Source organism: Grammomys surdaster, unplaced genomic scaffold (assembly GCF_004785775.1).
Source record: "Grammomys surdaster isolate TR1022 unplaced genomic scaffold, NIH_TR_1.0 126278, whole genome shotgun sequence".
In the NCBI taxonomy this organism is placed as follows: Eukaryota; Metazoa; Chordata; class Mammalia; order Rodentia; family Muridae; genus Grammomys; species Grammomys surdaster.
The window spans coordinates 2,942,752-2,999,041 of record NW_021621078.1 but is presented as its reverse complement, the minus strand read 5'-3'; the positions used below and the strand labels follow the sequence as shown (position 1 = coordinate 2,999,041).

The 56,290-nt window shown below is 43.4% G+C and overlaps 1 protein-coding gene across 2 annotated transcripts; it reads right to left on the bottom strand.

Moving 5' to 3' along the window:
* Window positions 1-16,663: 16,663 nt before the first annotated feature.
* Window positions 16,664-46,259, bottom strand: Utp6 (UTP6 small subunit processome component). Of its 2 annotated transcripts, XM_028759218.1 has the most exons (19): window positions 46,083-46,259; window positions 44,641-44,725; window positions 39,057-39,098; window positions 38,773-38,865; window positions 37,654-37,701; window positions 36,890-36,953; window positions 35,729-35,847; window positions 33,773-33,850; window positions 31,763-31,844; window positions 30,749-30,830; window positions 28,934-29,118; window positions 27,344-27,423; window positions 26,937-27,014; window positions 24,525-24,704; window positions 23,433-23,513; window positions 23,184-23,293; window positions 21,950-22,016; window positions 18,297-18,369; window positions 16,664-17,010 (listed from the first exon to the last, which is right to left on the bottom strand). In XM_028759218.1, the coding sequence occupies exons 1-19, from the start codon at window positions 46,172-46,174 to the stop codon at window positions 16,856-16,858; spliced, it is 1,794 nt and encodes a 597-aa protein (XP_028615051.1). In that variant the 5' UTR covers window positions 46,175-46,259; the 3' UTR covers window positions 16,664-16,855. The 2 variants fall into 2 exon arrangements, with proteins under 2 accessions (XP_028615051.1, XP_028615052.1); XM_028759219.1 differs by lacking the exon at window positions 38,773-38,865 and having other exon boundaries at window positions 46,083-46,234.
* Between the last annotated feature and the right edge of the window lie 10,031 nt (window positions 46,260-56,290).

Here is a 56,290-nt window from a genome sequence, read left to right as displayed (position 1 = left end):
GAGGAGGAGGAGGAGGAGGAGGAGGAGGAGGAGGAGGAGGAGGAGGAGGAGGAGGAGGAGGAGAAGGAGAAGGAGAAGGAGAAGGAGAAGAAGAAAAAGAAATTGTTCTCTCCTTCCACTATGTGGGTCTGAGATACGTGTTTTCATCTGATGTGTCATCTCGCTGCCCCTGTAATAGTACTTTTTATGCACCTAATAATGTAACAGGGGAGGGTGAAACAGAGGAAACAAGAATCACACAGCAGTCCTTGAACATGGAAAAGCAGGGTCCTCCACAGAAATCTATCTACAGAAACAAGCAGGAAGCTGAGTCTCACAGCACCTGTTTTAGGGAGTAGGGAGATCAATGTTTAGTCTTCAGAAGTATATCTGGGGTTTATATCGGGTTTATTGTCCCCCAATTTACTAATGCACCATCTCAGACTCCAAGAGGGGTTTGATGAGGGTCAAATATCCAGAAGTGGAAGTGGAATCATGTCTCTCTGGTTCTGGCTGAACCACACCAAACTGCCTGTGGGCCTCAAAACCCTCAAACAACGTCGAAGACTTTTAGAGGCAGTTCTCTGAGCTTATGAGGACTCTGGGACCCAGTGAGCAAGTCTGTCTGGCCTATGGCCCCATCAACATCTCTAATCATAATGGAGAACTTTATCTGCATACAGTTCTCATTCTCCACCTTTCCAGGCTGGAAGATTCCTTCTGAGGCTGTCTCCATGGCAAAAGCCCTTCATCACTCTGGTATCTGGACCTCTTCCAGTTCTATTACATCTTTCTTGGAATGCAGAGGCCATGACAAAAGACTCCATGCTGGCTTCCATTTTAAAAAGCCCTTTGCAAGGACGAATGAGAGCCTCTTTATATTCAAGACGATGGTCAGCCAAACCATGGTTTGCCCAAGGGCGCATAAAGTGTCATCAGTAGCTCTGACTGAGAATCCCAGCTGTCATCCTTCCTCAGTACCTGCCTGCGTGCAGGACTCCGGATGACACGCAGTGTCAATCACGACACGCTCAGCAGTAAGGGAGGAGGGGACTGTGTCCGACTGGCATGAAGCCATCAGGAGGATATTAGTAGATTCTGTAACTCCAAGTTCTGAAGAGTGTTGCCGGCTTGACGGGGGCTTGGTGACGTAATCACAGTGGCATTCCTCTGTCTTGCCATGTACAGAAGCTACAGTGGGATAGCCTTAGAATTATGTCTACTGCCTAAACCCCCAAACCTGTAAGTGTGACTTCATTTTGAAAAGGGGTTCTTTCATGTATATTAAGGATTTTTGAGAGCATCTTGGAGTACTCTAGTGGGCCCTAAATCCAACAGCAAGCATCCTTACAAGCGAAGCCAAACACAGAAAGTCCCATGATCACACGCCCTGGGCAGTGAGGAACAAGCAGCTGTGAGCAGAGGAATGTGGGTGGCCCTCAGAAGCCTGAGTACACAGTGCTCAGCCTCTCCTCGGAAGCTTCCAGAAGAAGCATGGCACTGCTGGTCCCATTTCCCTACTGTGCTATCCAGAACTTAGTGTTTTAAAACCAACTAGCTTCTTGGTAGCTTGTTTGGGCAAGTCTAGGCAAAGAATGGAGAGACAAAAAACTAGGGTTCTGGGAGTTAACTTAGTGCTAGAACCCTGTGCACTGCCCCTGTGTCCAGGAGTGTGCTTAGCTGTCCCCGACACCCCAGGGGCTTTATAGGTTAAGTCTCCAAGAGAAGGAAATATGAGAGAGGCACCAAGAGTGTCCATCCCAGGTGCCACGTGAAGAAAAACACCATCTGTGAGCATCTGAGAGAAGAGAACGTGAGAGTCAAAAAGGCTATGAGTGACCTTCACAAGCTCCAAGGACGGGGCTGCACAGTCCTGGGGAGCCGCCATGCTCTGCAAGCACACTTGTATAGTGCCACCTTCCTGAACTAGGGCTGTGACATGCTCTTACAAATGGGATCATTTACCGGGTACCCGAGCCTGACCTCCTCACTCCTGCCATTTCTACCTTCTAGAAATAGCTCCAGCCTGTCTGCCTCCTTCTTCCACTATAGCTGTTACCTTCACTGAGGTCGTCATCTCTCTAACTATGGTCCCCAACCTTAGCTTCTTCCCAAGCACCTCCCGAGAGGGAAAACCCTCCCAGGTCACATTCCTGCTAAAGTCCTTCCATCTGTGGCATAACTTCAAGATTCCTTGCTTCTTGGCTTCACCCCTCACTGTGTGCCCTGGTCCTCTCCAGCTCACAAGGCTTCTCGCACTTAGGAGTTGTTAACACATAGGTCCCTTGGCTTGGATGATGCCCTCCAACCACCACTTGCCTAAGTCCTCAAGGACTCAGCTTAGAGGCTGACTGGTCCCTGGAGGGGTCTCCTTGACCTTCCACTCCCCTCTCAGCTCCACCTTTCCCCCACAGAGCCTTGGTTATGCCGACAACTCTATGGCGTTGTGTGTGGCATCATTCTGTGTTCCTTTAAGGCAGGAATGTCTCCTCCTCATTCACCCTGTGTCTACAGTACACAGGGGAGCTCACGGGCAATTGATGGAGGACCTTAGGATCAGCAGCTCAAAGCAAACTCAAGGCTAGTCCAAGCTACTGAGACCCTACCTCAAAGGCAACAAACTTAACTGATAGCAAACCCACACCAGATTCCCTTGCTTTATCTGAAATAAAATTCACCCTAGATATTTGCCAAATCTAAATGCTTCCCACTTTAGAGAAATAAACAAACGGTCCCCAAATTCGGAATCAGACATGAACTATACCCTATATTTGTGAACCTTGGCCAGCTGTTTCACCACCCAAGCCTCAGTTTCTCTTTCTATAACGTGGGAAAATTATAAACACTACTTCCTGGGACTGGGGATGTAGCTCAGTTGGCAGAGGGCTTGCTTGGCATGCACAAAGCCTTGGGTTCCGCCCCCATACACAGCCTGTCATAGTTAGGTTTCTATTGATGCTAAGAATTCACCAGAGTTTGTCAACAAGGAAGAAGCCAATGACTAAAGTCATCTTGAACCACCATCTGGAGACTGCAGAGTCAGTGTGCCTTTGCTGCCACCAGCTGGACGATGGGAATAAAGCCACAGTAGCAGCGGAGAGAGATTCAAGGGCCTGCCTGCCCTTGCCAAACATATGGCTCTCACTTGTATTTGCCACGTTTATTCAACAGCTAATGAAAAGTTGTCAGAGCAGATTGCTTCAGAGATCAAAACTACCTCATCAGGGAAAAAGTAAAGAAGAAAATGAAGCATGATACAACATTCCGAGAACGGGAGAGTGCCTCTTGGGACAGCTTCTCTCTGACATGAATGGAAGGGCCGGTGAGACAGCCCTGCGAGGGAGGGAGAAAGAAATATCTCCTTTAGAACCTGTAGCCAGATGTGGCCCCAAAGGCCACCGGAAGTGTAGATCCCGTCCTCCTGACCAATATAAAGTAGGAACTAGTCATCCAGAACCAGCTTCATAGAAACAAACTGCTGGAACCTGAGAGGCAAAAGTCTCCAAAGGTCTTGGCTGTGTGACCTGACTTGCTAAGTCAACAAGGTGGGAGGCAGCCCAGCCTCTCACCGTCCCGTTATACCCTGCATCCCTGTGGTTCTTCTTGGCTTGTCACACTTACATACATTAGTGCACACTGAGCACACACGCCTCCAAATCCATCACTGTAATTTGGATGGGGCTTCTGCCCTAGAATGAGGAGGCAGGATCCAAATGGACTATGGCCAGATGATTTTTTATTTCTCCTATTCCAGCCATCCTGTAAAAGCTGGAGCTAAGAATGCAAACTTTGAGAAATCAAGGGCAGTGTAGGACCAAGATGTTTACTTAGCCGGGGAGTTTGCTTCCCAGAGAGGCAGGCTCAGATTTCTTCCTGCAGCAGGGCTTAGCTGAGTCCAGCCAGTTGCTTCTGAGAAAGGAAAGGCTCTGGTTGGCCCAGGCACACAAGCAGCTTGGAGGAACACCACCCTGCCAGGGTTTCCTGGTGACTGACTGCCATTCTAAAGTGGCACCAAACTTAGTTAGAAATGGGAGGAAGAAACACAGTCTCAAGGTTTCTCAACAAGAAAACCATAAATCAGAAACGAGGGTGTATTAAAGTATCAAAATGGGCCATCGAGACAGCTCACAGACAGAGGTGCCTGCACACCACAGGCCTGCTGACTTAATCCCTGAATCCCATAAAGTGACAGGCAGGATAATGGACTCCTGAGAATTGTCCTCTGACCTGCATACATGTGCCACTGACAGACAAGCAGAAAGACAGACACACACATGCCTGCAAGCACACACACACACACGCATGCATGCATGCACACGCACACACTTTTATTAAATTAATAAAATTATATACAAAATTACCTATGTAAAATGTAAATAGCCAAGACAAGGATTGTAGCTCATCAGTAGAGTACATACCACCATCACACCACACTACCATATCACCATCATCACCACCACCACACCACCATCATACCACCCCACCACACCACCACAACCACCACTACGACCACTACCACCACACCACCACACCACACCACCACACCACCACAACCACCACACTACACCACACCACCACCACACCACCCTACCACCACATCACACCACCACTACCACCACTACCACCACACCACCACATCACACCACCATCATCACCACCACCCGATTCATGGTACTCCCTCCCCCAGCACAGGCCTGGAGAAAATTCTTGGTTAAAGATAGTGTTTAAATGAAACCTTCTCATTTAAGACCAGCAGCTCAGCAGTTAAAAGCATCTGCTGCTTTTGCAAAGGATCCAGGTTTGGTTCTTAGCACAGACCTGATGTCTCACAGCCACCTGTAACTCCAGTTCCAAGGGCTCTGATACCTTCTTCTAGCCTCAAAGACGCCAAGCATACATGTGTTGTGCATGCATACACACAGGCAAAATACTCATATATTTTTAAAAAATGTCATTTAGCCGGGCAGTGGTGGCGCACACCTTTAATCCCAGCACTTGGGAGGCAGAGGCAGGCGGATTTCTGAGTTCAAGAGTTCAAGGCTAGCCTGGTCTACAGAGTGAGTTCCAGGACAGCCAGGGCTATACAGAGAAACCTTGTCTCGAAAAAAAAAGCAATGAATAAATAAATAAAAATGTCATTTAGGCCGGGTGGTGGTGGCGCATGCCTTTAATCCCAGCACTTGGGAGGCAGAGGCAGGCGGATTTCTGAATTCGAGAGTTCTAGGCCAGCCTGGTCTACAGAGTGAGTTCCAGGACAGCCAGGGCTACACAGAGAAACCCTGTCTCGAAAAAACCAAAAAAAAAAAAAAAAAAAAATGTCATTTAGAAGAAGAGGAGGGAGAGGAGGATAAATAAGAAGAGGAAGAGGAGGAGGAAGAGGAAGAAGAGGAGGAAGAGGAAGAAGAGGAGGAAGAGGAGAAGAAGGTGTAAAGGTTTCTCCTCTAGGTGTAGAGGCCATCTCTGAGAGTCAGGGGGACCTCTGGCTTGAGGCCAGGCCGAAACCACATCTACCCTGTCCAAAACAAGGATTCCTTTCATCTGTTCTCGACAGTCCTCTGCTCCTCAGTGGCCTGCAAGCATCTGTCCTCCTATTTCCTTTTTTCTATCCCTTTACCATATCTCCCCAGCCTGGTTCACAGTTGTTACAGAAGCTAGGCAGCAGTCACCACTGTCCTAGTCAACAGCCACAGTGGTGAAGGTGCATCTGGGGTGACACCAGGGACTCCCCAGCCCCACTCCTTGTCACTATAGCACAACAGCACTCAGCCACGCAGCACAAGGTGTCCTTTAGCGTCCTCTTCCTTGGCCTCCCTTTCTAAGACAGCCCCCTCCTCAAGAGTTCCTTCTCAGTTTGGCTTGCATGGCACCTGTGCTTACCTGCTTCTGCCACAGCCTCCCATTGTGACCAGAGCCTTCTACATACCCACAATTCTTCACTCCTCGATCAATAATCTCAAACTCTGAAAATGCTGAGACTTCTACGAAAAACCCAAAAATCTCTTTCCACCTCCAGCACCCCCTCCCTCCCTCTACCCTCTGGTTTCAGACACAACTGCCTGTTGGTTGTTTAGCATAGATGACTGCAGCCAGGGAAAGGGAGGGTTGCTAACTTCCAGTACTTGAAAGAATAATAGGACCACAGGCGGAACTGGGCTCATGCAGCTCAACAGAACGAAGACTTTTCTAATAGCTAGCACCAGGCATTTTTTTCTTTTCCAGGGTAGTCTCAGGTCTCCAGTACTGCAATCCTTAAAGTATAATTCATGTTGGATGCTTTTAATTCCAGCCCTTGGGAGGCAGAGACAGGCAGAGCTCTGTGAGTTCGAGGTCAGCCTCATCTACATAGTGAGCTCAAGGACAAGCAGAACTACATAGTAAGACCGTATTTAAAATAATAATGATAATGGTGGTGATGATGATGATGGTGGTGATGATGATGGTGATGATGATAAATCCCAGTAATAAAACCCAAAGCTATTCAAGCCTATGAGTTCTCTGATCACAAAACAGACCCAAGAAAACATCCAGCCTTTTGAGCAACAGACAAGGGCTTACTACCCAGGAGGCCAGATCCTTCAGAGTGGCTGCAGCATTCTGTAAACTAGTGATGAGGTGACAAACCAGCATCCTGCTTTAGCTAGGTCCCCAAGAAGCACCCCTTACTCTCCTATTCAAAAGCCCAGAGGCTGTTTAACCTCTGGTTCCTACGCAGCCTCTCACTGGCCCAGATCCTTGGCTTCATGGAACCTGGGAGTACAGCTAAGGGCAGAACCTCAAATCAATGGACTCCCTTTGGACCAGGACCCCTGCAGAAGCGTGAGACTCAGGAAGCTTTTGCCATCCAGGCCTATAAAGGATCCCAGAAACTCTTGCCTCTGGAGCTGATCTAAGCCTAGGCCACTAGAATAGCTGCCACCTTCAAGCCACTCAAGATGGATGGCCCAGTGATACGAAGGGAAGACATGATCACTGCAGACCCATATCTCAGTTCCTGTGATTTTAATGTGCTCACACCCGGTCATTTCTAGCAGGCCTCCAGTTCAGGGACTCCAAATACAGTAGGCTTCTTGCACCCTACTTTTTTTTACCTTGGGATGTATGTAAATGCATTGTGTGTGTTCTTGTGTGTTTATGACAGGTATGTATCGTGTGTATATGGGAGCCCATGGAGGCCAAAAGGATGACGTCAGATTGCCCCGGAACTAGAGTTAAGAAGGTTGTAAACCGCCAGGCGTGGACGCTAGAAACCAAACCAGAAGAGGAATAGGTGCTCTTAACTTCTAAGCCATCCCTCCAGAGCATAGAGTAGTCTAAAAACAAACAACCAAACAACCCCATAAGCTTGGCTAGAACTAGAGTCGTAACAGTTTTGAGCCACGGGTGCCTCAGGCTTTAGAGCGGGCAGGAACACACTCAGGGTGAGGCGAGAAGGAAACTTGAATCATCCCTATTTTGGTAACCAGTGCTGGGCCAAGACTTCTTGGAGTCTAACATTATTAGCTCACATTTAAGTATAGCACAATTTTGGGAAAAAGTTTTAGATAACAATTAACTCAGTCCTGTGGGTACAATGAAGTCTAAAGACATTTACAAAAGCCCTTAACAATGTACATACAGCCTCACTGTCAGATGGGTTCTGTTGACTTAGAAACAGTGTTCTAGTTGAGGGTCTAGAGAGAATGACTGTGGTAAACACATGGCCTGGCTCGAAGATAACACAGAAGTCACTTAGGCGGTTGTAAAGTACAAGTGACATCTCTCACAAAGATGAGTTTTCTAACCTAGAGCTAACGCTCAAGGTTTTAGGGGAAGGGTCTGGGATAAGTAAAACATAAATTCTGAGAGAGGTGGGTGGGGCTTGGCTTATCAGAGAGCAACGGATCACCAGGTTAACTACATCCACTCCCAACATTTCAGGAGGAAGCGGCTCAACATCTTCCATTGAAGGATGCCTGTGTGTTTAACCCTCCTGACTCCTCTAGTGTGTGTGCAGACTTTCTGCCTTCTATAGTAACTGTAAAGTTTGTGTGTGTGTAGAAGGAACTCTTCATCCTGCTTTAAAGGTAAATCACAGTCAGCAGTGGGGCTGGTGAGATGGTTCGGCAAAGGCTCCTGCCATCCAGCCTGCAGACAAGTTCTTTCCCCATTATCCACATGGTGGAAGGAGAGAAACAACCCCCACTTTGTCCTCAGACCTCTGCACTCTGGGGCATCCATGTACCCACACTCATACTTCTGTAAATAAATAAAATGGAGTTACCAGTCAGTTGGCGTTGGAGAAAAAGCTCTGCAGTTAAGAGCTCACACTGCTCTAGCAGAGATCCTTAGTTCAAACTCAGATCTCCAGGCTTGTCGGCAAGCCCCTTTACCCACTGAGCCGTCTCACTGGTCCACTTCCTGTCTCTTGGTTCCTCTTGGCCCAATGCTACTAGCGTAACACTTGTCTGTGAGGCCACTAGACAAAGCACTAGTCTTACATATCTTTTTTGTTTTCAATTTAAAGTGAAAATAATTTAACCCCAAACGTATTTGATAGTGGATACTAACTTTTTTTTTGTTGCTGAGTTGTTTACATGAACCTGGAGCTTGACACTCGGGCCTCGTGCATGATAGGAAAGCACACTGAACCCCTGAAGGTTTTTTCTTTTTAAAGTAATGAAAATGGTAATCAGGATTAGATTATGATGTGAAGTCAGTGTTACTTGGCTTTCCTTCCCTTGGCCAGGTCAAGGCCTGAAACATCTGTGATGTGTGTGTGTGTGTGTGTGTCGGGGGGATGGTTAGGTGTTTTCTATGGTGAAAGCAGTTTTCATCAGAACAAGCCTCGTATCTTGTGCTTCACCTATTTTACCAGGGAAAGGCTGCAAAGAATTGGCTTTTAAGCTGAGCAAGGTGGATCTCAGGGAGGAGGAGGCAGGAGAATTGCAAGTTTAAGGTCTTTCTCAGCTATACAGAGAATTTGAGACCAGTCTAGGGTATGTGAGACTAGCTAAAAAATAAAATCAAGCCAAGCAGTGGTGACGCACGCCTTTAACCCCAGCACTCAGGAAGCAGAGGAAGAGGGATCTCTGAGTTCAAGACCAGCCTGGTCTACAGAGTGAGTTCCAGGACAGCCAGGGCTACACAGAGAAACCCTGTCTCGGAAAAAAACAAACAAACAAAAAAAAGAAGGAGGAGGAGGAGGAGGAGGAGGAGGAGGAGGAGGAAGAGGAGGAGGAAGAAGAAGAAGAAGAAGAAGAAGAAGAAGAAGAAGAAGAAGAAGAGAGGAGGAGGAGAGAAATTGAAATAGACTTTTTGCTTCTCCTCAGAAGGTATACATTTATTTTCTTGAATACTCACTCTCTGGAACATTTACTAGCTTTTGTTTTAGAATGTATTCTGTTTGCATAGAGAGCTACTTTCTCAGAGAAATCTTGTCAAACTTCACTAGACTTAACTCTATGAGATCATTTTAATATTTAATGGAAGAGAAAGGTGGCACCATGGACAAGCTAGGTGTCTAGACTGAGTGAAAAAGAAACTGGACTGGCAAGATGGCTCAGTGGGCCACAGTGATTGCTGCCAAGTGTGACTACCCGAGTCAATCCCAAAAGCCACCTGGTAGGAGAGAAGTGGCCTCAATGAGTTGTCCTCTGACCTCCACAGGTGTCTAAAAATTTCAGGAAAAAAAATTGCTGTGTCTTGTTATCTCTTAACAAAAATCCTTACTAACTTTCTCAATTAATAAAACAGAAACCAAGCCAAAATTATGTGTAAGACGTATCAATATAAATAACCCCAGCCTGAGGCAGGAGGATCACTAGAACTAGAGGCTGTCTATAAATAAGTAAGATCAGCACATACACACATAAAGTCCTAAAGCACAAAGGCAAACAGCAGTCAGCCTCCTCGGGGAGTGGACAGCCTGCTCCTCTGACAGATCCCGGTACACAATGCCCTGTCCGACTCCACAGCAAAGCCTTCCTTCTCTAAATGAGGGCCCTTCCCATGAGCGAGTGTAACTAGGGATGCTCTGGAATCCACTGCTAAGAACCTAATGAGGGAAGGTCTTAAAACTGATAAACCACAGGTCTGCTCAGGTCCCTACTAAACCCTGGGCTGACTTCCCAAAAGAGCAGCCAAACAGCCTCTTGGGTTATCCCAGCGCTTACAGACACGTTATTTGGTTGATGCTTTTAGAAATATGGACATCTCTCTGCAATAAAATGCTTTGTCTTAAACAAGGCCATTAATTGCCAAGTCCTGCAGTCCACAAGGGGAGCCTCACACAGGTTTCAATTCAGGGCCATTTACAAGCCATTAAGCCAAAGGGCCTCTAACAGAAGACGAACGCTTGTATTTAATTTTGTACTTCAGTTTTGCCTTTTGACCTCAAAGAGATCATTGAGGGTGAGTGTGGATGAAGGGGGAGTTAGGAGACCAGAGATGCAGGGAGAAGGGTAGGTCTATCCAGTCCTAACAGGCTGCCCCACAATTCTCCTGCCTTCTGGGAAGCTGGAATGTACATTGTTAAATGTACTGGAATAAAGCCTGGAGCAAGACAATGGGTTTCTAAGTAGAGTGCTTTAGTGATGCCAGGGACCAGGGTGGGAAAGGAACCAGCCTAAAAAGGCATGGTGTTAAGACTGTAGTAGTCACAACAGCTCTAAGCAGAAAGTGACGTTCAAAGCACAAGGTCTGAAGGCAGACTGGCTGGGTTCAAATCCGTCCTGCCAGTTACTAAATGTGGAGCTGAGCTGCTATCTCCTCAGCTGGTTCTCCAGCAACTTAGCATTACAGGACCCAGCAAAACCACCTCCAAATACTCACCCCGAGGAACTGAAGACAGCATCAGACAAAACAGGGACATTCCAGATGTCTGTCCACTGATGGATGAAGACCAACCAACAAAATGTGGTCCATCTAATGATGGAAGCATTCATCTGCAGAAAGGAATGAAGTGCTGACACATCCTGCAACATGAATGAGCCTCAAAACTATGCTGAGGTGAAAGGAGCCAGACACCAGAAAGCATCTACTGCCTGACTCCATTTATAGTCAACTCACGTTTTCCTGCCCAGAATAGGTAAATGAACAGAGATGGCATGCAAATGAGTGACAGCAGGCTCAGGAGAAGGGAGTGGAGTAACTATCAATGCACAGGATTTGCTTTTGGAGCAGTAAAATGTTCTGGAATCAGAGGGTCACAATGGCCAAAGAACAACTCCACTTTGACAGATGCCTCTGAATGTACATCCCAAATGGTCAGTGATAGATTTATGGTTACTCATCTTTTGCAACAATCAAAATTATCTTTAGCTTACTCTGTGCCTCAGTCTCCTCATCTGTAAAATGGACATAGGGTTGTTGGAAGTGTGGCTGGGTTTTTAGTTTTTTTAAAGAAAAAAAAGGGGAGGGGGAATGGGACAGAAGTCCCCTGGCAGTGAGTACCTAGCAAGAGTAAAACATCATGCATGAGAGTTTGCTTCGAGGTTGAGAATGCTTTCAAATCTGTCTGGTGAGCAATCTGCCATGTGTACCCACGGAGCACATGAAATGTGGCCAAGATTTCACACTGTAGTTATAGTTAACTCACACAGGATCCATGGCTACTGGCTACTGAACTGAACAGTACAGTTCTAAATTCTCTCACTCCATCCTCAGAACAACCCTAAGAGGTAGTTGTTATCAGCCCCATATTAACAATAAATGGGAAACACCTTTCACAGGTTCATGTGTAAACAGTCCCAGGCGGGGGCGCTGTATGGGCATCTTCGGAACCCTTGGATGGGAGGCATGGAAAGAGGTGGGTGAGTGGGAGCAGCACCCACAGGGCAATCACAGCTGCCTGTAACCTCCCCAGTTCCTAGGGATCTCATGCCCTCTTGTAGCCTCTGAAGACACCAGGCAAGTACATAGTGCACACACATATAGGTATGCAGGCCTTCACAGGTACATACAAACTAAAACTGACTTTCAACAGCCCTCCGCTTCCAGGAGACCAGCCCTGTCACATGTACACACACCCATCCACTTGCTAAACATATCATCTATCTGCCTCTGTCTGCTCTGGGGCCCAAATTCCAAGGCCACTTGCCCTTCCTTTTCTCTTTCCTACTTTCAGGAAGCCACCACCTTCCATAGAGAGGGCACATCCTGTCCTGTTCCACGACAGCAAAATCAGTCTCGCCCAACTCTGCAACCCAAAGGGACTTTCTCTGCAAATCTTCATCTCTTCTAGTGTCACCTCGGATCGCCAGCCCAATTAATACACATATGCGCTATGCCAGACAAAACTCGGGTGCCAGACAGGGCCTTAGACATAGTCCACTGCCAAGGAGCTCACTGATAAAGCAGGGCCTGGCACCGAACAAAGGTAGGTGAAGACTGTAATAATGGTCTTGGGAAAAAACCAGAAACTGGGCTGGCACAACATGAAAATATGTTTCTAGAAACCCTGAATTAAAGAGGGTTTTGTTTCTTTAAACATAAAAGAACACACGTGTGTGACCTAGTGCTTGGGGCGAGCCAAGCATCCTGCCATGAAGCATGCCTAGGTGAGCCCTCTCCTGTTGCCCTCACCCAAGCTCCCCAGCAGCTGCGCCCAGCTCTGCCTCCAGCTCCAACTCTGATTTACCAACACGCTGAGGAACCTACAGTCTTGCTTGCCTTCAAAGTACCCACCGACACCCACAGGTTTCCGTACCCTGCAGCCTCTTAACAGGCTATTTATTTATTGCCTGCCTCAGCTTGCCAGCCACAGGTGTCCCTTGATTCATAACACCTGCCCACACGCTCCCACCCCACTCAGTGACCCCTGGGCTACAGATGCTGGCAGAGCTCGCTCCTGCAAGCTCCCCAGCTGCTGACCTGAAGTAGCGGCACGGCTGCCAACACCTGACTACAGCTGACTGAGATTCCAAACCACATTGCCAAGGCTCCACATCCGGGAAGCTGCTTAGCCAGCAGGTACCCAGATCTGGCTGCCAGTTGAAAAATCTAGAGGTCTAGCCTCAGCAATGGCTACTCCTGATCAAGGGGGAAAAAATTCCTGTCAAGAAACACAGGCAGGGCAGGGGGCATCATGTGCTAACAGGACAAGTACTCCCCACTGTCCACTGTTGATTCAGAAATGACTTCTGGGTACCGACTCTGGAAGCAACTAACCATGTAGATCTTAAGGCCGGACGCCTAGCTAGGTCTGAAATGGCAAGTGTCAATCCTATCCAATGCCTGATGCCTTCAATTCCCATCTCAGTATTAAAATGGTCCAAGTCTGCCTGATGGTATAGAAAAATGCCTCTGAACTGCCAACCGCTCTTCCCTCTACCATTCCACAGGGTTTTCTGTAATTCTAGGATACGATTCAACTATTCACAAATGAATGAGGACTTAGCAGCCAGGTCTCCATCCTGAGTTAAGGATGGTCTTTAGGGTTAACCCATTCTATACAACAGTTGATCAAAAACTCCTACCTTGTGTGGACCCAGTATAAACAATGACACCTTAAATATATGAAGCTGTCAGATTCTGACCAGAGCCTGGTCACTCTCCTTGTTGCCTCCAAGCAAGTAAGGTGGCACCTGGGACAGGCGGGGCTTGCAGGGGAAATAACCCAACCATAGATGGTCCTCATTGACGTGCTCCCTCCTCAAGACTCAGCAAGTGCAGAATGACTGACAAGGTCTGCAAGCCCTATCAGAATGGCGATTCAACCTTTGTACCCTAAAATGGCTTTCCACCGTCATCTTCACTCTCTATCATACAGGCAACATGTACCTCCCCCTAAAATAAAAATACCACATAAGAGACTTAGAAAACTGAGCTCCCCAGATCCAGTTCCCAGCATCCTACAACCAGGTAACTCCAATACCTTCTCCTGGCATACAGGAATACCAGGGGTGCATATATGGTACACAGAAATAAATGCAGGCAAAACATTCATACAGATAAGAATAATTTTTTTTTCTCTTTTGTTTTTTCCTGACAGGGTTTCTCTATGTAGCCGTGGCTGTCCTGGAACTCACTTTGTAGAGCAGACTGGCCTGGAACTCACAGAGGTCCAGCTTCCTTTCCTTCCCAAGTCCTGGGATTAAAGGTATGTACCACCATGCTCAGCTATAATATTAATTTTTTAAAAAGCAAATGACAAGGCTGGGCAGTGGTGATGCATGCCTTTAGTGCCAGCACTCAGGAGGTGGACAGTTAAGGTTACAAAGAGAACCTGTCTCCACCCCTCCCTCACCCCACCCCCAAAAAAAGCAAACCACAATAAAGGCTCAAAACTGCACTACATACTCTAACATACAAGGATTCACTATATACTAAGGGCCTAAGGGTCTATAGATGTAATGAACCAAGAAGAGAACAGGCAGATTGGCTACCCAGTGCTACAGAAGTTAGTCAACTGCTTGAGGAAGAGATCTAGTTGTCCTGGGCAAGAGGAGAAACTGAAAAGCCTTTAAAACTGGGGGTGGGGGCTGGAGAGATGGCTTAGCAGTTAAGACCACTGGCTGCTCTTCCAAAGGTCCTAAGTTCAATTCCCAGTAACACGTAGTGGCTCACAACCATCTATGTGATATGCCTTCTGGCACGCAGGTGTACATGCAGATAGAGCACTCATATATATAAAATAAACAAATATATATTAAAAAACAAAGACAAAACCTGAGGGTTTAGCATGGAAGCATGTTTACATAGCATGTGTGAGGCCCTAGGTCTGATCTCAGTACTGGGGAGAAAGGACAGAGTCACAAAGAAATTCTTCTAGCATCAAAAACAGCAAACAAAGGAAAGAAGCATAAACTTATCTGTAAGAAATGAAAGACAAACAAAAGATTAACATTCTCAATGTATTGTTTTTTTTTTTAAAAAAGATTTATTTATTCATTTTATATGAGTACACTATCTTCAGACACACCAGAAGAGGGCATTGGATTCCATTACAGACGGTTGTGAACCACCACGTGGTTGCTGGGAATTGAACTCAGGACTTTTGGAAGAACAGTCAGTGCTCTTAACCTCTGAGTCATCTCTCCAGGCCCTCTCAATGTATTTTTAAAACATGAATTAGTAAGAAAAAGTAGTTTAAGCAATGATGTATCACTTTCAACTACTGAATGGTGAATTTTAAAATGATGAAAAGGAAGTATGTAATTTAGAGTGCGGACAAGGGTGTTGCCTCTTGCATATAATGCTAGAAAGAGCAAATTGGCAAGTTTCGTTCTTTTACCTAAATTCAGTAATTTCAGTGTCAAATAAGTACCCTAAAGAAGTACCAGCTAGTGAATGTGACCAAAGACTGAAAAGAATCTTCACAAATACTGTTTATAACTTAAAAAAATAATGTGGCAAGCTCTAGCCACAGTTAATGAAGTGAGACAATGGAATGCTATGAATGCACTGTTTCCCACGTTACTACATCAACGCAACATTAATTAAGGCTTACCATCAAGTAACTTGTTCTGAATACTTTCCCAATGATATCAGAATGTTCAGTCAAACCAGGTCTAGTTGCTCAGGCCTGTGATCTCAGCCACTTGAGAGGCTGAGGGAAGAGGATTCCAAGTTCAAGGCCTACCTTGACTTGAGAACTTTCAAGGCCAGCCAAAACTTAATGAGACCTGCTCAAAACAGACCTGCCTCAGTGGAAAAGCTCTTGCCTCAAAGGCAAATTTAAGTTTATCAAAAACAAAGAAACAAACCAAAAACCTAGTATCAAAAAAAAGTGAAAGGACTTATTTCAGTTTCTTCCCCTGCTCCCCAGATGCCCTCCTGTGTTCCAAGCTCCCCTCCACCCCTCTCACTGGGGCACTTTCCGCTCCCTCCCCTGCCACAAAGCTGGGTGTCCTCCAGGCAGTTCTTGGCCTGTCCAAATCATTCTCTGCACCATCTTAACCTTCTTAAAGGACAAACTTCTCCCAATACCCTGCATCTCCTTCTGTCACTCATCTCCCAAGTCTCCCTTCTTTCCTGCAGGTTAAGGAAGGCTCATATTTCTAGAATGGTTGATTTAAAAGTACAGATCCAATTCAGATACAGGAAATGAAGTCACTGTTCAGCCTTGCTTAGATCACAGATGGCTTTCTGCTCTGCACTGTCCTAGTGTTGGGATCATCTTGGGCACTGTAAAGGTTGTCTTTGAATATTCAAGTGTTGATTTCTGTATCGCAGAGTGCAGAGTGCCGTCCAGACTTTGGTACTCTTATTTTTATGAAGCATCACCTGCATTGTAGTTTATAAACATTCTTCTCCATCACCTTCTGATTGCTTTGATAAACAGCTGATGGCTTATATATAGCAGGGCAGGAGAGGGAAGGCGGGACATCCAGGCAGAGATGGGAACTCTGAGAAGAATTGAGAGGTGAGAGATCTGCCAGCCAGACTTGGAACTCGGATGTACGAGGCTGGGGAGAGGTGACCAGCCATGTGATAAACATAGATGAATATAGATGGGATTAATTTATATAAGCTATAAGGCCTAGGCTTTCATAAATAAAGTCTCTGTGTCATTATCTTGGAGTTGGAGGGTCGAGGCAGTCCGTCCTTACCCTAGTCCCTCCTATCTCCACAGGTAACATGCAGGTATCACAATAAGAAGAGAACGCACAAAACTATACTTTCTCTTGGATTTGAACCGGCTCCCTCATACCTAGTCTAGATTAGAGCTGGATATGCTTAGCCTGGAGCAAAAAATGAAACTAAACCATGTAATTTCTGTGTATTTTAGATTTAACAGGCACCAGTAATTCTCGTTTCTAGAACCAAAGAGTAACGCCAAGTAAAAGTATGTTACGAAAATCAATCCGTTCTCCTGCCAGTTCTCGACAACTCACACACCGGCTCATCACAAACCTGACCGAAGACTTGCAATACAATTTCAGCAAACTGGTGGTGACTAGTGACCAGCCTGATGCATGGCATGTTTAGCTACAAACAGCTCTGCTGACTGTCCCTGTAACATTTTCATGGCTCGCCAATAGATCTGTCCGCAGTTCTCAGGTCTACCGAAGGGATGGCTCAATTCTTCCTTGATGTAATCCATCCAAAGATCTTTAAAAGGAACCAAAAAACTACTGTAAACATAGCTAGAAAACTGGAAAGGCTTTAATTAGGCAAATTCAGTTATTTAATACTAAGCCAGTTAAAAAGTTCTAAGAAGCTTCCACACATAAGATTAAGAGAAATTTTATATATATATATATATATCTCCTCAAATATTATCATGTCTTTACAGTAAAAACTTTCAAACTCCTTTCTATCTTCACTACATTTTTTTTCCAAGACAGGGTTTCTCTGTGTAGCCCTGGCTGTCCTGAAACTCACTTTGTAGACCAGGCTGGCCTCAAACTCAGAGATCCATCTGCCTCTGCCTCCCAAGTGCTGAGAGTAAAGGTGTATGCCACCATTGCCTGGCTTCCTCCCTACTTTTTAAAAGACTCGGTATGTGTACCGTGCTATCATCTAGTCAGCCCCACATGGCGCCTCAGCAAGCTAGCCCTGTTATACCTGACTAAGCACTGACTGTTCCAGTCTCCTACTGTGATGACTATATATGACCAGCTGTGACTACTGTACTAACTTTTCCTTTATAAATACTTGGTTTGGCTTAATTGGTTTGGTTTTGAATTTTTTGAGATAGGGTCTCACTCTGTAGGCCAGGCTAGCTGGAACTCACTACATAGTCTACACTGGCCTCAAAACTCCTGGCAATATTCCTGCTTCCCCCTATGCAGCAAGAAGATTATAGTCGTGAGTTACTGCATCCCAGCACGCATCATTTTATTAAGTTATTTATTTTATATTGTATGTGTACATACACACCTGCATGTGGTGGCATACATGTGGAGGTCAGAGAACAACTTGTTGAAGTCAGTTCTTTTCTTCCTACCATGTGGGTCCAAGAGATCAAATTCATGTCTTTAGGCTTGAAAACAAGTGCCTTTGGCCATATAGCTATCTTACCAGGCCACACAAATTTCTCTTTTTTAAAAGACCCAAACCAAGCAAATCCTTCTCTGATCCAGAGTTCTTAAGAGAAGTAGTGGATACAAGGGTTTGCAAACTTAAGTGATAAGAAAACCTCATTGCTGTAGAGGTGGAGGCAGGAATATTGCCGGGGGGGTTGAGTCTAGGCTATGTAGTGAGTTCCAGCCTAGCTTGGGCTACAGCGTGAGATCGTGTCTCAAAAAACACAAGGAAAGAAGGCAGGAAAAGCACTGAAGACCTGTTCCAAGAAGGGCCTAGGACACAAACTAGAAACACTACCCTAGCCATATTAACAGCTAGAGACAGCATGAGCAATGGTCAGGCTACGCTCGTAACTGAAGTTTACTCACCAGAATCTGTAGACCCAAACTCTCTCAACGCCCGCTCATAATATTCCCTCAGGTTCACCATCTTGCAGGACTCCTATAAAAACAATCAGAAGATCTGGCTTCATTCATCGAATCATAAATTCACTTCCTATTTTAAGCAACTACTACATGTTAGGTGTTTGAAGGAGAAGGGCCAAACCAGTCTAGTTTCTCGACTTATCCAAAAAAAGGAAGAAAAAACAGGCAGGGAATGGCTCAGCAGCTAAGGACACCTACCACCAAGCCTGACAGCCTGAATTCAATCCCTAACACGGCAGAAGAGAAAAGTCAACTCCCAAAAGTTGTTCTCTGATTTTCACAGGTGGACTGTGGCAACTCATAAAATAAACAAGACAAAAAAAAAATTTTTTTTTTAATTTTTAAAAAGAAGCCGGGCAGTGGTGGCGCACGCCTTTAATCCCAGCACTTGGGAGGCAGAGGCAGGTGGATTTCTGAGTTCGAGGCCACCCTGGTCTACAGAGTGAGTTCCAGGATAGCCAGGGCTACACAGAGAAACCCTGTCTCGAAAAAAACAAACAAACAAAAAAAGATTTCATTATGTAGCCCAGGTTGGCACAGAGTTAACAGCAATCCTCCTGAGTTCTGGGATAAAAGGCATGAGCCGGGCTGGAGAGCTGGCTCAGCGGTTAAGAGCTCTGACTGCTCTTCCAGAGGTCCCGAGTTCAATGGTGTGGTGGCTCCCAACCATCTGTAATGGGATCCGATCCACTCTCTGGTGTGTGTCTGCAGACAGCTAAGTGTACTCACAGAAATAAACATAAATAAATCTTTAAAGGCATGAGCCACCACACCTGGCTCTAAAATTCTTGTATCACAAAAACACATAAATGCTAGCGTATGACGTGCAAGGTTCTTAAGCCTCTGGCTTCATGTATTTCTTCACTTGGAAAGCACCTCAGCACCACTACAGGTAACAGAGTATGGGATGCTGTTGGAACGTCATCCAGGAATGCAATCATGCGAGAAGAATTCAGAGAGAACACTCCAAGAAAACAAGACAGAGTCTTGTGACCTCGGTTTCTTCAAAAACACAGCCATGTTCTTAGTGTTTCCTGCTCCTCCCAGGCGTGGCGACAGAAGTGAGTTTACTTCAAATCTCTCATTATTGCTTGCTGTTGTCATTCAATTATCCTTCCCAGCCTCTACGGAAAAGCGTATTTTGCCATGTGTGGCTTGTCCTTTTGACTGTGTACAGTTTGAACTCATCAGAGCTCCACTGTCCCAGGTCCTCCCACCGCTAGAGCGGTAACAAGCTATGACCTAACAGAATAGTGGGCACCACTTTCACAGCTCTTGCTGTCCTTGAACTTTATATAACCAAGAGTGGTCTTGAACTTCTGATTCTCCTGCCTCCACCTCCTGAGCGCTGAAATAACTGGTGTGCATCACCACACCCAGTTTCTGTGAAGCTGGGGATTAAACCCAGAACTTCTTACATGCTGGGAAAGCGCCCTACCAACTGCACCTCTACTATTAAATGTATTCTTTTGAGTGTATTTTCAAAGTAGACAAACATCATCTAATTTTTTTTTTAAGACAGGGTTTCTCTGTGTATCCCTGGCTATCTTAAAACTCACTCTATAGACCAGGCTGGCCTCAAACTCAAGAGATGTACCTGCCTCTGTCTCCTGGCTTCCACTGCCCAATTAAATAAAGTCTTTTATATGTGCTCAGCTGTTAAGAACACTTGTTGCTCTTGCAGAAGATATGAGTTCAGTTCCTCTCCTGACAATCAAGTCCTACGGCTCACAAGCACCTGTAACTACAGATCCAGAGGACTCGAGGCCATCTTCTGGCCTCCAGGGGAATCTGCACTCCCATACTTCCACAAAGAAACACATAACTTAATTTTTTAAAAAGCATTTAGTATAAAGTAACTACTTCATGAGTTCAGTCCTTAGCACCATTAAAACAAAAATTAGAACACTGGGCAGTGGTGGCACATGCCTTTACTATTAGGCAGAGGCAGGCAGATCACTGAGTTCAAGGCCAGCCTGGTCTACACAATGAGTTCCAGGACAGTCAAAAGCTACACAGAGGAAAGCCTGTTTCAAAACAAAACAGAAAATTATTTTATTTATTCAAATCTCCCTTCTCCAAGCTACATATTTTGAAGTCAGTTTAACTTCATATGCATAAATATGCAAACACACTTTGCTAAAGGATCCTGATATACATGGTGCTATACACATTCTTTCCTATCCACTGTCCCACTGGGCCATGTACGTCTCTCACATGCTTAGCGGGCAGAGAGCCTTCCTACACAGATGAGGGTAAGACTTACAATGAAGTGACTTGTCTAGGCATAATTATTACATTAATAACACAGAGGTTGATTATTAAATATTATGCCAAACTGTCTCATCATATAAGACTATATTATTCTTCAGCACAAAACAGAAGCTCAATCTCACTAGTAATTTTTCAAAATTCAAATAAAAATAAATGCCAAGTAAAATACCAAAATCAAAGAAAAGAAACAACAACAAAAACAAAGCTAAATACTTAAAGAAGCAATGAGGAAATGGGTATGCACACCCATTAGAGCCATTAGCTGACTATTTTTTATAAACAGTTACAATTCTTTTGGAAGATATACATTAGCAAAACAATTATAATTGTTTCAGAAAGCTATATGGTAGCATATATAACAAATGTGATAACATACATCTGACTTTTTAAGGATTTTTTATACATTTATCCATCTTCTGTATTTTGCCTGCATATGTATGTGTATCATATGCATACGCTGCTCCTGAGGGCTAGAAGACAGTGTTGGGTCCCTGAAACTGGAGTTACAAACAGCTAGAAGTCATGAGGGTGTTGGGAACCAAACCCAAGTCCTATGGAAGAGTAGCTAGCGCTCCTAACCACTGAGCCGCCTCTGGAGATGCTGTAAGACAATACTTTAACATTTGTCTTTTTGGAGGGTGGGGCATGGTACCACTCACCTTTAATCTCAGCACTCAGGAGGCAGAGGCAGGCGGACCTGAGTTCAAGGCCAGCATAGTCTACAGAGCAAGTTCCAGGACAGCCAGGGTTATACAGAGAACCCTGTCTCAAAACAACAACAACAACAACAACAAAAAGAAATATGAGAGGGAGTTTATTTGCTCAATTTTGGTTTGTTTTCTTTTTTGCAGCTCTGGCTAGCCTAAAACTCAGTACATAGAACAGGCTGGCCTCAAACTCAGAGATCCTGAGTGCTGGGATTAAAGGTGCACACTACACTACCACCCTGAGCTGACTATTACTTTTTAACAGACTTTCCTACCTTTTCACTAATAAGCTACAGTTAAGACCGCCTGAAACAGGAATTGAATGTCACTCTACAGCCTAAGCCAAGAGAGGAACAGTACAGAAGAGTTCAGCTGTAGGAGCCCCTCACCCAGCACAGCACGGAGCTTCCGGTCCCATTGGGTGTTTCTGTTCCTCCACAGGTGACTCTCTCTCCTTGGCTTGATTACCACTCTTACCAGCTCTATGGAAAAGAGCTAAACCAAGGGACAGGGAGTTTGCGTTCTGCTCTAACAAGTTTTAAATAACACCACCGTGCTGCTCTGAATGTAAGCACAGAGATGTGTTTCCAGGCAGGAAGTGCTCAGAATACTCACCTGCTCCTTTTCAAACTGCATCATTTTCCTGAAAAACTCAACTGAAAATGGACGGCTTTCCTGTAAACTGAAAGGGGGTGGAAATGTTAGTCCCCGCAGTGACAGAAAGCCGTTTACAACTTATAAACATGGATGAATAACCAGGCTTCACTCCCAACATCAGGTTGGTCAACACAGCCAAACAGGACCTGCTGGAGCCAGTCCCCTGCCTCAGCTTCAAGTGACTTTTTCTCTGTTGCCTTGTTTGGTCTCGAGGCTCTAGGCTCACTGATCTCCTGACTTAGTCATCCATTTTAAATAAGTGCTGCTATTGAGTTTTATTGAAGAGGAAATGCAGTGAGAATTTTGGTTTCTTTAAAAACACAGAAACATTATGAGAATATGTTTTTGTTTTAATCCCCGATGTGGGATATGAGGCTTGGCTGCTTCAGACTGTCCACAGCAGCTGACTAGGACTTGCCTCGAGCTCTGGCAGGGACGTGGTTTCTGAAGGGTGTGACGTTTGGTATCTGGGACTCTTCAGAGGAGATATAAATGATAGAGCCCTGACAGAGACTGTTGGTTGCCTCTAATTTGTTGCTGTTTGTCAAGTAGTTGTGTGCAAGGAGAAGAAAAGAAGAACTTAGATACCCTGCTGGTGAAGATCAAACTCTCCCCAAGGAACTCAGTGCTCTAATCAGCAGGAAGCAGTCTAAGGATATTGTTGCCCCCTCTGCCCTCTGTCTTTTTTTTCTCTCCTACCTAGTGTTAGGAGGGCTGAAAGGGAAGAAGAGCAGTGGAGAAGGGTAGAAGAAAAAGGAACCCATAAAGTAGCCCAGCTACAAGGAAAAAAGGCTGTCTAATGCTTTCCAATTGAATTCAAAACTAGGATTATAATGTGGTATCAACTATGTAAGAAAGAAGGCTTAAAAGGATGTACTAGGCTGGAGACGCAGCTCAGTGGTCCAGCCCTTGTGCAGGTACAAGGCCCTGGGCTCAATCTCTCTGGTTTATAAAGAAATGGTGTACCAACAGAGCTGCTTGGACTAATGACATAATTACAATCATCAGTGACAATGATCTAATTGTTATTTACCCCAAGTGTACAAATTGCTTTAACTATGCAAAATCAATAAAAGGAAGTTTAGAAAGTTTCTCAGGTCACCACTGCAGACACTGTGTGATGCACACAGTAGGTAGGTATGAGGGGCTGAGTGTGGGCAGGATAGGAACAGCTCTGAGCGCCTGCCAGTACCTTTTAAACACTGCTCTGGCCTTTTTGTAGCCTCCATTCCGATAAGCCCAATCCAGGTATTTCTCCTTCAGGGTCACTGAGCTGGTGCCTGTGACAGCTAACATAGCTTTCTACATTGAAAGGAAAAACAAAGGGAACTTAGAGATAGCAAACCTGGTTTGAAGACCCACCTGAGCCACTAGTCTGTGACTTAGGATAGGATAGGAAATACCGAATCCCTACACAAGGAACAGAAACAGGAGCCTGTACCTTAAAGATGGCTTCAGTGTCCTCCTGGCTTTTAGCACTTTCACTCCACTCTGCCCAAGAAACCCACAAGGGCAAGCAAACCTGCTTGCAAAAAAAGGAAGCCATTAGATATGACTACACAGCACCGTGCTCTGGAGACTTACCACTATAAAGATGGTGGTTACAGCCCCCAGACAAGTCACCCAAAGCAACACTTTGATATATTTAGTCCAATTCCAACAGGGAATCCCAACTGTAGTCATCATCATTGGCAATCATCTTTCAGTGAAGCGAACAAAAGCCCACAGCCAATCAGCCTCACAGCTACCCAGGCCTTGTGTCTGCGGTCTGGGAGCCATTGCATAGAACTGATGTAGGCAGTGGTGGCGCATGCCTTTAATCCCAGCACTTGGGAGGCAGAGGCAGGCGGATTTCTGAGTTCGAGGCTAGCCTGGTCTACAGAGTGAGTTCCAGGACAGCCAGGGCTACACAGAGAAACCCTGTCTCGAAAAACAAAAAAAAAAAAAAAAAAAAAGAAGAACGGATGTAGGTTGGCCTGCCCGATCTTCAGTGTGGAGAGGCAGCTGGGAGAGCAGTAACTGCGTCTGTGCCCACCTGACTCTGCAGTCTGTTTTTCCGCTCACTAACACAAAAGATTTACTGCCAAATAAATGTAGAGCATTAAAGTTTGGATTTTTATGATTGCAGGTTGAGTTTATAATCAGATGCAGATGCAAGTGAGAATATTCCATTAGTATTTATTATTTGTAAGATATTTAAACAGAATAAGAGATCTTTCATGATTTAGTAATGTTGCAAATAAATGACTAGAAATAGAAGTAAGTTTTCTATCCAATCCTTGAACTCTTACCACTTAACAACAACTATCACTCTAGGGTTTGCTCTCAGCAGACAAATATATTACAAATGAGCTTTCACGCAAATCTTAAACATTTTTCCAAAAGTTTCAAAAAGAGGGCTAGAGATATAGTTTAGTTGATAGGGGGCTTGCTCAGCCTGCATGAAGCTGTGGATTCAACCTTACCCATACACATAATATAATAAAAAATAAATCTAAAAAAAAATGAACTATAAAAGAAACAGTTCAGAGACCTGGGGTTTGAGGTGTGCAAAGGCTTCTTCAAAGTGCATCACTACATCTGGGCTCTTTGAGTCAATGAGCGCCTGCAGCTTCGTCTGCCACATTGTTACAGAGTCCTTGAACAATTCAGTCCCAGCTTCTGCCACCTGCAGAGCCTCTTTGAAGAGGTCCTGGCGCAGCAACAAGTCAATCTAAGAAAGACAAAGCACACTGTAAAGTGCCACTTGAAAGCAAAATTCCAGATATAAACAGATGCACATACAAACTATTTCTGACAACAAGTTCAATAGCCTTCCCACTACACCTTTTACCACAGCTGCTAAACAGGCAGAAAGGGCATCTGGGATTCCTCCTCCTTTCCCTGATTCTACACAAAGGACTATCAGAAAGTCATAAAGAGGGCTGAAAAGACAGATAGCTCAGCAGGTAAAGGTGTCTGCCGGGCAACCATGCCAGCCTGAGCTCTATCTATGGATCCCACACTGAAGGGAAGAATCACCTTCCAAAGGTACTCTCCTCACACACAGGCCATGACACATGCATACAGACTGATGAGGAAAAGCAGAGAGTCTAAGTAATGTAAGGAAGAACCCACACCCACTACAGCAAAATAAAGATAAAAACAGTATTTGTAGACTTGTAAGGAAATTCATGGATTCATTCAGTGCAGGTCACTGGTATAACTTTTCCAAAATGTATTTTGACATTATATAACATGAATCATGGGGGGGAGGGGGGTGTTGGAGAGGTTAAGGCTCAGGGATTGAGGATTGAGAGCACTGGCTGCTCTTCCAGAGGACCTGGGATCAATTCCTAGTACCCACATGGCAGGTTACAACTGTCTGTACTTAGTCTCAGGGGACCCGACACCCTCTTCTGGCCTCCTAAGGCACCAGGCACACATGTGATGTAAAGATGCACATTCGGCCAAACATCCAAACACTTTTAATCATTTTACAACAGAACTTTACAAAATTGTGAAAAACAACCAATGAACAGCTGTCTGTAGCTAGTTCTACAGCAAATGCATTTACTATGCATTGTTACAGGCCAAATTTAATACCGAGAAAACCAGACACTCTTCCTGGTCACAGAGCTTCCAATGTTTAGCATGATTGGAGGGGTGACAGAAGATGTTTCCAGAATTATGGGCAGGGACCAAGTTAAGAAGTTACAGTAAATTAAAAAAAAAAAAAAGTTTTGAGTAGCTTTACCCGAAAGATTACGGGAAAACCAGAATAATCTTGTCATTTTTACTTTTATTTGTGTGTTTAAGACATATTTGTTGTTTGTGAGAGTGTAAACATATGCTTGCTGATATAGGGTGTGTGTGTGTGTGTGTGTGTGTGAGAGAGAGAGAGAGAGAGAGAGAGAGAGAGAGAGAGAGGAGAGAGATATATGCCAGAGGTTGATGTTGGGTGGTTTCCAGAATTTCCTTCTATATTTTTTTTGCATGTGTCTATGTGTGTGCACATGTGTGTAGGTTCAAATGTGCACGCTGGTGTACACACATGTGTGTTCATCCACATGGGTGTGCAAGGCTGATGTTAGCTTCCTCCATAGCGCTCACCTTATTCACTGAAGCAGGGTCTCTCAACTAAACCCAGAGCTCACGCGTACGCTAATCTAACTAGCAGGTTCACTCTGGGGATCCATCTTCACCTTCAGCATACTAGAATTCTAGGCTTTTACATGGGTGGTGGGGATCCAAACCCTGAACTGAATAGATGAACTTCAGGGTATCTGCCTTTCCAGCACTGGGATTTCAGGGACAACGCCGCAAAAAAGGAGGAGTTAGGGAAAGCAAAGGGAGGGAGAAAAGACGAAATGGGCAAGAGGAAAAGTGGCTGGGAAGGAAAAAGGAGGAAGTGAAAGGAAGGGAAGCCAGGAAGGAAGAGAAGTGGAAGGAGATGGAGGGGAAGGGGAAGAAGAGGGAGAGAAGGGAAAGGGGGAGGGGAAGATGGAGGGAGAAGGGAGGGGAGGGAAGGAAAAGGGGAATGGAAAGGGAGAGGGGAGGGGAGGGAAGGGCTGGAGAGGTGGTCCTGCAGTTAAGAAAACTGGCTATTCCTCCAGAGGACTCAGGTTAAACTCTCAGCACCCACACAGCAGCTAACAACCATCTGTAACTCCAATCAGCTGCAGGAGACCCAAAACTCTCCTCTAGCCTGTAGAAGAGAGTTTTTTGTCTGTATACATATATGCAGGCAAAACACTCATGACATAAAACAAAAATCAATCCTTAAGAAAAAGTGAGGAGGAGAGGGGGTGTGGAAGAGAAAAGATGAGGGAAGAAAAGGATAGGGGTGGGAGGGAGGGGGAGTTCACTACTTCCAGTCAGCTCACTCTGACTGTTCTGCTGACAGGTACCTTAATCAGAATAAAGCACATGTAACGGGCAGTGAATGCGCTCTCTCTGGCCTTACCCACTGCTTGTACTGGACTTCCGAAAGGCACTTCAGCTCATGGGCCTTCCTGAATGCAAGCACAGTTCTTTCCAGCCTCTGGAATCAGAAACAGGTCAGGTCATTAAGCAGATTCTGGCAGCCGCGCTGGCCACTGAGCTGGGCAAAAGTGATCTTGAACATTTCTGAGAATTCAGAGATGGCCATGAGTTCTAAACGAGGTATGGTCAGGAAGAGATGAGCTAAGCACCTGCACCGGGCACAATCCAATCAGCAGAAAGTCCTCCTGTCCTTTATCCAGATTAAGAACAAACCTGACTAGATCTTCATGATGACAAGTCTGACATGCCGAAAGCTGCCCAGTGTCCTTCTCTAGAGAAGAGACACTTTCTAACCTCTCACTGTGGCTATGCAATGTAAATCCTTACCTGCCCTCTGAGAGGTACACTACTGGTCTTCTTAGAAAACCTCTCCAAGCAAAAGGTGATGTAACACTTCCACATGGCCTCTGGAAAAGTCAGATGACACCAATTAGGTCACCAGTCCTCTTAGTTCAAACACCTTCCTTTCAAGAGGACACTCCTCTAAACAAAGTTTAAATCAGGAGCTGGAGATGCCCAATGGTTACGAGCACTCACTGCTCTTCAAGAGGACCTGAGTTAGAATTCTAGCATTCAAATTGGGCAGCTCACAACTCGTGTAACTCCAGTTCCAAGGAGTCTGAAAACCTCTTTTAGCTTCTGTGGGTACCAGCACATATGACATTATTCACTCACAGGGACAAATACATATATACATAAAATAAAAATAACAAAAATGAATTGCTTTAAAAACAAAGTTTAAATTACCCTGGCTTAAAAACTATTAAGAGTGCTTAATTAGAGTGCTTATCTAACATGCTGGAGGCGCCACACATACTGGTTTAGAAGTTCAAGGTCACCGTGGCCTATTTAGTGGATTGAGGCCAGCCTGGGATACGTGAGGTCCTGTCTCAAAAAAGAAGAGTATGCAAAAAAAAAAAAAAAGAAGAGTATGCATAAAAGGGCTGGCAAAACAGCTTAACACATAAAGGCTCTTGATGCCAAGCCTGATGACCTCACCCCACTTCCTTAGAAGGACCCACATATAAGGAGAGAACCAGGGGCTGGAGAACCAGGGGCTGGAGAGACAGCTTAGCAATTAAGGTCACAGTCTGCTCTTCAAGAGGTCCTGAGTTCGATCTCCAGCAACTACATGGTGGCTCATAACCTATAATATGATCGGATGTACATGCAGATAGAGCACTCATATACATAGAATAAATAAATTAATCTTAATAATAATAAAAAAAAAGGTCTGGAGAGATGGCTCAACAATTAAAGAGCACTGACTGCTCTTCCATAGGTCCTGAGTTCAATTCCCAGAAACTACATGGTGGCTCACAACCATCTGTAACTGGATCCGACGCCCTCTTCTGATGTGTCTGAAGATAGCTACAGTTTACTCATATTAAGTAAATAAATAAATCTTTTTTTTTTAAAGGGGGGGGGGTCTAGAGAGATAGCTCAGGGGTTAAAAGCACTGGCTGGTCTTCTAGAGGAACTGAGTTCAATTCCCAGCACCACATGGTGTGTCTGAAGACAGTGGCAGTGTACTCATATACATAAAATAAGTATTTTTAAAAAAAAGAGGGAGAAAAAAAAGGGGAGAACCCACAGCGGTGATGTGTCTGTTCTCTTACCACCGTACATATGCTGTGGCATTCACTCACACACATAATAAATAAATACACGTATCATTTTTAATTTAAGGAAAGAAAAAGCAAGCCAGGAACACTGTAAACTGTCCCATATAGATATTCTCTTTTTTTCTTGTCTACGAGAGACTGAACTCAGGGCACATGCTTGCTGGGTAAGTGCCCTACCACTGAGATACATCTCCACCCTCTTCAGAGACTTCGTATACCAACATAAGTGCTGAGAATCGGACTGTCCGTTTCAGTCATGGACCATCGCTCTGACATCCCAAGACAGACGCACCTGTAGGCAGGGTCCTCACTGCCTCTTCATACACTGCACAGCACCTTTCTTCCCTGCGGCCCACCTCCACTGCTTTGGCTTGTTTCGATACATGCTGCTCTTCACCTGGTTGGGACTCAATCTCTAATTCCCGCCGCGCCACATAATCCCACGTGAGTGGGTCATCGGTGTGCAGAGCTTGAAGGCTGAAAATTACAGTTTACTGGCACCTGTCTCATGATAGAAGCCGATTCGAGAATAACAGAATTCCTACGGTCCACAGAAGGACACAGGATACCCTTTACAGCTATAGTAACACAGAGTAATTTCCTAACAGGCATTCCAGAACAGCTTAATGGATAGTCTTATCAATGGAACAAAGTTGTTATCTATCCATTGGATTTCACAATGTTTCAGGCATCATTTATAAATGTTAACTTTTAGCTGGGCACAGTAGCATAAGCCTATATTCCCAGCATTCAGAAGCCTGAGGCAGAACAATCCCCACACATTCAAGGCCAGCCTAGTGAGTTCCAGACCCTGTTTAGAAACAAACAAACAAACAAACAAAACCCCAACAAATAGTATCTTTAAAATTATTATAGCTCTCCAATTCACAGTCGTTATCTGTGGCCACAGGCGCCTCTATGAGCCCTGCAGAGCCTGGTCTCTTGAATTCTAACAGAAGCATAGAAAAAGCACAACTGAACTCTCTACCGAAACTCTGAAGATACCCAAAGAACAAACTGTTCTAGCTTATCTCCTATGACATCGAGAAGTGGAACCTAAGAACAAGTGCCCAATGTAAACATTATGCAGTGGATTCAATGAGAAGCACTCCATAAGGCTCATGGCTTGAGCACTCAGTCTCTAGTTTGTGGCACTGTTTGGAGAGGTTGTGGAATCTGAAGAAAGAACATCACTGGGAGCAGGATTTGTGGGTTAGGGCCATATTTCATTTCCTGTTCACTCCCTCTGCTTCCTGTGTGCAGGTAAAGATGTCATCAGCCAACTTTCTGTTTGCACTAGCATGCCCTGTCTTTCCCACCATTATGGACTCTAGGCTTCTGGAACCATAAGCCAAAAGAAATTGTTTTTGGTCATAATGTTTCATCAAAGCTCAAAAATTAACTAATACGCACAAATATTTCTTAAATACCAGAATCAGACACTGCAGATTAAAGTATTAATAGCACTTAGCTATGAAGAGTTAAGAATACAACTCTGATTTTGCAGAAAAGAAGAACGTGTATTAACGGAAGCCTTTGGGATATGTGTGGGATGTTTCAGAATTGAAGCCGAGTATGTCAAAGAACCACTGTGGGAATATATCATTTCTATTCATAATACAGCATCATTTTCCCTAAAGCTTATAAAGGATTTTTTTTCCTATTTTTATTCTGTTTTGTTCTGGCTTTTCTTCATTAAGATTTACTTATTTATGTATATATGAGTGTTCTATCTGCATGTACACCTGCACACCAGAAGAGGGCACCAGATCCCATTATACCTGGTTGTGAGCCACCATGTGGTTGCTGGGAATTGAACTCAGAGCCTCTGGAAGAGCAGCCAGTGCTCTTACCTGCAGAGCCATCTCTCCAGCCCTTGTTCTGGCTTTTTGAGACAGAGTTTCTCTGTATAGCCCTGGCTGTCTTAGACCTCACTCTGAAGACCAGACTGGCTTCAAACTCAGAAATCCATCTGCATTTGCTTCCCAAGTGCTGGGATTAAAGGCGTGCACCACCATGCCCAGTGTACATTCTTTTTCTTCTCCCAGCCTCAGATCTTAACACAGACCAGAAACAGACATGTTGGCCTCCCCATTGTTTTACTTACTCATCATAAATTTCCTTCTGTAGATCTTTGGCAAAATCAAACAGCTGAGCAATAGCAAGAAGTGACACATGGAATTCCGCACCTACAATTTAAAAATTGAGGGAGAGGACGATCTGCTATCAGTCAAACTGTAAAGACACACTTCATTCTAAGCGCGCCGTTTTCTTTAGGTATTAGAGTCAGTCTTTTGGGGGTTGCTGTCTTTTGAGACAAGGCTTCCCTCTCTAGCCATGGCTGACTTCTACTCCTCCCCTGAACCCTAACAGCAGGGATCAAAGCTAAAGCCTTGTGCATGCCAGGCAAGCACCTTATCACTACGCTACAAGCCCTGCCTCAGATGGCCTCCAATTCATGATCCTCCGGTGTTAGGGGGCACCATATCAAGCCCTGTTTTTGTTTTCCTGGTGCTGGATTAAACCCATGACCTCATGCAAGCTGTACCACTAAGCTATGCTCACTGTTAGAACAGGTAGCCTTCTTGTGGTAACTTTTGTTTGTTTGTTTGTTTGTTTGTTTGTTTGTTTGTTTTGGTTTTTCGAGACAGGGTTTCTCTGTATAGCCCTGGCTGTCCTGGAACTCACTCTGTAGACCAGGCTGGCCTCGAACTCAGAAATCCGCCTGCCTCTGCCTCCCAAGTGCTGGGATTAAAGGCGTGCGCCACCACCGCCCGGCTTGTTTGTTTGTTTTTTAAACAGAACAAAGAGAGGAAATATTCCTATAGCCCCACCACGTGACATATACAAAGACATATTAATATTTTGAAATACTTCTAACTATTCTTAAGTTTCACAAAATTAAGGGCATAAGGCAAAGAATTATATCATCTACTCCTTTTCAACTCCCCCAATTAGTTGACTATTCAATAAAACCTTATTGAAATGCCTGATGATAGCTCAGTAGGAAGCTTTTTCTGAAGACACAGTATGCTTTGCCTACAAGCTAACAGTCACACAAACACAAGTTCTCATCACAAACAGAACACCTATCAAAAATAAGTATATAGAGGATACCTACCTTTAATTTTGCTTATAGAATTTTTGTAAATGATCCTTGCCAACTCGCCTTTAAGGATTTCTTCAGGATGATCAAAATTCCCCTACAAAGTGTTACATCAACCGTGACTGAAAAGGCATTACCAGGAAGTACCAAAAACCAACCCACCAGGATAGAGATTAACAGGCCTAGACTACCAGTGCCACAGGACCTCTGACAAATCACAATTCCAAGGCTAGCTCCTTCATGTGTAAGGTGTGCAGCTTAAACACTAGTGTCACCCAGCTGTTTCTCTAAGGCTCACTCTCCATTAGACCAGAACAGATCCAGTCGTACATACCGTGATTATCCTCCTCTTTAGTGTTTTGAACTAAAACACCTCCTGAGGGCCAGGGAAAAAGCTAAGTTGATGAAATGCTTGCCACAAGTGTGTATCTGCAGTACTTATGCAAAAAGCCAGGTGTGGTGACAGGTACCTGTAACCCTAGTACTACGGAAAAAGAGACAGGGATGGATGGGGCCTACTGGCCAGCTGTCTGATCAAACTGGTGAGTTCCATGTTCAGTGAGAGACCCTATCTCAAAAGATAGGATGGAAAGGACCAACAAAATAGCTTAAAAGGGAAAGGCACCAACTCCCACAAGTTGTCCCCTGACCACAACACACATATTATAGTGCCTTCAAGACACTCCCACCACTACCCAACACACACACTCACACAAACACACACACACACACACACACACACACACACACACACACACAAACAGATGAATGGAAGTACCTGGGCACATTTAATCCCAGCACTCAGGAGGCAGAGGCAGATGGGTCTCTGAGTTCAAGGCCAGCCTGGCCAACATAAGAGATCCAAGCAAAGAGGGGCCAGGTAACAAGACTCTGTCTCAAAACAAATGAAAGATAATAATTTTTTTAATAATAATAAAGGCGAGTGAGATGATTCATTGGTAAGGTGCCTGCTGCCAAGCCTTGATGACTTGAACTGGATCCCTGAGATAAGTGATGGAGGGAGAGAGCCAACTCCTCAAAGTAGTTCATCCTCTGACCCACACATGGACACTGTGGCACACACACACAAAAATAAGTATAACTTAAAAGAGAAGTGAGAGCTGATGAGAGGGCTCGGTGAGGAAAGGTGCCTGCTGCTGACTGACCACCTGAGATGGACCTCTGGGGCCCATGTGACAAACGGAGAGAACCGACCCCTGCAAATTATCCTCTGACCTCCACACACACTGACATGTGCCCCCCCACACACACACACACACTCAAAAAAGGCAGCATTCTCAAATGTGATTAAAAGATAAAATACAAGGTGGAGAAGCAGTTGAAGGGGAATACACCAACCTTTGGCTACCACATACATGTACACACACATGTACTTGCACACTCCCTCACATGCAAATACATAAACATACCTCGCATATGCATACCCCACCTACACACAAGGTTCTAAGCTAAAAACACAATAATGGTACAGCAAATTCTTTAGTGTCTACTTTAGTTTTGCTGTTTTATCTTTTTGATGACAGGGTCTTGCTATATAGCCCAGGCTAGCCTAGAACTCACAATCCTTCTGGCTCAGATTCACAAATACTGGAATTACAGGCATGCCTCATAACGCCAGCTCTGACATTCAAAACTTTTTCTTTAAAGTTATTCGGTCACATTACAAATTATGTAAGAAGGAAAAGAGCCAGGAATGGTGGAGCACACCTTTACTCTCACCCCTCAGAAGGCTGAGGCAGGAGGATCAAGAGCCCACAGGATGGCTCAGTGGGGAAAAAGATCCAAGTAGTGGCAAGAGAGAACCAACTTCCTCAACCTGTCCCCCGAACAAACGCCACGGCATAAACACACACTAAAATATCGTTCTAAAAATTAAAATAACCTACAAACCCATTTGAAAGTGAAAAATGTAACATTAAATTAGAAAGAAAAGTATATCTCAAAGATTCGTCTTTTATTTCTAAGGAGGCTCAAAAGACTAACAGTCAACACACGAGCTCTTACCACATCCATGGCAGCTTTTTCAAATTCTTGCTTTTCCTTTCTCAGTTTCTCAGCATGCATCAGCTCCATCCTAAAGTACTAAAATAGGAAATAATGTCCTTAAAGTCCTTAGAGATGCTTTTTAAATTAAAAACATTCAAGATGGCTTCTTTAAAAAAACCATTAATATCTGATCCAGGAAAATGAGGGGAGCACATTTACTTGGAATGAACCTGGCTGATATTGATGAGGTCGGATGGAGACTACTTTTGACACGTAATCTATGTGTAAGAGTCAAGAGACTTAGTGGAAGTTTCTGCAAGTGATTTCACTTAAACTCAGCCGTGTGTAGTAAAAAGCCTTTGTGCTCAATGTAATCCAGATTTCTATCTCATTTAGTAACAAAGAAGGAGACATATAAGAGTATGTTTACTAAACAAAAACTGCCGTTTCCTTAGGGACTTTCCTGACAGTGTGGGCTTTCAGGTTTCAAAAACACACCCCACTCCCAGTTAGCTCCCTCTCTGCTCATGTTTGTGGATCAGACATGAACTCTTCGCTCCTGCTCCAGCACAGGCCTGCCTGCCGCCATGCTCCTGCTCCAGCACAGGCCTGCCTGCCGCCATGCTCCCTGCAACTGTAGTCATGAACTGTAACCCCTGGGAACCATGAGTGCCTAAATTAAATGCTTTCTTTCATAAATTCCCTTGGTCATGCTATTTTGTCAGGATAATTAAAAAGTGCAAGGTGTGGAGGCTTGGGCCTTTTATCCCAGCACTCGGGAGGCAGAGACAGGTGGATCTCTGAATTCAGGGCCAGCTTCGTCTATGTATTGAGTTCCAAGATGATGGAGAGAGCCTATCTCAAAAAAAGAAAAGAGAAAAGAAAAAGGAAAAAGAAAGAAAAAAGATAACTAAGACATTTAATCTCACAAAATAACAGTCACAAGATGGATCACTAATCACACCAAGATCCAGAAAAATACCAATGTGTACTCACATGGCCTCAAGATTCCACCGTACACTCATGTGTATGGGTGTGCAAATGCACACACACACAAAACAATAATCATTTCATTTTTGAAAATTACTCATATTTGCCAGGCAATGGGGGTGCACACCCTTAATCACAGCACTCATGATAAGGCAGAGGCAGTTGGGGTCTGAGTTTGAGGCCAGGCTGGTCTACAGAGAAAGTCTTACGACAGTCAAGACTATGCAAAGAAACTGTCTTAAAAAAACAAAAACAAGTTGTATTTGGGCTGGAGAGATGGTTCAACATGGTTCAACAGTTAGAGTACTTGCTACTGAGGACCCAGCTTTGATTCTCTGCACCCATGCGGCTGGTCACAACTGTAACTCCAACTACACTCATACACATAAAATAAAACAGCAGAGCATGGTGGCACATGCCTTTAATCCTAGCATCCAGAAGGCAAGGGTAGGCTGATCTTTCTGACTCTGAGGCCAGCCTGGTCTATACAGAGAGTTCCAGGATAGCGAAGGCTATATACCAAGTTTCTACTTCAAAAAAGAAAGAAAAAAATTAATTAACATATTTTAATGTTACTCTACTTATTTTGTTTTTTGTTTAATTATATTTTATGTATATGGGTGTTTTGCCTACATGTATGTCTGTGCAGCACATGGTGCTCTTGGAGCCAAGAAGAGAGTGCCAGATCCCCTACAGTTACAGAGGATTGTGAGCCAACATGGTGGTGGTGGAAATTCAATCTGGATCCTCTGAAAAAGCAGTTAGTGTTAGTAACTGTTGAGCCATCTTTCCAGCATCTCTGTTTTTAAAAGTAGCAACAAAATTTTCATGACGCACCATTACCCATGAGAAAATAAAGTACACAGAAGAGGAGGATAACTTCATTTTAAGAAACATTTGTTCTCTACGTATCACAGAGACATTGCTGCCTCGTTCTGAGGGTCACAGAGACCTCTCTCTCATTCCACATGCCCAAAAACTCACTTCTTGGTAGAGCTTTGGACACTCGGGATGAAAGCGTAGAGCCCGAAGAAATAACTGCCTGGCACTCTCTGAAGACAAGCGGTCTTCCATTTCCCATTTGGCTGCCATAATCCACAAAGCTATAGGAGAAAAAAATTAAGACTTAATTTCAGTAAACAATCAATGCTCCAATTTTAATACTTAATGAATTATCTGTTAATCTTACCATAGGAAAAAGAGAGAGGCTGAGGAAGTTTCTAATGGTAAGTTTGATGACTCTATCTAAAGTCGGAAAAAGGGCTGACAAGCTAGCTCAGCCAGAAAAGGTGCTTGCTGCCTATCTAATGACTTGAATTTGGTTCCTAGAAGCTACATAGTAGAAAAGAGCTGCCTTCTACAAATTTTCCTCTGAACTCTACATGCTGTACCATGGCATGTGCACACCCACACATATACCACATGCTTACACATACACAAAATGACCCCTGCTTGGTAATGACATCTGAACTTTCTTGGAGGGTCACAAACCGTGGCAAGCCATTTCTTTTAGCTTTCTTGAGCATACGACTCCTGAAATTGGGCATGGGTATTTCCAGAATCTCTTGCCCCCATGGGTTACCAAAGTAGTTTCCTTATTCACTAATGTAGTCCCTCCAGAAGCCTCAACTTAGGGATCACACCTGCTTTAGGGACGATAGAGACAGGCCTATGAATTGCTAAGATCACTGGATTCCTGTGTCATAAATTTGTGGTTGATCTAATACCCTGAGAACAGTCACTGGAGCACCTCCACTGGAGCACCTCCACTAGAGAGCAGCGCTACTCACCACTCACAGGAGACTCTTTCTCTTACACTTTGTGCACAACTTGTGTCAGCCAACCTACCTTATAAATCTATGTTAATATCTCCTCCAACTTTAGAATCACTCAGCACCTACTGCCTCCACATAAAATGCACCCCACAGAACCAGCAAGTTGACTTTCCATCAGCTAAGAGAAAACCCATCCTTCCTGTCCACAAATGCAACACCTGGCACTGTGGACAGCATAGCAAGCGGGGATGATAAACTAAGACACAGCAAACTGTCTGAGCTCAAGGCCTCCAAATAACTTCTAAGGTTCATCAAGCATAGTAAGTTCTAAAATGGCCTGTTTTTGAATAAAATGTAGATTTTGATATACCTGGTTTGTTTGAATGAATGGCAAGCATGGTAGAGAATATCTTGCTAAGATGAGATTTGGTACCCTGTAAAAGAAAAGAAAGCACTTTACTTCCTGAACAGAAATCACTACTTCTCATCCATAAGCAAAATATACATACATATACATACACATACCATCTTACTAACTATAAAATCAAATGGGAAACCCAGGAATAGTGCCTCTTGACTTAAAATCAGCACTTAAGAGGCATAGGCAGATGGAGTATTGTGACTTCAAGGCCAGCTTGATCTACATAGCAAGTTCCAGGCCAGATAGGGCTACATAGTAAGATAGTCCAGACATATACACATACACAAAAATATATATATATATATCTCTTTCTCTCTTTCTCTCTTTCTCTTTCTCTCTCTCTCTCTCTCTCTCTCTCTCTCTCTCTCTCTCTCACACACACACACACACACACACACACACTTCAATGAGAAAGATCTGTTATTACCAGAGACTAACAAGAAGACACACTCATGCTTTTTATAGCTAAATTATTAAACATAAACATTCTAGCTTTTTTTAACTGAAAAATATAGAAATATATATAATGATTTTCTTTTCACATGACTTAAAATCATTTACATGGTCAGATATACAATGTGACACTGTGGCCCAGCTTGTCTCCATGGGTTCTTTCTCCAACAGTTAACCCTGTACCTCTTGAGAAAGATGGAGTTCAGTAACAGAAGGAAACTTCAGAGGAAAGAGAAGGGGCTGCATATGGCTGTACTTACCCACTTCTTACAAAACACTATGTAGGACAGCCAAAGCTGAACGTCATCCTGCAAGGGAAGCACAGGACAAGCTGCTTGGACCTCATCTTCACGTACGTTAGTTCACATCAGTGCAAACAGGCAAGTTCTGAAAGAGCCAAGGTGCCACACACACACTCCACCTAGGAGCAGCTTCCTCACTGAAGCCTGGGCTCTCTTAACCACAGGAATAAATCTAACTCTAACTCCCACCAACCATGTTCCAAGACAATGTCTAGTGCAATTCTAAAAGCTTGCCAAACCAGGTAAAGAAACACAGACCTTCCATTCTCAGAAATCTAAAGCACTTCTCAGATATACATCAGTCCCCACAAAACTAAACATCAACTCATTGGGGTACTGCCCATCTCCAAGCGGTCACCCGACCATCTCCCTGGTGAGTTCTTTTGCTGCCTTTTCCCTGACAGTGTCTCTTGTACCCCAGACTAGACAGACCTTCTTTTCACAAATACAATACCTGGCAAAGTAGTTAGTAGTACATGAGCAGGGATAAACTCGAAGAGTTCGCTAGTCAACAAAAACCATGGCATCATCTGTCTAAACAGAGGATAACCTTGAACTTCTGATCCTCCTGCCTCCACCTTAACTCTGGTATTACAGGCTTGTGCCATCACACTACATTTATGAGGTGCTGGGGACTGAACCCAGGGATTTAGGCATGCTAGGTAAGCCCCCGCCCCTTTTTGGTTTTATCTGAGACAGGGTTTCTCTGTGTAGCTCAGGCTGTCCTAGAACTCACTGTGTAGATCAGGCTGGTCTCGAACTCAAGAGATCCACCTGCCTCTGCCTCCTGAGTGCCAGAATTCAAAGTTTGCATCACCATGCCCAGCTTTCTTTTAATTTTTTCTAACCCTAATAATGTATTAAACACAGTGCTTAGTGTCATCCTCACAGAGTAGTAAAGTGATGAGATGAGCCTTCTTAACGGCTCTAAACCTGTCTCAAGCAATGATGTCATCACGGAAGTGAGAACTGAGAACTGGAACAGAGAGGATGTGGCATTTAAACAGTCAAACATCCAACTCCAAATACATACACTGTACGTCATCGTGTCTCTCCGAGTACACACTAATCACTTACTTTCCACTTCGCTGAAGCACGGCCAAAGATACCTTGTACCCGATGTACAATAGAATATTCAATTTCATCCTTCTTAAATGAATATTTAATTCTCTAAAGGGGACAAAAACAAAGCCCCAGTTAATTAGTCACACTTATCCAGAGTAGCATTCACACATGCTCACTCTCAGTACCGACAAAAAAAAAAAATCAGAGACTGGAAAGTAGAGCGCTGGCTATCTATTATCAGTGTTTCCCAATAGAAAACAAACTTAAAAAAAAAAAAAAATTAAGCATTAACTTACTGCTCGTCTTCTCTGGATCAGCTCCAAAAGATTGATTTCATACTATGGGGAAGGGAGAGATTACAAAGAGAAACATGAAAAGCATTAACCTTTTAAATACAGGAAATGTATAAAAAAATCAACAACTTAAAATAAAAGACAATTTGTACAATAGCGAGAATTCACAATAACTCTCTGGAATTCCCTGAAAATTCATCTTAGTTCCATAAAACTTATAAACATATATATGTATGTATGTATAGTAACAGTATATTCTTTTTTGGTAGTTGCATTAAGAATGCTTTATTGCCGGGCAGTGGTGGCACACACCTTTAATCCCAGCACTTGGGAGGCAGACGCAGGCGGATTTCTGAGTTCGAAGCCAGCCTGGTCTACAGAGTGAGTTCCAGGACACCCCGGGCTATACAGAGAAACCCTGTCTCAAAAAACCAAAAAAAAAAAAAAAAAAGGAATGCTTTATTTACATTAAAATATGAGGAACATTTCCAATAAAACAGGAAAAATTTATACTGTATCTTCAAGTCTTGTAGGCAGCTAAGAGGCAGGCAAAGACAACACATTACTTAACAGCATGAGACTTGTAAGATTCATAATATTAATCCAACTTCCTACTTAAAGCAGCATGTTCTAATTTTCAGTTTAAAAATTAAAAAAAAAAAAATCTAAGGCATTGTGGCACATGTCTACACCTCAGAGGCTAAGGCTGGAGGAGGGTTGAGAGTTCAAGGTGCTCGGAAATTATGTCAAGAGGTACAACACTTCCGGCGTGATAGCACACTCCAGTACTCTCAGCACTCCAGAAGCAGACAGGTGGACCTCTGTGAGTTCAAGTCTGGTCTACATAGGGACTTCCAGGCCAACCAGCCAGGACAACACAGTCAGATTTGCCTAGCGTGCACAAGAGCCCCAACACCTCCAGGCAAAGCAATAAATGCCTATAATCCCAGATCTAGGAAAACGGAAGCAGGGATTGCTTTTTTTTCTTTTACATTTTTTCTTCTCTAGTTTTTTGAGATAAAGCTTCATGTAGCCTAAGCTGACTCGAAGCTTGCTATGTAACCAAGAATGAACATGAATAAGATTCTCCTTCCAAATACATAAATAAATTAATGAAAAAAAACCCCCAAGAATCTCCTTCCCCCAAGTACCAGGATTACAGGAGTGCTGGAGTTACAGTGTGCCACCCCAGCAGTGCTGGGAATGAAACCCAGGCTCCATACATACTAGGCAAGCACTCTGCCAACTCTGCTAGCTCCAGCTCCAGAAGCACAATATCAAGTTAAATTCCCAGCTCTTCGAAAACGCAAAATAGTAAAAATCTATTTTTTTTGTTGTTGTTGTTTTTCAAGACAGGGTTCCTGTGTAGCCCTGGCTGTCCTGGAACTCTCACTCTGTAGATTTTGAACTCAGAAATCCGCCTGCCTCTGCCTCCCAAGTGCTGAGATTAAAGGCGTGCGCCACCACTGCCAGGCATAAAAACCTATTTTGTAGAGCACATACACAAAGGTCCGATCCAACTATAATTACTGAAGAAAAAGAGAAGACAAAAAGTTGGCTAGTGAGACATCCCAAGCCTGGAAAATCCATATAGCTTCCCATACAGCTATATCAAAGCTTCCACTTTGCAAACAAATATTAGAAATAAAAGTACAGCCAGGAGTGGTAGTGCACACCTTTAATCTCAACACTCAGGAGGCAGAAGCAGGTGAATGAATCTCTGTGAGTTCTAGGCTAGCCTGGTCTACAGAACTAGTTCCTGAATAGCCATGACTATACATAGAAACCCTACTCAAAAAGCCAAGAAAGAAAGAAAAGCATAGGCCCCACCCAACATGGTGAACACCCTTTTGTTCTCCTTTGGTTTTTAAGTGTATGGGTGCTTTGCCCGCATATGTCAGTGCACCATTTAAGAGCAGTATCCAAAGGCCAGAAAACGGCATCAGATCCCCCATGGAACTAGGGTTACAGACAGCTGCAAGCCACCATATGACTGGGAATCAAACCTAGGTTCTATGGACGAGCAGCAAGAGCTCTTAACCACTGAACCATCTCTCCAGCCCCATGACACATGCGCTATCCTAAAACTCAGGAACATAAGATATGTGAATGGTACAAAGCCAGCCTGTGCTACACGGTGAGATCCTGTCTCAAAAAACATGGGTTAGAGGGACATCAAGATGGGTCAGCTTAATCCCAGCACTTGGGAGGCAGAGGCAGGCAGATTTCTGAGTTCGAGGCCAGCCTGGTCTACAGAGTGAGTTCCAGGACAGCCAGGGCTACACGAGAAACCCTGTATAGAAAACAAAACAAAGCAAAACAAACAAAAAAAAAAAAAAAAAAAAGAAAAGATGGGTCAGCGGGTAACGGCTCTTACTGGCATACCTAAACTTAATCACATGGTAGAACTGAAGCCCACAAGATGTCTTCTGACTTCCACATGCATACCATGGCATGTGCCCATAACCCACCTAAATAAATACACATAAAAATAAAAATTTTTAAATTAGAGCCAGATGGTGGTAGCACACACCTTTAATTCAGCCAGCACTCGGGAGATGGGCAGATATCAGAATTTAAGGCCAGCCTGGACTAGAGACAGTTCCAGGACAGCCAGGGTTACACAGAAAAACACTATCTTGAAAAACAAAATAATACGGGTTGGGGATTTAGCTCAGTGGTAGGGCGCTTGCCTAGCAAGCGCAAGGCCCTGGGTTTAGTCCTCAGCTCTGGAAAAAAAGAAAAAATAACAAACAAAAATTAAATAAATAAAAATTAAAATCAAGAGCTAAGGAGGTAACCTTTAGTGGTAGAGCACTTACCTGGCTTACATGAGGCCCTAGGTCTGATTTACACCCACAGAAAAAAAAAATTTTAAATTAAATGTCATTTGTGTCATAGCAAGTTAATAAAATTGAGTGCAAATACGCAGGTGCACATGTTAGGCTGTTTGTGGGCATGTTTTGAGACAGGGTCTCATGACGTATCCCTGGCTGTTCTGAAAGTCACAATTTAGACAAGACTGCCATCAAACTCAACAGAAACCCACTTGTCTCTGCCACCCAAATGCTATGTGTCTGTGAGTTTTTAATGTAATAATTATAGGTGGTTCTTCCAACCGGGAGAAGGGAAATCATATCTCCTTCTCTAAAGTCCACCACCTCTAGTTCTACTGACTCCTTTTACACCATGGTTTCTACACTGTTGCCTTCCAAGCACCCCTCAAAGTCCTGTGAAAACCGAAGGGAACCAGAGGCTGGAGGCGGTGTGGCACAGGCACAGGGAGGCAAAGGCAGGAGAATCTACCTGCTGCACAGACTAATGAAGCCTACAGAGGGAGACCTGTAGAGGGCCTGGCTTCTGTTCCCACCACCCAGCTAACAGCCATCTGTAACTCCCGGCTCAGGGTATCCAACACCTGATTCCTTTTGACCTTCTTAGGCACCACACACAAGTGGTGCAGACATGCATGCAGGCAAAACAATTCATACACATAAAATAAAAGCAAATAAACCTTAAAAAAAAAGAAACCCAGAGCTAGGGAGATCGTTCAGAGGTTAAAAGCACTGACTGCTCTTCCAGAGGTCCTGAGTTCAACTCCCAGCAACCACATGGTGGCTCACAACCATCTGTAATAGGATCCAATGCCCTCTTCTGGTGTGTCAGAAGACAGCTACAGTGTATTCTCATAAATGAAATAAATCTTTTAAAAAAAAATGAATGAAAGAAAGAAAGAAAGATGAAAAAGAGAGAGAGAGAGAGAGAGAAAGAAAGAGAGAGAGAAAGAAAGAAAGAAAGAAAGAAAGAAAGAAAGAAAGAAAGAAAGAGAGAAAGAAAAGAAGGAAGAAAGGAAGAAAGAGAAGAAACCCAAAGCCTAACACAGTGCTACAGATGTGAACTGGTACACAGTGCTACAGATGTCAACTGGTACAAATCATGTATTTTCAAATCAATGTCACCTCAAAGCCCACAGTCTGCACCGTCTCTGCAGTTGTCTTCATCATCACTCTTAGTTTAGATTTGATTTTTGAGCTAGGCCCTCTTCATTCATATTCATATACATATGCACATATACATATATACACATATGTATGTATATGTATAATACAGTACTAATATATATTATATGTAACATATATTACATGTAAATATATAATATACAAATACATATATATTCTTATGCAACTTTCATACATCATTCGGTTTTATTTATTATTTTGTGGGTGGGGTATGCATGTGCCAGAGCATCTATGAAGGTCAGAAGACAACTTTCAGGAGTCAGTTCTCTCTATCCACCTTGTGAAGGCAGGGTCTCTCCTTTTTTGCCATGCTGCGTACTCCAGGCTACCCACCGCCCATCCTCTTCAAGTTTTTCTGGCCCCACAGGAGTGCTGAGATTACAGGCATTCATCACTGCATCCAGCTTTTTTTTTTCTTTGAGATGGGGTCTACTGTGAAGCCCTGGCTTGCCTGTAACTCTCAACATAAACCAGGCTGGCTTTGACTCACAAAAATCTGTCTATCTCTACCTGAGTAGTGTATCTAAAGGTCTGTGCCACCATGCCTGCCCCAGATTTTTACTTTTAGTGTGGGTTTTAAGGATCAAACTCAAGTTGTCAGGAATGTGTGGCAATCCATATACTGGCTAAGCCATCTCATCTGACCTATCCTCTTCTCAGAGACAGGAGTACTGCTGTGAAAACCATGTAGACCTTAAACCTAAAATTCTCCTGCCTCAGACTCCAAGTGCAAGCCATCAGACCCAGCAACGCTTTAAGTCTTTTGTTTTTGTTTATGTTTTTTTTGTTTTATTTTGTTTTGTTTAAGACAAGTCTCACTGTGTCCAGGCTAATCTCAAACTCGAGTTCCTTCTGCCTCAGCCTCATTGAGTGTTAGGATTAAAGGCATGCAGCATCATGGTTTTTTAATTATTACTAACATTTTACCTTTCTAGAGGCTAAAGCAACGGCTCAGTGGCTGTTATTCCAAAAGATCAGAGTTCAGTTCCTAGAACCATGTTCACAAGCATCTGTAACTATAGTTGCAGAGCCAACACCCTCTTGGGGCCTCTGTGGATACTGCACACCACATGATACACACACAAACCAATTTTTTTTCTGTCTTTCTGGTTCTGAATATGTACACAGTAGCCATTCTCCCTCCTTTGACCATTCATCCTATATGTTTAATCTCAACATCAATCTCTGGCCCGTTTGGAAGATGGAAGAATCTTAAAGCAAACCTCTTTTGCAGGCTGACAGTGCTAAGCACGCTACAGACCTTCCAACCGCCTGCTGTGGTCAAACCCCCACTCCTCCAGCAGGCCCACTTTCAGAGGCAAGTTTCCTGCTAAAACCCTGATACACAACAATGCCACTGATCTACCGACCCAACAGGAGAAAAAAGTTCACTCCGACAAGGCCCAAGGCTTATAGGGTAATGCCACTCCACACAGACATCTCTGATCCTAATTAAAACACGTGTGCACAATCATAGAATTCTGGAATTCTGTAGAAAACTGCTGTGAAGCTCACCACTGTCTGATTTAAAATTCTTGAAAGGGCTAAAAAGCTATAGACTCACTCACTTGAACATAGTTGATAAAGTCTTCCTTGAGAAGGGTTCTCCGATGTATTTTGTATTCTAGGTTAGAAGCCTTCTTGATGATAGCCCTGCAGAGAAAGCCAATTACACCATAACATTTGAGAAGTTAAATGTGAACTTAAGATTTTTATTCAGGATATATGGAAAACACACATCTAACAGAAACATCTAGTTCCTGAACACAGTCATCTTCTACAGGCAAAATATGTATTCTCTTACACAATGACCTCTGTGCGGTTAAGAACATCCACATACAGTTTTTAACTTTCAGGGAAATCACCTCAGTTGCCAGGATCATTGTTATTCCCACCAGCAAAGTAAATAACGTCTAATGCTTTTTATTATTTATACATACTACTAACAAAGATTTCTCCCCCAAATTTCGGCTATTTAGGAGCTTGTCTTGGTGTGTGTGTATACATTCCCTAGAATCAAACCTAAGGCCTTGGCATGCTAAGCAAGCACTCTGCAATGCTCTTAGCCCCAATACTTGTTTCTATGTTAACCAAATCTCTACCCTAAAATCTTGGGTCTCTATATTTTCAGTATGTAAGTTCTTAAAACCTAAATTGTCTCTATCAAAATATTACTACAAAAGAGTGAGCATACATGTGTTCTAGGAAAACTAAAGGCAGAATATGCAAGACGATATTTAAGAATGGTAACACATTTAACACCACCACCCTTGTTTTCCAGACAGGGTTTCTCGGTGTAGCCCTAGCTGTCCTGAAACTCGATTTGTCGACTAGACTGGCCTAGCACTCACTGGGATCCGCCTACCTCTGCCTCCTGAGTCCTGGAATTGCAGGCTGGTGCCCGACTCCAGGCTACATTTAGCACTTTCTAAGGGTTTCTGTGTTTCCTAACGTTTACTTTGCTTACCCTACACTCACATTACTGCACTTTCATCTAGAGTCATGGTAAAGTGAATTGTCACAGAAAATCACTAAAAGTAATTGATTTTACCAAGTTACCGAATGCCAACTATATTCTGAGTGCTGTGTCAGGACTCTCAAGAAGCATATGAAATGAATTAAATGGTCTCCAGTCTACAAGTTTAGTTAGGAAGACCTCCTGAGCTTCCATGACGCTGTACTCGAATATCTAAAGTTGTATACCCCAAACTTTTAAACTATAACCTTTTCTTAATCTGAATTCTTCCGCCATTCACATTGCCCAGTAGTCTTTGGTAGGCAAGAATCCTGGCTATATCACCTATACGACCCCAAGACCCTGACCATTGGATGACTGTCAGTATGACTGATGGGTAAACAGACTGATGATTCCAGCAACGGGCTTTTCCCTCTTCTAGCATGGTAGTTAAAAACAAGCTCAGAAAAGTCAGCACGCCTGTCCCTGCCACACACTCGCCTCAAGCTCTCCTCAGCCCGCCCCAGTCCTTCCTCTTCCCTGATCATCTCTCACTTAATCTCCGCGTGGCTGAAGAGTCCGATGCGCTCCAGCTGTTCCAACTCCGGGATTCGATCTTCTATGCGTTCCTGAATTATCTCCGCCATGAGGCTGGAACTTCACAAGCAGCCGGGCAGACAACACGCGTAGAGAGCGTCTACCAAAAAGCCTCCAGGAGCACTCTTAGTGATTGACTGAACGTGCTTCGTAAGTCCCGCCTTTTCCGCTTCCGCCATTGGGACGGTCCTCTTTTCTTTCGAAGCCGCTGTCGCCTCCCTGTGGCTTACTATAGGATTGCAGTGAGAACCCCTTCCGGTTTGGGACACAACTTTTGCGAGGGGCGGGGCTGGAGGAGGGACTAAACCCTCGCGCCACAGAGACCGGAAAAAGCTCCTCGGGTTATACCTGAAAGAGCCTGAAGTACGCTTCCTACTGAAAGTCATCTGTTTTGTCATGCTCCTATCGCAGGTTCTCGCTTCCCGTCACCGAGAACACTAAAAGCTAAAAAATGTAACTGAAAATGATATTGTTAATTATGCAAATTCAATAAGGCTCCAAGTCTGCTGACCAGCTGCCCCGGTCTTAGCTGTCGGCTAGCTTCACGAAACCAGGGTGGTAACAGTACATTTTCACATGCCAATGGAAGCCTCTGAATGGCTGGTTCATTTTAAAATGGTGAAAAATAATTTATTAAATAATTAGGGCCATCGTGCTACCAAGCCTGGCAACCTAAGTTCGGTAGAAGGAGAGAATTGACTCCCGCAAATTATCCTCTGATCTTAGCATGTGTTCTGTGGCGCGTGCGCCCACGTGAATACACACACGATTTTAAAATTAAAAATAAATATCTTGACTTATGTAGATAAAATATTTCAAAATATTAGGCAGAAACTGTCATTCGTTTTAGAAAACAGGACTTTGATAGTGAAAAGTTTCAAAGTCTTGGTAAAATAAATCAATATTTACACAGATCTTCCTTACAACATAGTCCTGGCAAATTAACTTTCTAAGAGAACCATCCTGTAACCCACCTTGGAAGAGATATTGCTGTATAATTACTACAACCTAAAAAAATCTGTGGTTCCCTTTCTCTGTTAAATCCTGGAAGATAAAAAGCCAAAGCAGGGCTTCTTGCTAGACCTGTTGTTAGAACACTCACATCATTACCTTGGTCTTCTACGTCGTGATTTATGAGAGGGAACTAGACTTCAGTTACCCAGATCCACCCAGTTCCTTGCTTTCCTTTCGTTTCTGTTTCACATCTTGTCTCAGAACTGTCACAGAGTTGAAGTTGGCTTCATCACTTCTCAGCCCTTTCGAGTCTAAGATCCGAGAAGTGGAGGGAAATCATGTATGAAAATTTAAAATGCAATTTCTTTGTAATAGTAAAGCAAGACTTGTTATTAGCCAGAATGGAGATGACTGTGAATAGCAAGTTCAGTATGTACAAGAAGCCCCCAACACTGAAGGGTAGAGAAATCCCTAGCTTGTAATAAAAGATCAACAAATAAATGTGCTAATGTAGGCATTTACAACATTTCTTTAAGTACAAGGAAATCAACAAACCCTGACAGATTGTAATCCTTCATTTTGAGGCAAATTTGACAGAGAGTAATGAGCTAACTACAATTCTTAAATCAACTATGCTTTCCACCGTCACTTTGATATTTAGCTATTATATTTGTCTTGCCCTAAGAATTATATAATAAAAACAGCAAAAATCACCTTTTCGCCACCTCAGCCTGTCATAATAACAGCTGTCTCACTATGTGCCCAGTACTCTGAGCATGGCTGAGACCTTTATGTGTCAATCCACCTAATCACATTACATGAATGTTTTATTTATTTTTGGTTGTGAGCTTAGCTTTTAAAGGCTGAGCCATCTCTCCAGCCCAATGTTTTATTCATTTAGCTGGCCCTGGTGGTGAACACTTTTAATCCCAGCATTTGGGAGGCAGAGGCAGGTGGCCTTTTTGGTTGGTTGGTTGGTTGGTTGGTTGGTTAGTTGGCTGGTTGGTTGGGTTGGGTTGGGTTGGGTTGGGTTGGGTTGGGTTGGGTTGGGTTGGGTTGGGTTGGGTTTTTGAGATAGTGACTCTATATGCATCCCAGGCTGTCTTGGAACTCTCTCTGTAGACTAGGCTGGCCTCCAATTCAGAGATCCATCTACCTCTGCCTCGCCAGTGCTGGGATTAAAGGTCTGCAATATTACACACAACTCTATTTATTATCATTATTATCATCATTATTATTATTATCAACCTAAGAAGGTTGAAAGCACCTACTAACGGTTGGGAGGGGCATCTAGTTCAGTAGGCTAGAGATAGAACGCAGACAGTCCTGAGCTTAGTCCTCAGAAACAGCCCCCCCCCCGAAAAAAAAAGAAGAGAAAAAGAAAAGGAAAAATTATCATCCTTCTCTAAAACATTTACATGAATTTTGCATTGTGTTTCATATAACTTGCTAATATACCCCAAGAGTAACTTTGAACTCCTGATCCTTCTGCCAGTATCTCCCAAGTGCTGGGACTATGGGCCGGCCACTCTGCTTGGTTTTTGTTTGTTGGTTTGTTTGTTTTTTTATGTATATGAATATTTTGCATACATCTATGTATGTGCAGCACTTATGTGTCTGATGCCCGAGGAAGTCAGAAGATGGCAGACACCCTAGGACTAGAGTTACAGACGGTGGTGAGTCACCCGGTGGGAAGTCCTCTGCAGGAGCAGCAACTGCTCTGAACCACACCGAGCCATCTCTCCAGCTCCCATGTGCTTGGCTTTTTAAGTAGCTGTTTTGCTTGTTTTAATCTGTTGTGTGTATGCTGTGCATTTGTGTGTATGAGATGTGTTCATGTGTATGATGTATATTTGTGTGAATGATGTGTTTGTATGAGTGTATGGAGCTGTGGGACAACTTCCGGGGCTGGGCCCGTGGGACAACTTCCGGGGCTGGGCCCTGCCTTCCACTTTCTTTCAATTGATGCCTGAAACAAGCTACCTGGCCCTTGAGTTTCCAGGGATTTTCCTGTCTCCACTTCTGTAGAACCTAGGTGACAGGTGGGCAGTGCTTTACGTGAATTCTAGGCATTCCAGTTTCCGATTCAAGCTCAGATGCTCATACTTGTGTGGTGAGCACTTTGCCCACAGAACCAGCTCCCAAGTCAAGTGGTTATTTTAATATAGATTTTCATGATCTCTGTCCCAATTACCAAGAGAGATGCCAGAAAGATGGATTCTGATCACCCACGACCTACAAGGAACAGTTGGTCCCCATGATGCTGATGAGCAAACAGCTTTCTGTTAAGGTCCTGAGATAATCTCACAAGGAGCCCACCATAGGGACACTAACCAGAAGCTAAAATGGCTACTTTAATGCACTTGGATGCAAACTTGAAAGTAAACTTGAACTTTTCCTTGGGATGGTTAAGTTGTACATCTGAAGACAAAGTTCATAGAGTGCTCAGTGGCTCAAAATAGCAAAGAAAGAAATGCTAGCCTCCACGCTCCCCCGTCATTATTTGAAAAAGAAAAAAATACTAATTTCAGACACAATGAGAGGCAAAGCACCTAGAATCCCATCCCCCTACGTTGTTCAAAGTCCGAGTGCCTGTTTCTTCCACACAGAGAGCCCCAAAGGACTTCAAAGTCAGGCATAAGTGATAGACACAGAAGGGTCTTTGATGCCTAAGAACTCCAGAGCCCTCCGGTTGATTCCATAGTGGGACATCTGCACCTTTTCAGTGTTATCTAGCTCTGTGGAAAAACAAAAGCATCCGAGTCTTGGGTGACATCCGTTACACGCATTAAAATATTTGGAACCAGTAACTTTTCATTTCTTTTTCTATTATTTACCGCTCCCTTTGCCCTACAAACTGCACTGGATAGTAAATTACTTCTGGCACTCAGCCTTGTCAGCTTGCCAAACTTCAACTGGAGCAAGTTTTTACAACCCAGCTAATAAGCCCTGGAAATTAGGAGGTAAGCATAATGGAAATAATGACACGGATTTTAACTGCAGGAGCGCACAGAGACAATGTGAGATTCCAATAGATTTTACTTCTTAGCGGGTTTTTTTTTTTCTAATTAAATCGTCACCTTTTTAAGTTATTGTAGTTCAGAGCACATATAAATGCAAAGGTTTTCTTTTCATTGGAAAAATAGTTTTGTGTCATTTTCCTGTAGTTTTTACATTATGCTTTTGTAAACTCAAAAATAATAAACGAATAAGTACATGAATAAGTAAATAAACAGAAGGAGGAGGAGCAGGTGAGAAAAGAAGAGCAAGAATAGGAAAGGTTAGGTAAACAACCTATTAAAGCTACCTGACATCTTTTAAAACCATATTCCAAAACAACTGGCTTCTAGACCTAGCAATTGTCTGTCTGTGGATGCATTCTCCCAAAAGATGCCTGATTAGCTACAACTATTATTTTTTCCAGCTTGCTCAGTTACAATCTTTTTTTTTTTTTTGGACAAAACTTCCAAAAAACTGAAAGTGAAATATCACATCTGATTTTTATCATCCAAAGGCACTGGAGACTTGAGACATAGTATCCATTTCTCTAAACCTAATTGTTACATCTGCTCCCATTCACAATTTACAAGGACAAGGGAAATTCTTTTGCCTCCATCTCATTCTGCTTCCATACGCTCAGTCCAAAAACATTCATGCAAAGTAATTTACAGTTTGTGGTGTGCGTGTGTGTGTGTGTGTGTGTGTGTGTATGTGTGTATAAGCAGAGGTTAACACTGAAATATACCTCCATCACTCTCCACCTTATACACTGAGGCAGGATCTCCTGTTAAATCTGGAGCTTGCTTTGAAGATTTCCAGTCAATCCAGTCAATGTCTCCAGGGATAGGATGACAGCTGGGCGGGGCCACCACATCCACCCAGCTTTTCTGAGCATCCAAACACTGCTCCTAAGGTTTATTGGCTCATGGTTTCAAGACTTTTACCTACTGAACCATCTCCACAGCCCCCAACTAAAGTTCATTTTATTTTATTTTATTTTATTTTATTTTGAAACAGAGTCTGACAGTATAGCCCAGGCTATCCTCAAACTGGCCGTCTTCCTACCTTCACTTCCCAAGTGCTAGCATGCCTGTTCTTCCATGTGTAAAAATGGAAATATTCTCTGGCTACATTACCAATATGGAAGCCACTTGCCACAGGTGTCTATTGAATATGTGAAATTGGCTAGAACAGCTTGAGAAACTGAATTTTTAAAAAGTGTCAGTTAATGCTGGGCAGAGTGGAGCACACCTTTAATCACATCATTCAGGAGGCAGAGGCAGGCATATCTGTGAGTTCGAGGCCAACCTGGTCTTACATAATGAGTTCCAAGACAGTAAGGGCTACATAGTGAGACTCTATCTCAAAAAAAATTTTTTTAAAAAATTAAAGGGATGGTTAATTTTTTTGTTGTTTTTGTTTTTGTTTTTCGAGACAGGGTTTCTCTGTATAGCCCTGGCTGTCCTGGAACTCACTCTGTAGACCAGGCTGGCCTCGAACTCAGAAATCCGCCTGCCTCTTCCTCCCAAGTGCTGGGGTTAAAGGTGAGCGCCACCACTCTCAATCCCATTTTAAAATTTGTATGTGCGCACATGCCACCATCCTACTCTCATCCCAGGGCACACGGATGGAGGTCAGTGGTTTACAGGCGTGGGTTCTCTTCTTCCAAACTCAGTCTGCGAGGCTTGATGACTAGTGCCTTTACCTACTTCACCAGGTGCAAGAGAAGCTGCATTTTAAATATCACTTGATTTGTTCTGTTTTTTTGCCACGTGTACAGTCATTCCCAGGCTGAACAACACCGATAGCTTCCAGACATATAGCACCAATTCTAACTCCCAGCTCTCCAAGCATTTCAACTTTAACATGTATGTACAGTTGTGACTATAGCTCAATGACAGAGCACTTTCTCTAGCACTGCCATATATATGATTTAACACGTATCTATGCACACGTACACTCAGCTCCTGATGCTCTCATTCCAAACCGTGCTCTGGTGCCACGGTGGCAGCACACGCCTGAGGTGCCAGCACTTTGGAGACTGAGGTAAGAGCATCACTTGGACACATTACTTCAAGACCAGCTAGGGAAGTCATCCACATGGCTCAACAGTTGCTGAGCCTGACAACTAGAGTTCCACCCCTAAATTCCCAAACTTGTTCTCTGAGTATATCCGTCCACTCCATGCACCATGGCGCCTTCATATGTATGCCTCCCCTACACACACACACACACACACACACACACACACGCGCGCGCATACACACACACAAATATAAACTTTTAAAATGATTTGTTTCTTTTTAATTTATGCACATTGGTGTTTTGCATGCTTGTATGTTTGTGTAAGGGTGTCAGGTCCTCTGGAACTGGGATTACAGACAGTTGTGAGCTACCATGTAGGTGCTGAGAATTGAACACAGGTCCCCTAGAAGAACAGCCAGTGCTCTTAACCACTGAGCCATCTCTCCAGCCCTGTAAACATTTTTTTTTTTTAAGGAAGAATAAATAGGCCAGGTGGTAGTGCTGCACATCTTTAATCCCTGCCCTTGGGAGGCAGAGGCAGGCAGATTTCAGGGCTATACAAGAAACCTTGTCTCAAAAAAAACAGAAAATAAAAGCTAAAAATAATAATAATAAGAAGAAGAAGAAGAAGAAGAAGAAGAAGAAGAAGAAGAAGGTGGCAAAATAGAAAGATAAAGGCATGTATACAGCTCTGGTAGATTGCTTGCTTAGTGCATGTAGGGCCTTGGTCTAGTCCCTTAACTCTACAAGAGGAAAAAAATGTAAAAAGAAAATTATTTGGTAGAAATGTATTATTTACAGTAAAAAAAAATTAAAATCCTAAGAAAGATAGGGCCTTGAGGGAGGGAAGTTGGTCATTCTTGGGTTTGGAGACAGACAGAATCTCAGCTGGTAGCTCAGGCTGTTCTGGCTCCCAAAGGGATTTCCTTCCCCCAGCATCTCAAGTGCTGGGGTGACAGGAGCCCCAACACCTGCCCAGCTGACAAGGGAACATTCTAAGGAAGCAAACAAACATACAGTAGGAACTATGCATTTTAGGAACGACATACACTAGGGAGGAAGGGAACATAGTACTGCAAGAAGGCTGAAGATTCAGTGAGCTCCATTAGTAAAAGGACGCTGGCCTGAGGCCCACAGACTCCTACAGGTGAGGGCCTATTTTGACCTCTTTGGAATCCAAGTCTCTTGAACCTCTGTGCCTTTGGCGTCCTCTGTGTTAATTTACAACAGTGCCAAACTGCCAAACAAGGAGGCACCCATGTTCTCTGCAACTCTCAAGCCCTGCCCACAGACAACATTGGGGTCCATAGCTGCTGCCACATACAAAGAATGAGAACATCTATTTTCATACTTTCTGCCAAGTGATATATTCGAGATGATCTTCAAAGCCCCAGACAAATGGAGCCCATGAAGCTTTGAACATTTATTACAAAGCACAGGGCAAAATGCTGTCTTTCGAACCCTCAGGTCTATCAAGAGAAAGCACAAGGGAGAGGGCAGACATGAGCAAAGTACAATTATATTTATATCTAAAAATGTCATAGTGAAACCTATTCTTTTTAAAAAATGAAATCACTTTATTCTAGTGAACTAACACATCTAATTAACATTAGCACCACACAGCTGGCTTAAGTAAACCACACAAACACATGCCCAGTCCCAAACTCAACACCACAGTCTACTTCCATATAGTTCCAGTGGCCATTTGGAGGCAATGTAACCTTGTTGGGCTTCTAAAGTTTACTATCAAATGCGTTTTTAAAAACATCAATGAATGTATTTCTATGATTCCTGATACTTCTTTCTTTTGTTTTGTTTTTGTTTTTTGAGACAGTGTTTCCCTGTATAGCCCTGGCTGTCCTGGAGCTCACTCTGTAGACCAGGCTGGCCTCGAACTCAGAAATCTGCCTGCCTCTACCTCCCAAGTGCTGGGATTAAAGGCATGTGACACCATTGCCCAGCTGGTTCCTGATTCTTCAAAACCCAGAAAGTTGAATTTACTTATCCATCATGAAAAATGAAAAACTATAACATAGCTGAAACTAGAAAAACAAATCAGCTTTCTGACTCCAGGGTCATTTTGTCATTTTGAACTATATTACATAGTAGTGGATAATGATAAAATACAATTTTGTCAATTTTTGTTTTTTCTTTTCTTTTTTTTTGTTTGTTTTTTCGAGACACGGTTTCTCTGTGTAGCCCTGGCTGTCCTGGAACTCACTCTGTAGACCAGGCTGGCCTCGAACTCAGGAATCCACCTGCCTCTGCCTCCCAAGTGCTAGGATTAAAGGTGTGTGCCACCACTGCACGGCTCAACCTTTGTTTTTTTATTATTTTTATAAATATTTATTTATTTATGTATTTATTTATTTTTGTGACAGTGTTTCTCTGTGTAGTTCTAGCTCTACTGGAATTTACTATGTAGACACGGCTGCCCACCCTCCCTTTTGAATTTATTTATTTAATGTATGAGTGCTCTGCTGCACATACATCTGTCTGCCTGAAGAGGGCAACAGGTCTCATTACAGATGGTTGTGAGCCACCATGTGTTTGCTGGGAATTGAACTCTGGAAGAGTACCCAGTACTCTTAACCTCTGAGCTGTCTCACCAGCCCCATAGGCTGACCCCAAACTCAGAAATCCAACTACCTCTGCCTCCAGAATTGTTGGGATTAAAGGCATAAGCTACCACCACCCAGCTAAATATTTAATTTTGATTAGTATTACATTGAACATTTACTTTCTAAAAAAAGAGAAAGTGCAAATAGCAAAGTATATGGCAAGTTAGACTCCACTTTCAGCATGAGTGTACTTTGTTTTAGACAAATTTGAAGCTGTGGATTTAAAGAAATAGATTACTATTTAGTCACTTTGAATAACAGCTTGTATTTTTGTAAGAGTGGTGTTTGCTTGTTTTTATTTTTAGAAAAAATATGTAGACCAAGCTGGCCTTAAATGAATAGAAGTCTGTCTACCTTTGAATCTCAAATGCTAATATTAAAGCATGTGCCACCATAGCCATCTTACATTTTGACAAAAGCAATGTACTGTTAGAAATTTAGATACTGTATTTTAAGCATAGTTGAAATTTATTAAAGATATTTTTAAAATTTTATGTTTATGTGTGTTTTGCCTGCATATACATAGGGGCACTGCAAGTGTGCAGTACCCTTGAAGACCAGAAGAAAACAACAGATCCCTTGGAACAGGAATTCTTTGTAAATTACAATTATTTGCTAATAGCTATGTGGATTTCAAACCCAGGTCTTCTAGGAGTAAGCAATGCTCTTAATCAGTGAGCCATCTTTGCCAGTCCTTAAAAATATTTTTATTAGTATAAATATTAAGATGTATCTAAGCATGAAGGTTACCTTTTTAACTGTCCTCACATAGGCTGGGGATGGTAGTGTCATTATATGCCTTTTATCCCAGCACTCAAGAGGCAGTTTGAGGCCAACCTCATCCTGCAAATTCTGGGACAGCCAGGGCTACACTAAGAAGCTCTGTCTCCAAAATAAATAAATAAATAAATAAATAAATAAATAAATAAATTTTTGAGTGTTTGTAATTAAAATACACTAAGATCACTATGCTGTATTCTGAGTACAGTTTGGAAATACGTATCCACACTTCAAAATGCGTATGATTTAAGCTCACCAAGGCCAACATTGCCAAACCTGTCCTGTACAAGAATGATCAGTGAAGCACTATTTGTAATGGTTTATATATATATGAAAATTATCAGTAGAGTAACTACATAGTACATATATACAATGATGCACTGTGGAATGGTGTAGTTGTGTGTGTATGTGAGCGAGTGTGTGTGTAGCACTTGAATTACAGTACAGGTGCACATGATGTCACTCCTAGCTTTTTATGTGAGTGCTGAGATTAGAGCTCAGATCTTTATGCTTGTGGAATAAACTCTTGACCCACAGAGCCCCTCCCCAGTCCCTACTATAGACTAAAGGAGGATGAGGTTCAGTATAGTAGTACACAGCTATCATCTCAGCATTTAGGAGACTGGAGCAGCAGCAGCATGATTTTAAGGCCAGCCTGGACTACATAGAAAGACTCACTATCAAAAACCAAAACCAACAACACACCATGGAAGAGGGACAACAATGAAGAGAATGGTGTATGGATACATACACAATGAAATGGATACATACACAATGAAATGGAAA

Coding starts and splice junctions, on each gene's coding strand:
- Utp6 (XM_028759218.1), bottom strand. CDS start 46,174: ATGGCGGAGATAATTCAGGAACGCATAGAAGATCGAATCCCGGAGTTG. Junction 35,848..36,889: donor CATTCATTCAAACAAACCAG/GTATATCAAAAT, acceptor TTTCTCCTATAG/CTTTGTGGATTATGGCAGCC. Junction 31,845..33,772: donor AAAAAGCTGCCATGGATGTG/GTAAGAGCTCGT, acceptor AACACTTTGTAG/GGGAATTTTGATCATCCTGA.